The 72,089-nt window shown below is 42.5% G+C and overlaps 2 protein-coding genes and 3 long non-coding RNA genes across 7 annotated transcripts; 2 read left to right on the top strand and 3 right to left on the bottom strand.

Moving 5' to 3' along the window:
• The first annotated feature begins 7,015 nt into the window (after positions 1–7,015).
• On the top strand, positions 7,016–9,975 carry LOC117594223. The gene is made up of 2 exons (XM_034291309.1): positions 7,016–8,555; positions 8,641–9,975. The coding sequence occupies exons 1-2, from the start codon at positions 8,121–8,123 to the stop codon at positions 9,166–9,168; spliced, it is 963 nt and encodes a 320-aa protein (XP_034147200.1). The 5' UTR covers positions 7,016–8,120; the 3' UTR covers positions 9,169–9,975.
• Positions 9,976–31,546: 21,571 nt separating this feature from the next.
• LOC114839319 lies at positions 31,547–33,411 on the bottom strand. The gene is made up of 3 exons (XR_004575586.1): positions 32,851–33,411; positions 32,386–32,744; positions 31,547–31,702 (listed from the first exon to the last, which is right to left on the bottom strand). It is a non-coding gene; the product is annotated as an uncharacterized LOC114839319 (long non-coding RNA).
• A 15,535-nt stretch (positions 33,412–48,946) lies between these two features.
• LOC117594222 lies at positions 48,947–51,857 on the bottom strand. The gene is made up of 8 exons (XM_034291308.1): positions 51,807–51,857; positions 50,856–51,002; positions 50,568–50,648; positions 50,269–50,349; positions 50,049–50,161; positions 49,537–49,914; positions 49,114–49,247; positions 48,947–49,028 (listed from the first exon to the last, which is right to left on the bottom strand). Exons 2-8 carry the CDS (start codon positions 50,995–50,997, stop codon positions 48,965–48,967), a joined length of 993 nt encoding a protein of 330 aa, XP_034147199.1. The 5' UTR covers positions 50,998–51,002; positions 51,807–51,857; the 3' UTR covers positions 48,947–48,964.
• Positions 51,858–57,976: 6,119 nt separating this feature from the next.
• On the top strand, positions 57,977–62,296 carry LOC117594224. 3 transcript variants are annotated; one of them, XR_004575589.1, is made up of 8 exons: positions 57,978–58,487; positions 58,712–59,650; positions 59,763–60,680; positions 60,894–60,986; positions 61,086–61,119; positions 61,238–61,329; positions 61,416–61,483; positions 61,591–62,296. It is a non-coding gene; the product is annotated as an uncharacterized LOC117594224 (long non-coding RNA). The 3 variants fall into 3 exon arrangements; XR_004575588.1 differs by having other exon boundaries at positions 57,977–58,346; positions 61,086–61,329; XR_004575587.1 differs by having other exon boundaries at positions 57,977–58,487; positions 61,086–61,329.
• A 106-nt stretch (positions 62,297–62,402) lies between these two features.
• LOC117594225 lies at positions 62,403–65,031 on the bottom strand. Its single transcript, XR_004575590.1, has 4 exons — positions 64,746–65,031; positions 64,447–64,517; positions 63,740–63,890; positions 62,403–63,466 (listed from the first exon to the last, which is right to left on the bottom strand). It is a non-coding gene; the product is annotated as an uncharacterized LOC117594225 (long non-coding RNA).
• Positions 65,032–72,089: the final 7,058 nt, after the last annotated feature.

Here is a 72,089-nt window from a genome sequence, read left to right as displayed (position 1 = left end):
CTCTGTGCTCGATTCGACACTAGCAGCGATATCCTTCCCTTGTGTGTCATCGTGGATTAAGCTGCCCACTCCAGATTCGACACTTGCAGCGATATCGTTCCCTTGTGCGTCATCTCCGATTAGGCTGCCCACTCCGGATGCTAGCTGCGTATGGCTGGTGTGTTGAACCATATTCAAAATATCGCTTAACGAACACATGTCTGAACCATGACCCTCGATTATCCCTCTACGTATATCGCTGCATGTCAACGCAGGGAGCGGGTTTTCGTCCAAAGCCAACTCATGCGCATCGTACAGGCACGCATCTATAGTCTCAGAAATGTGGCTGAACGTACTTTCCATGCCATCAGGTTCGTTGAGTATAAGGGACGGAAGCTCCTCTTCCCGTTCGATTCTCTGTGTCACATCATAGACCACGGCTCCAGGAGTAACCATACATTGTTGACCTCGGACCACGATAGTCTCATTGTCGTCCGGATTTTCTACTTGTAACCCCGGGGCCTTTTTTGCGTGTATCACCTCAGCCGGGTTGTGTAGGTCACTAGCCTTGCGTTTGTTACACATGCTTGTATACTCGCTCTCATATACACCTGTGAGCATTGCAACCTTTTGCGCGTACCACTCGTAAGGCTGGATGAAATCAGGTGCCAATCTCAGGGTGTCTATGCCATAGTGAACTTTTGGTTCGGAACGGAACACTGTAACCGGTAATCCTTTCTGGTCTCTTTCATTCACTAGTTTAATGAGTTCCACTGGGTCACAATCGTGCCCCACTATTATATCGGTCGGTCTATACTCCCCGAGATGAATGGATGAGGGAATCCGTTCCGAGGGTGACCGTGCCTCGCTTATATCCTTACTCAATAACTGGTACCGAGTGAGGCTCAGCAGTTTGGAAGGAGACCACCTCTCTTGAGGGAACAGTGTAATGCACAGCGCTCCCAATGAGATAAACTGCTTGTCCGCAATGTTTGCACCCATTCTATCAAGATTCGCCTGTATCCTATGGACAGTAGGCCTGCTGTCTTTGTATTTTGCGTGAAGGACTCGGGCGTTGATAGCTTTCATGTATTCGAGCTCGAACGAGTCCGTGTTCTCCGGGCTGTAAACACCAAGCAGATTGGATAGACTCTCAGCATATGTTTTCCTACAGTAACCTAGCTTGCCCTTCTTGAACGGGAACAACAGGAAGCCGCTGTGTAACTCCCACATCACGCAGAACCAGCTGAATATGTCACTCCCGGTAGATGAGGTCCAACACCATAGTACCTCAGGGGCCATGTTAGTATGGTTACCCCGCGGTTGGTCTGGCGTAGTGAAGTTGCAAGCGGTACCGAAATCGCTGATCTTGAAAGTGAAAGGTACAGGCTTTCTATTAGGCTGGTGGCAGACCAACACGTTCCTGAAGGTGAAGTCCCTGTGCTGGATGGCCTTGGATCTCAGGTATTCCAACCCTCGCAAGGTGTCTAGTTCAACCATGGGTACGATCCTTCTTTCGTCTATACGCCACATGAACTCCTGCAGCGAGACAAGGGCTCGTTCCATTACGTGTACGGCTCTACCTCCTAACTGGTAGTTGGGGATCTCGCACCAGAAGCCTCCGAATGTGCGCAGGATGTTTGGGTGTTTTATTGAAAACCCGATCAGCACCTCTTCTACCTGGGATGCGATGTGCGCATAGCGATTGAACTCCCTGTCTATGAAAGGAAGGCTCCAGTTCACCATTTCTGGAAACAGGTTGGTTTTTACTACTTGGTGCTTGTTGATCGGAACAGCGACCCCAAATCCTCCTCGACCCAGGACTTTCCCGGGGGTGGTTACAAGCTTTTCTATATCAATGTCACATGTAGGATCGGTAGGTATGGATATCCCCGCGTAGAGGCTCCACGGATTTGTGTCCGAGGATACGGTACACTCTAGGGGCTCGTATCGTCGACCAAAGCTGTCTACGGTCACGAGGGGCATCCTGGGTTCAGTTGTACTGTAGCTCGAGGGTAGAAACCCGTCTATCACCGGATACGCTTGCTGAGATGTGGCGACCTCGAGTTGCTGAACTGGGCACGTTTCGAACTTCGGGAATAGGGAAGTGTGGGTGTTCTTGACTATGTTATGCGCGTCCCTTATCAACGTGTACAGCTCCTGAGTGCACGGGGCTATCGCATTACATTTCACCACCAGGAACAGTATGATCGAGTCAGATGTACAGTTCCTGATTGTCGGTACGCTCTTTCGTTTTGTGTGTACCACTATATGATCTTTCCCCTCGACCACAGGGTCCTGGTCGATACCCATCACTACTACTTTATTTAGGTTATGCAGTCCGATAAACCTATTAAGTACCTGTACGGTATCTTCGGTGTGTGTGAAGGTGAAATTGCCACCGGGTCCCCCGAGCCACTCGAGCACACCTTGCACATCGTTGTAACACAAGGTCTTAACGTGATAGAGACTGTAACGCTCTACCATCGCTAACAACCTTTCTACATTGCATCTGTTTAGATCCCTGACCGGAGCCATTATCACCCGAATCCTACGGACCACGCGCCTATCTGTAGCACCTGTAGGGTAGTAGTAAATAGGAGATGAACGGCTCGATACGTAGACGGATCGTGTTCTCCGACCACGCTTCCGTATCGCTGTTCGAATGCCTGATAGTGGCAGGTGCCCCTGCTACGGGATTGTTGCAAGAGACTGGGTTCAAAGAAGCGGGCACGCTTCAGATGACCCTGCAGCTATTGCGGGATATGTGGCAGAGGGCGGACACGTTGTACATACCAAGAGCGGATCTAGAGTCTCTCCACAACATGGAATACAGTACTACTCTGTCTCAGGACAGGCCTATTCCCGATCAGATAGCATTGGAGACCCGTAAACTCTCAAGATACTACATATATCTGTTGTTTCGTTACTGCATGAGTTCAGCGGCACCTATGACCTACAATCAGCAGGGTTTCACGGGTAAACGCGATGGCCACATGTCTCCATGGGAACCCAAGAAAACCGTGGCTCCCTTAGTGGATGTACCCGGGAGCTGGCTCGATAGTAAAGTGTGTACGAACTACCCTTCGGCCCCACCTATCCCAGAGGGCAACTTCATGAGTGTTTTCCCCAATTACCATCATCATCAGCAGCAGCCGCAGCAACAGCCACCTCAATCTCTAGAGAGTCATCGGTATCCACCTACGCAACAGCAGTATCAACAGTCTCCTAAATCTTTAGAGAATCATCGGTATCCAGCACAGCGGCCACCTCATCAAATCGGCGAGTATCAACGAGAGATGAACTACACCAAGCTCCATGATCAGCCGCTCCCGTTGCACCGAAACAACAAGCAGTTATACACAGACCCAAATGAGCAACAATTAAATGAACCGTCACGCAACAAACCTTTCAAGGGTCCGGACCATAAAGCAAAGAAAAAAAGTGTGTTCAGCACAGGATGTTAAGATTCAAACGTTGACAGTGAGGATGAGTATTAGGTGTGTATTGGAAAAACATGTAAACACAGTATCAGTGTATATCAATCGCATATGGAACGTTACATATCTTTTGGCACACGATGCCCCTGTAGACTTTACACTGTGTAACAGCATACCATGTACGCAGAGCTGGGTTAACGACGGTCGGATAATAGTGACCTGGGCAGGATCGCTGCTTTATGATCACTAATAGTCGGCCTCAGCAGGGCAATCAGGCTAAGCACTGCAGAGAGCAATGGTAACAATGACAGCAGCAGCAGCAGCAACATCCGGAGGTCCAGGGATGGTGTACAGTGTGAACCACCTTGCTTCTGTACCAGGGCAGCCGCACCATGGTCCGGGTGAGAGCATTAAGGTAGCGGGACTGCGCTCTGGGTACCCCACGGAACGCATAGAGGCACACAAAGAGATCTCGCTTGCAATCCAGCGCAGTAGAGAGAAGGAGTGTAATGTGTGCTTGGAGGTGGTATTCGACAAAGACATTCCAAAGGAGCGTAGATTCGGAATTCTGCCCAAATGCAGCCACTGTTATTGTCTCGGGTGCATCCGCATGTGGAGAGCGTCCCGCTATAACAAAACCGCTAAATTGTGCCCTGTGTGTCGAACCAGATCACCCTTTTTCATACCGAGTGATTACTGGGTCGAAGATATACATGAAAAGCGGAAACTTATCAAGAAATACATGGGTGGTATGGCGCGTATACCATGTCGACACTTTGCTGAAGGTCAGGGAACATGCTACTTTGGAGTTAGGTGCTTCTACAAACACGAACCTAGGCACGCGTATCCACCTGAATATAGGCCTACATGGGAAAGTGCCCACCCTGGAATACACGAACCGTGGCAGGGAAGTCTACTCGGAGCTACACATACGTGGGGAAGTGAGCACCCCGGAATGTACGAACCTTGGCAGAGATATCAACCCGGAGCTACGCATACGTGGGGAAGTGAGCACCCCAGAATGTACGAACCTCGGCATGTGTCTCCCTACGGATCTAGCACTACGTGGGCAAGTGTGTACTCGGGAATGCTGCTTGAGTTACTCAGTGATGAACGTTGACATATTCACAGGGACACAGGACCAGGTCTAATGCTAAGTCATGGAATGTTATTCTATGATATGTTGTATATGCAATAGGTTATGTGTTAAAAACATTTGATGATTTGTATGCGATTTGGTGTACCTGCAATTCTGTATTATCATGTGGAAACAGATTTGTCAAAAAATAAAAGACAACTGACCATTCACATATCGATGTACAAAAGCGTTTTTATTTCTTACATCACAAGGCACCATTCACAGGTACGTAGGCGCGGTACTCGGTTACTGTAGTTCTTTTCCTGAAGTAGTAGCTCCGGAGCGCGGGTGGAAGCCTCAGCGTAACTCTTTCCACTCTGGTTGTGAGCATCCTGGTACCAGGACACCCACGTTCCCCATTATACCTCATTAGGTGAATTAATCTGTTAAAAGATCCCGGCTTCCCGCTCAGATTGTGCGATCTCATGGGGCTGCCCAGCCTTTACGGATACACTGTCCTCTGTATCCTCGTCCTCTGTATCCTGGTCCTCTGTATCCTCGTACTCGGTGAGAATCGGGTCTGTGTCACCAGCTGAATGGGGGAAGAGTATTTTCTTTGAGCTCACGTGATCACACACCGAGAGTCTCTTGATGGTCCGCGTTAAACGGTCGAGGTTTGAGGTTCTTTTTTTCTGTGGAGTAGGTGGTATCCACTCTCGCTTATCTAACCAACGTTTCTTCACCAACACCTTATGTAGAGTATCACACAGGTCCTGATGTTGCCCAGCGAAAGGTCCTCCGAACTCAGCCCTCATCTGTTTGTGTGGTATGGCTAGAAACTTTTCGAAGCTGAAATACTTGAATCTGTCACTCAAGTGAGACTTGCCCCATTTCTTCAGATAAGAGTGTACAGCCATGACCTGCTGAGTTAGGTGATGTTCATGAACCTAGGTCGATGTATATATAAAATGGTAAATACAAATAGCTCTGGGATCGCTACACGTATCCACTTTTGGCTCTTACCCTGGTTTGCTACACAAGTGATGATCAAGTTTACCAGGCAACACTTTCCGTTATAAGGGCACATTTATGGGAGCTGTGTGTCCAACCACGGGCGAGTCGGCCGGCCGGCTATATGTCTATGGGTCCTTACAACTGACTCTAGTGCTGTGGGAGAGCCCAGCCTCGGTCGGACAAGCAGATCCTATGCCATGGTATGTAGCAGACTGTGTGTATAAACACACTCACATACGGAATGTAAGCACATCTCTACCAAGCTCAGAGAGCAGGGTGCACAAGCAACATGGAACTCACTCGGAGATTCAAAATGGTCATCTACCTAATGAGAAACAATACGATCTTTGTTAAGCTGGTGGCCGCTATAAAAGATCATACGAATCTGCCACTCGATGGCCGAGTAATAGAGACAATTACCCGGATGCTTAAGAAGCGAGGATCGGACACGTGTCTGGAACACCCTGAGACTTTGATCGGTGAAATGTGCCGCTATCTGTCCGAGTATGTCGTGTGGTCTATCTTGATGGTTATACTCGAAAAGCACCACCCTGAATTTAAAGTGACCGATCTCGAAACGCACTGTCTCGAGGAGCTTGCGAGTCGTGATATGCGCTGGAATCACCAGATGACACTGGGCTTTGACCAGGCAATGTGGAACCTGAGTAGAGCTGAGTTGAAACGTGTGAAACTGTTGCTGTCATGGGAGATCGTGAGGGGTTATGGTTATATTCCCTACGGACAGATTGAGGAGGTAAACGCATGGGACCTATCCCGTAACATTGTGTCTAAGTACCTTCATCACACAGTGTTTGTTACGAGTCTGATCTTCACGCAAATCGAAAGAATGGACCTTGTGGAGGAACTGATTTTGTTGACATTAAGAGTTGGTAACCCTACAGCGGTTCTGGGTGTCTACTGATCCGGGATTGAACTACGACAGCGAAGGGCAATGGCATTGAGCTGCATTTGCTTTTACTGTAATTATAATAAATGTGAACCGTGTGTGATCTGAACAATAAAAAAAACGGATGAAATCCCTGTGTACTAACAGTGTGTGGCGAGTGTTCATTCTCATAGTGGATGTAAAGAGGAAACAGAGTCAGTCTCTGTGATACAAAACCCCATTCCCTAAGAAAATAACCTTTCTCTAGGACATGATTTCTGGTTTCAAGTAGACTAGACAGTCAGTACATTTCACGAACGGAGCAGACTCTAAACTCTTAGCAATGGTGCACTATAGTAATTATTGGTGGATTGCCAACGAGAATGATTGGTTCACGGTCACCTTGATAGCGGTTCCAGTGATGGCTGTTTTTGGGCTGGGCCTGATCACCCACAGGATTTATAGCACATGGTCAAGGCCCCCTATTCACAAACCATGCTCACGTGTCTATTCTCCTCTGTACGAACCTGTGTACGCTCCCACAACATGTGCCTTGGACGAAACGCTGTATCACGTGAATGACCATTTCATCCAGGCTACAGACTCTTCCGTGACCGGCGGTGTGGACACGGGTAACCGTAGTTGATGTTTGTATGTATAAAAAGCAATGGATGTCACAGTTTTGTTTGGGTACTCACACTCAGTCTCTCAACAGAACCCATCAGTTCGGTGGACAGAAGTTGTGTGCCCCTCCTGTAATCCGGAACCTGGAAAGGTTCGTTCGCTCAAACACCAGAGAAGCGGGTGCGAGCTTCGTCATTGCACTTCCTGAGTATGGCCAATAAAGAAAACTATGAGTCACGCAAACCGTGTGGATGTTAAATAGCAAATTCAATCATACCATTATCAGAGGCAGTGTGGTGTAGCCTCTCGTTATCACACTTAGCACATAGATGTAGTACAAGCTGGAAATAAATGCGAGACCGGCTAATATTATAATCAGTGCCATGTCCCATAGGAACAGCCCATCATCAGCGATTTGTGTGATCGGGTCCCAGGTTGTGGCGGTATTAGGCACCGTGGAAATGATTCCAGTCATGACCGGTCCTCTGCTTCTCAATCCACCTCAGTCTTTCGTGTCTTGTAGGCTTCAAAACCTGACATGTCAGAGAGCACAAGTTATGTAAAGCTTGTTTAGGTCCATGTGACCGAGATTAACATCATGTACGCTGTAAGAGCCACTACAATGGTATACGTACTTACTTCTCAGCGTACAAAGGCAGAGGTAATTTATTTTGCTTGTGGGATAGTTCCTAAGAGACAAAAGTGTATTGTAGTTCACTGATGAAAACCCTTCTAGATTACCCACAGCTGAACCGTAGCAAAAGTTTCACACAGAGATAGAATTATTCAGAGAAGTGGACCTGCTCTTGGTCCAGCCACATTGCAAAAGTCCAACCTGTGACAAAGTAATATTTAGCAGAGATATCCGCGGTCGGCCGTTCCAACAGTTCAGAGGAGTGGACCTGCTCTTGCCCCAGCAGCACTGGGAACGGCCGACCGGGAACAAACTGAGAAGTCAGCAGAGATATCCGCGGTCGGGCGTTTGGAGTCTCCACTGCGTGTATAGAAGCCTCGCTGATCCGGGCTAAATGGCATCCTCTGGGTTTCTACTCTGAGCAACAAGGGCTGAAACTCCTTCTCTGTGCGGAGCCTTAGCCTAATGGATACCATAACAATAGCTGTGAGATGGTGCTGTGTCCCACAGGCACACATCAACTTTGTGACCGATGGAATCACAAAGTGGTATATGAGCAGATGGATATACAAACATTCTAAAACCAAAAATCTGACAATCATTTGTGTCCAAGTAGAATTTAAAAGAGTCTCTGCGTATATTCAACAGCTCCTAAGTGTGATGAAAGCTCTATGGGTGGAACCGGGACGTGGCTCAATGGACTGGGAAGCATTGGATACACTGCTGGATGACACACCTCTAGTGCCTGTCAGCACCAACAAATACAGTGTCACGCACACCACCATGAGACCAGGGGACAGCTTTTATTACCATGTGTGTAACACGGTGGAATTAGTAAAAGGGCGCGCGTGGATACTCAGGAGGGAACTGATGACCATACTTAAGCTGCACAGCAAACATGTAAGTTTGTATGAGATGTAAGTTTGTAAGACATGCTGTATATACCAAGCGTGTTTATATTACTTCTGTATTTTCTACCCTGCAGGAACCTCACAGTGTTACGCTGTTAGTGCCCGGGACCGCAACAAGGATGATACATGTGCGATGCACCGAGCCCCAGCGAATATACGAGCTGTTCAAGAAGTATGGCCTGACATGCTCCAATGTCTGGGATTCCAGAACCTCCCTGTCTGCCACGGCTCCTTGTACAGCACTGTGTGACCTCAACATGACCACAGTTAATGTGAACAGGATCGCGGAGAATGATGCCTTGGGCCAGGAACCTGAGGTGTCCAATTTCTACCACAACATGAAATGCATCCGAATACAAGCAAAGCGAGACGCGCTGAAACACAGACCCTACAACTGCCATCAGCCAGTGTTGACGGAACCTGCTCGAATGAGACTCAGCCCGACTGCATATCAGTTGCCCTGTACTACTACGATCGAATGGCCAAACTGGGAGATGTCATCAAGTCCGAAGGTCGGTTCGTACCGTCTGTCCAGTATTCAAATCCAGAGGAGTGGTCTGGGGATAGATATGTGTTGGAACTGGAACCAGACAACAACGTGATCATTACGGGTAAGAACACAACAATCTATATCCATTTGGTGTAACAGTAACTCTTATTGCCAGAGATGTACACTAAAAGTCCACAAATGAATTCTCATGTTTCTTATCCTAAAGGCGCGGTGCTCCCGGACGGCTCGAATGCTGAGACAACGCATGTGGAACCTTACACATGCCCCTACTGTCTCGAAGACGCAAATGCGTACCTTGAATGCGGACACCTGTGTTGTGTGTCCTGTACAAGAAGAGCTAAGAAGAAGAATTCTCTGGCCTGTGGTGTTTGCAAGAAAGAAACCACCTCTTACAGACCCCTTGAAATACCACAGAACTTCGAGTCTACGTGCTTCGCATGCTGCAAAGGGAAAGAGTGGGTCACAGAATGTGGCCATTTAAACTTATTTTTCCGGCCAAACATGTTATAGTCCAATGCCAGCTCGTTTGACAGAATGTATTTCATTATTCGCCTAGTTGCATCATCTACATTTGTGCCCCCTATATCTGCCACCATGGCAACCTAGGGATGAGAGTAAAAAGGAGGGAAAAAAAGGCTTACATGAACTGCCAAGACAATAAGCTTCAAAGATTTAAAAATTCAGCCATAAAGTAAACTAAACATTTGAAGTTGTAGCCTTTGTGTAATTTACTGTAATGTAATACATATTTTTATTTTGTAGGCTAATGCAAATCAATTTGGAAAACCAAAAAAATAACCAGCAGAGATTAGACTGCGGTCCCCCAGTTGCTCCTCAAGCGCCTCAACATCTGCTTGAGTTTGCAGCGGGAAGACCACACCATCAGGAACCTCCATCACTGATGTATCTTTCTTCTTAAGTATCTGTCAGGGAAATTTATTTTATTGATGTATTTCCAAAGATAATGAAAGTAGAAAGACAACCAATCACAAGCCAGATATTTAAATGAGTGTCAAAGAAATGAGGGTTAAAAAGCGTCGTTTTAAAAATAATTGTACTGGGCAATTGCAATTGTCCCGGTCCTCTGGTCCCTATCTGATAAAATGTAACCCTAACCCTAATAAGTATGTGAGAGGGATGGAGTGGAGGAAAAACCCTAACGAAAAGTAATAATAGAAATTGTGTCTCCGAAGTTGTGGTGGAGGGGGTGGGAGTGGGGGGCTGAAAAATTAGGGTTAGGGTTAGGGTTAGGGTTAGGGTTAGGGTTAGGGTTAGGGTTAGGGTTAGGGTTAGGGTTAGGGTTAGGGTTAGGGTTAGGGTTAGGGTTAGGTATAAGGATAAAAACGACTTTGACCCTCAAGAGTTTGACTCTCATTTGCATATCTGGCTTGTGATTGGCTGTGCTTCAACTTGGACTATCTTAGGAACTACAGGTGCGATTAGCACGGGCCTGGTGTTGGATTCACAATTTTCACAGCAAACACACACACACACACACACACACACACACACACACACACACACACACACACACACACACACACACACACACACACACACACACACACAACAGGAGGGAGGATCATGCCCTGGTTCTCTATACAGGCTACACAGTATATTTATGTAGCACAATTCTCACCTGGGTACTGGATGATAGGGTTAGCCCTGGCTCTAGTTTCTCTATGCAGGCAGGCTGGCAGGCTGGCAGGCAGGCAGGCAGGGAGGAGGCCCAGGCAGGGAGGAGGCCCAGGCAGGGAGGAGGCCCAGGCAGGGAGGAGGCCCAGGCAGGGAGGAGGCCCAGGCAGGGAGGAGGCCCAGGCAGGGAGGAGGCCCAGGCAGGGAGGAGGCCCAGGCAGGGAGGCAGGCCAGATCAATGGTTCAGTGGTCTTGTAATTTTTTCCCCCCCGGAGCTGTACCCGCAGCGTTACCTAAGAAAATAAAACAAGTAGCACACGTCTTTAGTAGCCAGCTGGCTAGCGCGGCCTACTTGCTAACGGGTTAGCGAAAGCCATAGGTAACCTATAGGAGCTGGCTAAATAGCAAGCTACTTACTAACGGGATTTATTCTACCATCTATTATTACCACCATCAGAGATGTTGTCCCATTTTGATGGAATTAATGTATACATACTTGAGAAAATAAAACAAGTAGCACTCACGTCTTTAGTAGCCAGCTGGCTAGCGCGGCCTACTTGCTAACGGGTTAGCTACAGCCATAGGTAACCTATAGTATCTGGCTAAATAGCAAGCTACTCGCGCTAGCTTGTTAGCGGCGCAAACGATAGGTAAACGAATGAAATAATGAATCAACTACATACCACAAGTCTCCCTCTTTCGCTGGGTTATAATAGGATACACTAAACAGGTGTTTTAAGCAGGTGTATTGAACGAAAGCTTACCTGAACGACGGAGAAAAACATCCTGTTTTACAGTTAACCGTGTCCCATTGTCAACATGATATCCGGAATCAAAGGTTCCTAACGCAATGTAAATCGTATTCACCCGATTGCTATAGAAAAGCCAAGAAGAGATTGGTTTAAAAAATCAATAGCATTTTGCCCATAGGGAATAGGCGATCAAATGAATTTATCCAAGGAGATTTCCAATGATTTGTATAGTTATCCTCTTCACCCGTGCTCACTTTGAATGCTCGCCCTCCGGTGGCTGTGAGAGGGATTTATTGTGAATTCTCCTCTTCTCCTCTTCTCTAAATGAATAGGCTACAAACACGTCGTCTTTCCCGGTCTGATATGATCAAGGTTTGGTAATGCACAGACGAGTTTTGCCTAGCAAACAAGAGCATTTGGCCACCACGGTGAATAGGCTACTATTGTACTACACTCGTTTCTGGGAGGCTAATGTCAACAGCAACGGGCGTTTCGTTGCAGTGTAATGTTGTTCCGTTCCGGTGTAATGGTACGGGCATGTACTTGGATGAAACAATTGATTCCATGAAGAAAATAAAAGAAATATTACGCCTACAATGTGTTGGAAGATTTATTGCAACTCACCAAATACGACGCGATGCTATAGCACATGTTGTTCTTAATTCCAACCAGGAGAGGTCGACAAAAACACGCCCCCCCTGTGGAGATATGCTAAAATTCACCAACTACGGAGAATATAGCATAGTACCAACTCCAGCCAGGAGAGGGAGACACTTGTCATGAAGTTGATTGTGAGACACACTGTGAATGCGAGTGCAAAGAAATGATTTGCTGAAATAAGATGTATTTGGATGTTCCCAGGCCATCAGTCACGGGGCAAATATGGCACATAACCCAGGGGTATTTTTTACAATGATTTGGATCATTTAATAAAGTAAAAGAGGTGCTGCCTACCTCAGAAATGGTGTACTTACAGGCTGGTGCTAGTGTACAGTGTTGTGTTTTTGAGTAGTGTCCCCTGTGAAATATGAAGCAAGCATCAGAGCATCTTGTGGACAGTGTATGACCGGGCTGTGTGATTTGGATCAGGTCCTATCAGTCTATCTCTCCCAGGCAGTGCATTCCCTGGTAGCGGCCCTCTGCTGGCTGTTTGGTAGACTGCTGTTTTAATGCATTCTGGTTACCAGGTGTCCGACCCTTTTGAGAGCGCCACTAAGCATCTTTCGGGGTCCGGGGGGGTCGGGGGGGTGCTTAAGAGTGGGTACCCGGGGACTCATGGAGGTTGAGGTTCTGGGCCTTGACCAGGGCTATTTAATGAGCCCTGGCAGGGTCATGCTTGAGACGGGCATTTTATTTTTCGGGGGCCTTAGGTGGAATTCCCCCCCAGTTTGAGGACCAGGAGGCTGGGTATGGGCTGGGTGTAGGCTGGGTATAGGCTGGGTGTAGGCTGGGGGGAAGGAGAGCACAAGCCTGTGCCTGGTCACAAGGGAGCCTATGAGTCCCACCTTGCTACTGCAGGAGGCTACTGGGAGTAGGCAGGCAGGGAGGAGGCCCAGGCAGGCAGGGAGGCAGGCAGGCAGCCCAGGGAGGAGGCCCAGGCAGACAGGGAGGCAGGCAGCCCAGGGAGGAGGCCCAGGGAGGTAGGCCAGGGAGGGAGGTAGGCAGGCCTGTGTAGGCCATACTCTGCTCACTGGGAGTCAGCTCCAGCTGACCTCCATAGACAGGCAACAGGATGGATTCATAGGCAGGCATCAAAGTGCATTCTACCCACAGTAGAGAGCACTATTTAGGCTACATTGGTCATGATTTAAGGCCTTTACCTGTGGTCCCCAATTCAGGCTACACTTGTGTATGCTTCTCCCTACTCATGGGGAACTTGAACTCAGGGGTCAGCTCCTGCTGACCTCCATAGACAGGCAACATTTATAGGCAGGCATCAAAGTGCATTCTACCCACAGGAGAGAACCTGATCTAAGCTACACTGGTCATGATTTTAGGCCTTACCTGTGGTCCTATATTCAGGCTACACTTGTGTGTATGCTTCTCCCTACTCATGGGGAACTTAAACTCAGGGGTCAGCTCCAGCTGACCTCCATAGACAGGGAACAGGCCTCATTCTACCCACATGAGAGAGCACTATTTAGGCCACATTGGTCATGATTTAAGGCCTTTACCTCTGGTCCCCAATTCAGGCTACACTTGTGTATGCTTCTCCCTACTCATGGGGAACTTAAACTCAGGGGTCAGCTCCAGCTGACCTCCATAGACAGGGAACAGGCCTCATTCTACCCACATGAGAGAGCACTATTTAGGCCACATTGGTCATGATTTAAGGCCTTTACCTCTGGTCCCCAATTCAGGCTACACTTGTGTATGCTTCTCCCTATTCATGGGGAACATAAACTCAGGGGTCAGCTCCTGCTGACCTCCATAGACAGGCAACATTCATAGGCAGGCAGGCATCAAAGTGCATTCTACCCACAGGAGAGAACCTGATCTAGGCTAGTTTGGTCATGATTTGAGGCCTTTACCTCTGGTCCTCAATTCAGGCTACACTTGTGTATGCTTCTCCCTACTCATGGGGAACTTGAACTCAGCCATACTCTGCTCTGCTCACTGGGAATCAAGTCTAGGCCTGTTCACCTCCATGCAAACTGTGGCAGACAGCACTTAGAGTATGTTCCAAATTGAGCCAGTAGAGGGAGACACAGACCACGACATCCCCTTCACATAGGCTACACTGAGCTGGTCCTAGTCTGCTCATTGGGAATATCTGTTGGCACAAGTCTCTGGGCCTTTTCACCTCCATAGGCAGGCTACAGGATGGATTCATAGGCAGGCATCAAAGTGCATTCTACCCACAGTAGAGAGCACTATTTAGGCAACATGGATCATGATTTTAGGCCTTTACCTCTGGTCCCCAATTCAGGCTACACTTCTGTATGCTTCTCCCTATTCATGGGGAACATGAACTCAGGTGTCAGCTCCTGCTGACCTCCATAGACAGGCAACATTTATAGGCAGGCATCAAACTGTATTCTACCCACAGTAGAGAGCACTATTTAGGCTAACATGGATCATGATTGTATGCCTTACCTCTGGTCCCTATATTCAGGCTACACTTGTGTATGCTTCTCCCTACTCATGGGGAACATTAAACTCAGGGGTCAGCTCCAGCTGACCTCCATAGACAGGCAACAGGCCTCATTCTACCCACAGGAGAGGGCTCAATCTAGGCTACATTGACCATGATTGTATGCCTACCTCTGGTCCTATATTCAGGCTACACTTGTGTATGCTTCTCCCTACTCATGGGGAACTTAAACTCAGGGGTCAGCTCCAGCTGACCTCCATAGACAGGCAACAGGCCTCATTCTACCCACAGGAGAGGGCTCAATCTAGGCTACATTGACCATGATTTTATGCCTACCTCTGGTCCTATATTCAGGCTACACTTCTGTATGCTTCTCCCTACTCATGGGGAACTTAAACTCAGGGGTCAGCTCCAGCTGACCTCCATAGACAGGCAACAGGCCTCATTCTACCCACAGGAGAGGGCTCAATCTAGGCTACATTGACCATGATTGTATGCCTACCTCTGGTCCTATATTCAGGCTACACTTGTGTATGCTTCTCCCTACTCATGGGGAACTTAAACTCAGGGGTCAGCTCCAGCTGACCTCCATAGACAGGCAACAGGCCTCATTCTACCCACAGGAGAGGGCTCAATCTAGGCTACATTGACCATGATTGTATGCCTACCTCTGGTCCTATATTCAGGCTACACTTGTGTATGCTTCTCCCTACTCATGGGGAACTTAAACTCAGGGGTCAGCTCCAGCTGACCTCCATAGACAGGCAACAGGCCTCATTCTACCCACAGGAGAGGGCTCAATCTAGGCTACATTGACCATGATTGTATGCCTACCTCTGGTCCTATATTCAGGCTACACTTGTGTATGCTTCTCCCTACTCATGGGGGACATGAACTCAGGGGTCAGCTCCAGCTGACCTCCATAGACAGGCAACAGGCCTCATTCTACCCACAGGAGAGGGCTCAATCTAGGCTACATTGACCATGATTTTATGCCTACCTCTGGTCCTATATTCAGGCTACACTTGTGTATGCTTCTCCCTACTCATGGGGGGACATGAACTCAGGGGTCAGCTCCAGCTGACCTCCATAGACAGGCAACAGGCCTCATTCTACCCACAGGAGAGAAACTGATCTAGGCTACATGGATCATGATTTTATGCCTCCCTCTGGTCCTATATTCAGGCTACACTTGTGTATGCTTCTCCCTACTCATGGGGGACATGAACTCAGGGGTCAGCTCCAGCTGACCTCCATAGACAGGCAACAGGCCTCATTCTACCCACATGAGAGAGCACTATTTAGGCAACATGGATCATGATTTTAGGCCTTTACCTCTGGTCCCCAATTCAGGCTACACTTGTGTATGCTTCTCCCTATTCATGGGGAACATAAACTCAGGGGTCAGCTCCTGCTGACCTCCATAGACAGGCAACATTAATAGGCAGGCATCAAACTGCATTCTACCCACAGGAGAGAACCTGATCTAGGCTACATTGGTCATGATTTAAGGCCTTTACCTGTGGTCCCCAATTCAGGCTACACTTGTGTATGCTTCTCCCTACTCATGGGGAACTGGAACTCAGGGGTCAGCTCCTGCTGACCTCCATAGACAGGCAACATTTATAGGCAGGCATCAAACTGTATTCTACCCACAGGAGAGAACCTGATCTAGGCTACATGGATCATGATTTTATGCCTACCTCTGGTCCTATATTCAGGCTACACTTGTGTATGCTTCTCCCTACTCATGGGGGACATGAACTCAGGGGTCAGCTCCAGCTGACCTCCATAGACAGGCAACAGGCCTCATTCTACCCACAGGAGAGAAACTGATCTAGGCTACATTGACCATGATTGTATGCCTACCTCTGGTCCCCAATTCAGGCTACACTTCTGTATGCTTCTCCCTACTCATGGGGAACATGAACTCAGGGGTCAGCTCCAGCTGACCTCCATAGACAGGCAACATTCATAGGCAGGCAGGCATCAAAGTGCATTCTACCCACAGTAGAGAGCACTTTCTAGGGTACATGGATCATGATTTGATGCCTTACCTGTGGTCCCCAATTCAGGCTACACTTGTGTATGCTTCTCCCTACTCATGGGGGACATGAACTCAGGGGTCAGCTCCAGCTGACCTCCATAGACAGGCAACAGGCCTCATTCTACCCACAGGAGAGAAACTGATCTAGGCTACATGGATCATGATTTTATGCCTACCTCTGGTCCTATATTCAGGCTACACTTGTGTATGCTTCTCCCTACTCATGGGGAACTGGAACTCAGGGCTCAGCTCCTGCTGACCTCTATGCACTGTGGCAGCCAGCACTTAGAGTATGTTCCAAATAGAGCCAGGAGAACCATACACAAGCACCCTGTCTTTACACCATCTAGGAGACATCTCTCCTGGCTAAACATAGACTGTAGGTTCATAGATTCAAAACAGACAGATCATTTTCATGACATTTATTTCAATAATCATAATAGGTGCATAGAGCAGGGTGAAGAGGGGGTGTAGTCTCAGGCTCAGTTCCTTCCAGGGAAGGTGTTGTGGGGCCAGGTTGAAGGCTGATTCCCCTGCCTGGGTGTTGTGGGGCCAGGTAGAAGGCTGATTCCCCTGCCTGGGCCCAGGGCATTCTGTAGCATCCTGCAATCAAGACAAAAACACATGTGTCACACACACACACACACACACACACACACACACACACACACACACACACACACACACACACACACACACACACACACACACACACACACACACACACACACACACACACACACACACACACACACACACACACACACACACACCTATATATTCCAAAAGCTTCACCTGTGAAATGGGTTATGGTTAAGGGTTTAGCTATTACTTAGGGTTAGGGAATAGGGCTTGGTTAGGGAATAGGGCTAACTTAGGCTTAGGGAAAGGAAGCAAGGACTTAGGGTTAGGGAAAGGAAGCAAGGACTTAGGCTTAGGGAAAGGAAGCCAGGACTTAGGCTTAGGGAAAGGAAGCAAGGACTTAGGGTTAGGGAAAGGAAGCAAGGACTTAGGCTTAGGGAAAGGAAGCCAGGACTTAGGCTTAGGGAAAGGAAGCCAGGACTTAGGCTTAGGGAAAGGAAGCAAGGACTTAGGCTTAGGGAAAGGGAAAGGAAGCAAGGACTTAGGGTTAGGGAAAGGAAGCAAGGACTTAGGGTTAGGCTTTAGGGTTAAGGGTTTGGGGAAAGGGTTTGGTTAGGTATAAGCATGAAAACGACAGGAGGGAGGATCATGCCTTGGTTCTCTATACAGGCTACACAATATATTTATGTATGCTGTTCTCTGCTCATGGGACAAACATTTAGCACATTTGTCCTATTAGAGCCAGAAGAGATGGACATCACACTATCAAGGTGGCTGCATCCAGGACCAGTACATAAAACAACTGTTGAGAAACCACACACACACACAAACACACACACACACACAACAGGAGGGAGGATCATGCCCTTGTTCTATTGTGATGGCAATTTCTAAAGTCTAAACTATTTACGAAAATGGTAGGTAAGACAGAGGAAAACTCAATTTGCACAATAATCAGTTTATTCTTGCAAGGAGAGAATACACAGGTTACAAAGTAACAATGAATAATATCTAAAGTAAAACAGGACAAGCATCATCATTTAAAGAAGGGAAAAAGGGGTGTGGTAATATGTATGTCAATAAAACACATTCACATGGTAATCCTTTTCAACCTTTTAGGAGTCACAATGTCTGGACACCCAAGGAAAGACCCTAAAAGTGTTATACAGATTAACTCATTTACGAGTAACTAATCCACTAGTGCCGGTCAAGGATGATGTTCAAGGATGTCTCCCTGAGACAAACACCAGACCCCACTCTACCTACATTCCTTTACTTATCCAAACATGGGGACTCAGTCCTTTAATCAGTAAGAACACATCAGTGTAAGAAATTTCCCTGACAATCCGCCCTATATCATAAAATGTCATGTAATACAAACATGCAACGTTTAACCAATCAGACCATTTACATCTATTCATTAAGCTTCAGACTACTACAAACAATGCTCTTGAACAACATGATCTTTTATGATATCATCATCCCAGTAATTTGGGAACTGGAACATCTCTGAAACATCAGAATCCTCATTTACATGCTGCTGGACCATTACCTGTGTTGCAAATTTAGAAACACACACTTTTATTAAACAAGACAAAAATATACCACAAACAAACAAAAAGGCAATGGCGGCTAAAGCAGTAGTCAATAACTTGTATATTGTCATCCCCCAGGGACCAACCATAGAGGAAAGTCCTGAGAATGGGTCCCACCCATGAACTGTATGAAGCTCTTCTATTCCTTTATTAGTTTCTTGGACTAAATTAATTACCTTTTGTGATGCATCTGAAATGTATGTACAACATTCAGATCCCACCACCTTACAGACACCGCCCTGAGAAGCCAAAATCATATCTAGGGCCATTCTGTTCTGCAGAGCAACTGTGCGGGTTTCACTCAGCTCCGTGCCTATTGCCGCAATTGTGTCAGTTGTCAAATTCATGTTTCTCTCCAACACTTTGGACAGAGCCATTATCTCTTCCTGTGAGGTATATGTGCCATATCCTGGGATCAGAACACTAAATATACGTTGAGTTCTAGTAAGTGTTCGCTTATGGCGAAATTGGGACTGATATAAGGCTGCCATTTCCCTGTGATCTGCTCGCCTAATCAAAGGGACCAAGTACGCCATATAGCATACTCCACTTGCGTCTCTAGGAATGCAACTGTATGCTTTCCCTCCACAGACTATATAGACCTGCTCCGGCAAAGCCCCTAAAGTCGTGAAGTTGGTTTGAGTTGTGGTGGAGCAATCACTTTGTCCTAAACTCTGTGCGGCTCCTGAAGCACCTGTAATACAGAGTGAGACATTATGCAATTCATAAACAGGTATTGGTGACCAAATCTGGGCACAATCACGCAACCTGAGTTTCTCAGGTATAGCTGGAGCAGAACAATTATGTAAATTGATGGTCATTGAATCTAAATTCATGTATCTCTCCCATAGGATATAGTTAACCACCGCATCAATACGAATAGAGAAACCCGAGGGTAAGGGATTACAGGTCATACCTGATCTGACTTCATCCTCCTCTGTGCGACAGTCTGTCTGCACCAGGATCATTTGCATCCTTACAATGAAGCCACGTGCTCCTACTCGCTCGGTGTAGGTTAGCCTAAATAATTTGGTTATATTCACTCCCACAGGACGACGGTGATTGTTAAATTCTACTATCACCATATAGACCAAATCTAAGTTAGCCCCACCCGGGTGGTCAGGAACGGCAGACGGGGTATAACAGTCCTTATCTGGTGGTGTCCTTTGTGCTGCCACCTCGGTTCAACCGTGTGCCTGCCAGTCTGCTACTGAAAATGGGATAGGAGTTAACATAGGTGAACGTGAAGATGTAGGTATGTGTTGACAGATCCAACAATCAGTCATGTTCTTGTGTTTTGCATAGTCAACCATTATCCTAAGGGCTATGTTGTCTGGCTCTAACAGTGCTCTCCTTACTCTACTTGGTTCAGGACGTCGTGGTGCAGGAGTAGGAGCTACAGTAGTACGTGCAACTGTTAAGGGACATATCATAGCGGGTCTACCTTTAGGGAATTCAGGTGATCTGCAAGGGGTGTCATCCTCATCGGTACTGAAACACCACTAATCCTGGATTACTCCTAGAGGTTTGGAAATGTTAACAGTACAATAATCATCATCATAACATCTCCACCTATTCACATGGTTGGGCAAATAGTATGAGGGGAACATAGTGTTCCCTCCTGTATATAGGTGAGTCCAATACCACTTATTATCCTTCAACACTGGGCTTGTCAGTACATAACAATCCCCATCCATGGGGCAGTTCATCATGTCACAAGAGATTAACAAAGTCTGTTTAATATCAAACCCTGTCTGTTTCTGTGGTTCGGGCATCTTCTCATGGTGTACAAATGTCTCTTTCCTTGCTTCATTAGGTGACATATTCACAATCTGTCCATGGTCATCACAGTGCGGTTTGGAAATCCACACTATCGGTATGATGATGATAATACTCAAAATCAGCAGGCACCCGATGGTGCACCTCATTCCTCCAGACCTCCTGAAGGGGTTCCATGGTCCTTGTCTCTCTGGCTCCATGGTCGCAGGCTGTGTTGGAGTTGTTGGTTACTAGCACCACAACCCACTTCAATTTACCTATTCTTTCGCCGTATCTTCTAACGCTGGAGCCTTCTTACAGTGCGTGGCGTGGACCCAGGTTCCTCGTTCAGCAACCTTGACAGCAGACTGAGTGACCAGTTGAACTTGGTATGGACCCAACCAGCGTGGCTTGCTCCAGTGCTTTCTCTTGCAGTCCTTGATGACTACCCAATCCCCAGGCTCGATGTCGTGCAGCGGGCCGTCAATGGGAGTTGATAGAGCAGCTTTTACACTCCTGTGGATGTTGTTCAGAACCTTTGACAGATTAGTGCAGTAAGTTAACATTGTATCATTCACATGTTCTGTGGTGAGGTCTGTGTGAGTAGGGGCACCTAAGCCTGTGTTCATTGGTCTTCCAGTGATGACCTCATGAGGGGAGAGGCCTGTTTTCACCCTGGGCCTTCCTCTCATGTATGTAAGCACAAGGGGGAGTGCTTTAACCCAGGTCAACCCTGACTCCTCACCCAACTTTGAGAGTTTCATTTTAATTGTCCCATTTTCTCTTTCCACTGCCCCTCCACTCTGCGGGTGGTAGGCACAGTGAGTCTTTAGATCAACTCCTAGGTACTCAGACATCTTCTGAATAGCTCCGTTCACAAAATGTGATCCATTGTCACTTGACAGTTTCTTAGGAATACCCCATCTGGGTATGATTTCAGTCAATAATGCCTTAGCAACCGCCGTTGCATCAGCCTTCCCAGCCGGGAAAGCCTCAACCCATTTGGAAAACATGTCAACAAACACAACACAGTATTTCTTTCCCTCACAGGGGTTCAACTCAATAAAATCCATCATTACATGGTCAAAAGGACCATCAGGAGTAGGATGGCTGGACTGGGGGACTGCTTGTCCCCGCCCTATATTAAACCTCAAACACACTAGGCATTTTGAACAAAAATGTTGAGCATAATTCGTAAAGCCCTGTGTGTACCGATACTTATTTACAATATTCACCATCCCCCCTTTTGAAGCGTGATCTTTACCATGAGAGAGCACCGCATAGAAATGAAACAGACATTTTGGTAAGCAGGGGTTGCCATTAGGACCTATCCAAACAGTATCCACATAGGATGCCCCTGCTTTCTTCCAAGCGGTTCTCTCTTTAGGCGAAGCCTGAGATTGCGCTTCAACAAGATCAGAGAGGGAAACTGTGGGGGTCAGATGGGTCATCTGCAAAGCAGAATGAGGGGGGGTCTGAGCAGCGGCTTTAGCAGCTGCATCTGCCCTACGATTCCCAAGAGAAACAACATCTCTGCCTGTAGTATGGGCCTCACATTTACAAATGGCTACTCCCTTAGGTAACAAAACAGCTTCCAAAAGGTAACGAATAAGGTGGCCATGTTGAATCCGTGTACCAGAAGAAGTAATAAACCCCCTCATTTTCCACAATGTACTAAAGTCATGTACAACACCAAAAGCATATCTACTGTCAGTGTAAATGGTAACACTTTGACCCTCAGCAAGGATGCAAGCTCGAGTGAGAGCAAACAGCTCTGCAGCTTGAGCGGAAAGGTGGTGTGGCAGTCTGTGACCCTCAATCACATCATGATCAGTGACAATGGCATAACCCACATTATTGACAGCAGAAATAGGAGATTTACCAGCAGAACCATCAACATAAAAAACAAGATCACAATTCGGTAGAGGTTCATCAGACAAATCATCACGAGGAGTACACTGTTGGTTAATAACAGAGAGGCAGTCATGCGGCTCACCATCCACCTCTGTGGGGAGGAAAGTGGCCGGATTCAAAACAGGACTCCTTACAACAGTGACATGGGGTAAAGACAGTAGAACGTTATGATAATGCAGAAACCTAGCACCTGACAAATGACTAGTCTTGTGTTCCAACAAAATAGAGGCAACAGAGTGAGGAACTTGTAGCTCAAGTGGGTGATAACACACCAGAGGCCGAGACCGCAAAACAGCATCTGCTGCCGCTGCCACAGCCTTCAGACAGTAGGGAAGGCCTTGTGCTACAGCATCCAGTCTAGAAGAAAAGTATGCAATTGGCCTCAACTTATCACCATGTTTCTGCATTAAGACTGAGGACATATAACCATTCTTTTCACACACTGCTTGAACAAACTTCTTCTTAGGATCAGGGAGCCCTAAAGTGGGAGAGGTAGCCAAGGCCTGTTTTAAGGACCTAAAAGAAGCATCTCCCTCAGGGGTCCACACTACCCTATCATGAGACGCGAGCTTCTGGCCATGGGCCATGTCCTGTAAGGGCCGTACCAAACGAGCATATTCAGGAACCCATTGTCTACAGAAACCTGTCATGCCCAGAAAAGACAGAAGTTGAGTTTTAGTGAGAGGTTTTGGGATGCCAACAATGGCTTCTATTCTGTCTGCACTGAGACTTTTACCCTCTGGTGTTAGTTTATGGCCCAGAAAAATAACGTCTTTCTGGACTAGCTGTAGCTTATGTAAACTGGCTTTATGACCTTGCGAGGCCAAGTACTGTAGCAACAGTACAGTGTCCTTTTCACATGCATCTTTATCTGGAGAACAGACAAGAAGATCATCCACGTACTGAATAAGGGTGCTGCCATGTTTAAATTGGAACCCTTCCAAGTTATCTTTTAGCGCGGACGCAAACACACCAGGAGATTCACAATAACCTTGAGGCAATCTGGTCCATGTGTACAATTGGCCAGAGAATTCAAATGCGAACCAAAATTGTGAATCCTTGTGTACAGGGATGCTAAAGAACGCGTTGGCTAAGTCGATCACTGAGAAAAATTGACTATTACTCGGAATTTGAGTCATGATTGTATATGGATCAGGTACAATCGGTGCGCGCGCATATACAGCCTCGTTAACTTTTTTAAGATCTTGTGCAAATTGCCAAGCCACAGGTTGTCCAATCACTTTGGCTATCTTTACTGGGAAAATAGGAGTGCGACAGGGGCTGTTTGGACATGGAACAATTATACCTTTTTCTAACAATGCTTTAAACACAGGAGCTATCCCTTCAATAGCCTCCGCTTTCAATGGGTATTGAGCCTGGCATGTGTGATGGCAATGACTAAAATCCAAATAGTTCTATGAAAATGGTAGGTAAGACAGGAGAAATCAATTGCGCAATAAACGGTTTTAATCTTGCTTGCAAGGAGAAAGTATGCAGGTTACAAGGTAACGGTGAATAGTTTCTAAATAAAAACATCATTTCGACAGTATTTATTACATAGGAAAAAGGGATGTGGTAAGATGCTGCCATCTGTTTCATGTCAATCAAACACCTTTCCCTTTGTTCTATCACACACGTCAAATGCTATCTTCCCCCACCTTATCCTTCCTGCCATAATGTTTACTGTAGTGTTTACCCAAAGGGGCCAACTGGCCTTACTGCCCCCTGTTGTATCTTCTCCTATCCTGTCCTAAAACCCATTGATCTCCATCTGGACAGACAATAGATGCCCCCTATGCAAATACCAGATCCCACACATTCCTATACCTATCTAAACCATGGGACTCAGTCCTTTACTCAGTCAGAATACATTGTATATAGAAATGTCCACAACACATGGTCTATGGGGTCCTCTAGGTGTAACTACAAGAGGCTGTGCATTGTTAATCAACCCAACATCATATTTATGCTGTGACCACAAGGAGGGTGGAACTTCCGCTAACCTAGGATCTGTAGCAGCCACCTGGACTGCACAGACCTGACGGACCCAGTCGTCATGCGGCACAAGATGTACTTCCCGTTTACCCAAAACGGTGCACCCAAACCTCTCTCTATAGGCCTGGGCTGTCACGGAAAATTCCACTCCCACCATGTGACAAGGGACCCAGTCCAACACTTCCTTGCACCCCTTCACCCAAGGACCCAAGCTTGCCCACGTGCCAAACACAGGTTTAGCAAGCGGGACATGGGGGTCTGAACCCTCCACATCAAAAAAGCGAGACACCTCTCTCACATTCCGCACAGACCATGCACAAAACCCTTCCGAAGACCAGTATACATATTCACCCGTCAAAAAATCACATTTACCATCACCAAACCACACATTCTCAAAACCAACATCCTGACTTTCTGAAACTTTCGCTGAGCAATGCAAGTCGCCCATTTCCATAAACTGGGCCGTACCTGTGTCTACTCTCTTCATCGCTTTATTTACCAACTCATGTGAAACAGCTCTAGGACCGGTACTTTCTAAATCCCACGAATAACAATAATCAACAGACTGCGCACCATTTTGAACTGCTTGCAAAACAGTACGTTTAATTCGCATGCCTTTGTCTGAACATTCTAATGTGATCCCTAACTGTGTCATCAAGTCCCTAGCTAACAAATTAACTGGACAACAATTGGAAAACAAAAATGAATGCCTCGGATAACGCTGGCCCTCGTCGTCTACAACCGACAGAGGGGTTGTAAATCGCTCCGTAGTCTGTCCTCCACTAGCCCCTACCGTAATTATAGTTCTACCACTCAATTTCGGAAGCGGATCCCATTCCTGGGCTCTAAGGACAGAATATCCAGCTACAGAATCAACCAAAAATTCTCTGTTTACCATTAATTGTAAGAAACATTGTGGGTTTAACTTGGTACTCTACATGTTCTCTAAATGCTTGTACATTAAGTGTCTGCATAACATCAATATATGCGGGGTCATGTAATAGATTGATCTCACCGGTAGGATAGACCCTAAAAGTGTTATACAGATTAACTCATTTACGAGTAACTAATCCACTAGTGCCGGTCAAGGATGATGTTCAAGGATGTCTCCCTGAGACAAACACCAGACCCCACTCTACCTACATTCCTTTACTTATCCAAACATGGGGACTCAGTCCTTTAATCAGTAAGAACACATCAGTGTAAGAAATTTCCCTGACACTATATACAGGCTACACAGTATATTTATGTATGCTGTTCTCTGCTCATGGGACAAACATTTAGCACATAGGTTCAGGGGGTCTGTTTAGTGTAGTGTTTAGCCACCTAAACTCTACACTAAAGGTCAAAAATGACTTTCTTACCAAAGGTTTTCTGTACACCTGCCAGGGTTCAATCTCACAGGAGTCTGCAGATTTGTCCTATTAGAGCCAGAAGAGATGGACATCACACTATCAAGGTGGCAGCATCCAGGACCAGGACATTAAACACCTGTTGAGAAACCACACACACACACACACACACACAATAATCATAGCAGAAAGAAAGATGGAGAGAAACTGTACAATAACTGTGTACTACACAAATAGAAACATTTACAGAATGGGGTTAGTCCCGGCTCTGGTTTCTCTATGCAGACAGGCATCCCTGGCTCGGCCCTACTCTGCTCACGGGGAAAGAACAGATCAAGGGTTCAGCGGTCTCTTAATATTTTCCCCCGGAGCTGCACTCGCAGCGTTACCTAAGAAAATAAAATAAGTAGCACTCACGTCTTTAATCGCCAGCTGGCTAGCGCGGCCTACTTGCTAACGGGTTAGCGAAAGCCATAGGTAACCTATAGGAGCTGGCTAACTAGCAAGCTACTTACTAACGGGTTATTCTAAAATCTATTCTCACCACCATCAGAGATGGTGTTATTATTATTATGTATTATACGGAAGCTTACCGGAACGACAGAGAAAGGCAACGGACCGGCATTGTTGTACAGTTAAATGGGTCCCCTGGTGAACATTATAACCGGAATCAAAGGTTCCTAAACAATGTATATCTTATTCACCCGAATGCTATAGAAAAGCCAAGAAGAGATTGGTTTAAAAAATCAATAGCATTGTGCCCATAGGGAATAGGCGATCAAATGAATATATCAAAGGAGATTTCCAATGATTTGTATAGTTATCCTCTCATCCGTTAGGCTTCCGTGCTCACCTTGAATGCTCGCCCTCCGGTGGCTGTGAGAGGGATTTATTGTGAATTCTCCTCTTCTCTAAATGCATAGGCTACAAACACGTCGTCTTTCCCGGTCTGATATGATGAAGGTTTCGAAATGCACAGACGAGTTTTGGCACCAAGCAACCATCACAGCATCTTGTGGACAGAGATGCTGTCAACCAAATGGACAGCATCTCTGTCCCCCCGATCACATATGGCTTATTACCCTATACCGTGTTTTACAATTATTTGGAACATTTAATGAAGTAACAGAGGTGCTACCTCAGACATGGTATACTTACATCCTAGAGCTAGTGTACAGTGTTATGTATCTGGATCCTTAGTACTCCAGTAGAGGGCGACAAAGACCATATGACCGAGTCCAATAGTACAAGTCAAGCAAAAATGTATGAAAAAAAAGAACAATTTAAACAATTTATGGATTGTTGAAAGCCCCAAAACACACGTTGTCATTTACATGCTCTTTGCTGGGCCAAGAGAGAGACAATTGTGCTCCAGCCCTTCATGTCCGGACTTGTTAATAGGATTTCAAGCAGTCTCTCAAACCATCTATAAGATAAGAGTATGGCGCCAGTGTAAGACATAACGGCACTATCCAATATGTAACGAGTCTGACCGATGTCCTGGGGTTCAATGGCAAATTCAATGCAATTGACTGCTGGTTGACGGTGAGGTGGAGGCTAGTGGGCGTTATAACTCCTCCCCAGATGGCTTTAGTTTCAGACATGGAAAAACACTGTCCGAATAAGTGAAGAGGCGGAGTCATATACCAACTGTATATTATTCAAAGGCAAATTCAATGCAATTGACTGCTGGTTGACGGTGAGGTGGAGGCTAGTGGGCGTTATAACTCCTCCCCAGATGGCTTTAGTTTCAGACATGGAAAAACACTGTCCGAATAAGTGAAGAGGCGGAGTCATATACCAACTGCATATTATTCAAAGGCAAAATCAATGCAATTGACTGCTGGTTGACGGTGAGGTGGGAGCTAGTGGGAGTAATTATTCCTCCCCATAGCTGCAATTTCACCAATCAGAGCCATCCTTCTTATGCTTATAAATAAGGATTTTGAACCAACATCCACACCATTTCACTGCTGTTCTAAAAGAGATTATCTATTAGCCAAAGACTTATTATCCCAGTCAAGGTGAGAGAATTGCTATTGTTGATTTAAAAGTCATATTTGCTGTTTAGAAATATGACCAGTTCCGAAGAAGAATGTACCGAGTTGTCGTCTGAGGAGGTGTTAAACACAAAACTGGACGCTCTTCAAATGTTTACCTTGGGCCATTTACAGAGTTTGAAGAAAAGCCACCAGGCTCTTGGCACCACATTGGAGAAACATCTTGAAATAACTGAACATCTTAAAAAAGAGCTTGCCGCCCAAGAGAGCCGGTTGGCTGCAGTGGAGGAGGGAATAAGAAATTTAAAGGAAGAGGTGGGAGCTTTAAAGACCCCATCTGCTCCTGAGACCCCTCTACCCCAGCCATCTGCTCCTGGCACCCCTGTACCCCAGCCATCCACTCCAGAGACCCCTGGACCCCAAATGACTGTTCATGGGTCTCAGAATTTCAGGAAATCCTCCTCCAAGCGACGAGTCTCACCAGGGCCTGGATACCCATTCAAGAAACAGCAGGACAAAACTGACTTACTGAAGAAGCTGGAGCCCTATTTACCCAAAGGATTGCACTCCAGGGAGAAGATGAATGAAAATCAAATTGCATTCTTCTATTATATGATGGATAAGATGCAGATTAAAGGTAACACCGGACCTTCTGTCTTTGCTGTGTGTAATTCTTGACAACATAGTTCTAACATTCTAACTGGTTTGTGGGACAATGTGTAGAGGTTTAGCTTCTGTATAATAATAATGTATTAATAATAGTTGTAATAAAAATAGTTTTGAATGTGATGTCCATGTCAAAAATCATGACACATACTGAGGGCATCTGTAATCTATAACTTCCTTTCATTTTTCAGATCAGACATGCCTGGAGGAAAAAGCCCTAAGAGTCTACACTAAAGGAGTAGATTTTGACATTTGGCCCGAGGGTTGGGTACCCGATGGCATTAAGGTGTCTTTTAAAACGTACCTAATGGAAAAAATAAAGACCCATGTAAGGAAGATTCAAAAGGAAATGTTTAGCCAGGATGAACAGGCAAGGCTAGAGAGGATGCTGGAAGAAAAGCAGGACTAGCCTGACATTTCACCAAACTGTGACCATTAAAATATTTATTTACATTTATTTTTTCCATCTAATAAAAGTTTTCTTTTTATTTAACCTGACCCCATTTTACTGTTTAATTGGATGTATACACTGTATATATTTGTCTTTGAAAAATACTAGAGATATATGTATGTATGTATGTATGTATGTATGTATGTATGTATGTATGTATAATAAAAACTAATTACCTGTCCTCGCCTCAGGTCATCATCATTCCAAATATGCATATTCATATGAATCTAGTTACACTTATTGAATGGTCTAAAATACCAAGTATTTAATGAAAGATTTGTTTCAACAGTGAAAACAGTCTGAGACCAAAGTCTATTTTACAGTTGTGCCCAGCGTTTGCATATTAATAACACATACACTGTAGGTTGAACGATTAAAAACAGACAATATTCATGGTATTTATTATAATAATAATAAAAGGTCCATATAAGCAGAGCCTTACTGATTCCACACAAAAGGGTAGGTAGAGAAAGGAACTTTTATTCATGCCAGAACGAAACATAGACGATAACGAAACATGTTATAAACAAGGGTATTAAACGGAGCTTACTGGAACGACAGATAAAGCTGTCCTACACAATGTATATCTTATTCACCCGAATGCTATAGAAAAGCCAAAAAGAGATTGGTTTAAAAAATCAATAGCATTGTGCCCATAGGGAATAGGCGATCAAATGAATATATCAAAGGAGATTTCCAATGATTTGTATAGTTATCCTCTCATCCGTTAGGCTTCCGTGCTCACCTTGAATGCTCGCCCTCCGGTGGCTGTGAGAGGGATTTATTGTGAATTCTCCTCTTCTCTAAATGAATAGGCTACAAACACGTCGTCTTTCCCGGTCTGATATGATCAAGGTTTGGTAATGCACAGACGAGTTTTGCCTAGCAAACAAGAGCATTTGGCCACCACGGTGAATAGGCTACTATTGTACTACACTCGTTTCTGGGAGGCTAATGTCAACAGCAACGGGCGTTTCGTTGCAGTGTAATGTTGTTCAGTTCCGGTGTAATGGTACGGGCATGTACTTGGATGAAACAATTGATTCCATAAAGAAAATAAAAGAAATATTACGCCTACAATGTGTTGGAAGATTTATTGCAACTCACCAAATACGACGCGATGCTATAGCACATGTTGTTCTTAATTCCAACCAGGAGAGGTCGACAAAAACACGCCCCCCCTGTGGAGATATGCTAAAATTCACCAACTACGGAGAATATAGCATAGTACCAACTCCAGCCAGGAGAGGGAGACACTTGTCATGAAGTTGATTGTGAGACACACTGTGAATGCGAGTGCAAAGAAACGATTTGCTGAAATAAGATGTATTTGGATGTTCCCAGGCCATCAGTCACGGGGCAAATATGGCACATAACCCAGGGGTATTTTTTACAATGATTTGGATCATTTAATAAAGTAAAAGAGGTGCTGCCTACCTCAGAAATGGTGTACTTATAGGCTGGTGCTAGTGTACAGTGTTGTGTTTTTGAGTAGTGTCCCCTGTGAAATATGAAGCAAGCATCAGAGCATCTTGTGGACAGTGTATGACCGGGCTGTGTGATTTGGATCAGGTCCTATCAGTCTATCTCTCCCAGGCAGTGCATTCCCTGGTAGCGGCCCTCTGCTGGCTGTTTGGTAGACTGCTGTTTTATTGCATTCAGGTTACCAGGTGTTACCAGGTGTCGCTTTTGAGGGCGCCACTAAGCATCTTTCGGGGTCCGGGGGGGTCGGGGGGGTGCTTAAGAGTGGGTACCCGGGGACTCATGGAGGTTGAGGTTCTGGGCCTTGACCCGGGCTATTTAATGAGCCCTGGCAGGGTCATGCTTGAGACGGGCATTTTATTTTTTGGGGGCCTCAGGTGGAATTCCCCCCCCCAGTTTGAGGACCAGGAGGCTGGGTATAGGCTGGGTGTAGGCTGGCTTGTGCTCTTCCCCCATGTAGGCAAGCCTCACTGGGGGGAAGGAGAGCACAAGCCTGTGCCTGGTCACAAGGGAGCCTATGAGTCCCACCTTGCTACTGCATGAGGCTACTGGAAGTAGGCAGGCAGGGAGGAGGCCCAGGCAGGGAGGGAGGCAGCCCAGGGAGGAGGCCCAGGGAGGGAGGGAGGCAGGCAGGCAGGTAGGCAGCCCTGTGTAGGCCAAACTGCATTCTACCCACAGGAGAGAACCTGATATAGGCTACTTTGGTCCTGATTTTATACCTTTCCTCTGATCCCCAATTCAGGCTACACTTGTGTATGCTTCTCCCTATTCATGGGGAACATGAACTCAGGGGTCAGCTCCTGCTGACCTCCATAGACAGGCAACAGGATGGATTCATAGGCAGGCATCAAACTGCATTCTACCCACAGGAGAGAACCTGATATAGGCTACTTTGGTCCTGATTTTATACCTTTCCTCTGATCCTCAATTCAGGCTACACTTGTGTATGCTTCTCCCTATTCATGGGGGACATGAACTCAGGGGTCAGCTCCTGCTGACCTCTATGTACTGTGGCAGCCAGCACTTAGAGTATGTTCCAAATAGAGCCAGGAGAACCATACACAAGCACCCTGTCTTTACACCATCTAGGAGACATCTCTCCTGGCTAAACATAGACTGTAGGTTAATAGATTCAAAACAGACAGATCATTTTCATGACATTTATTTCAATAATCATAATAGGTGCATAGAGCAGGGTGAAGAGGGGGTGTAGTTTCAGGCTCAGTTCCTTCCAGGGAAGGTGTTGTGGGGCCAGGTTGAAGGCTGATTCCCCTGCCTGGGCCCAGGGCATTCTGTAGCATCCTGCAATCAAGACAAAAACACATGTCACACACACACACACACACACACACACACACACACACACACGCACACACGCACACACACACACACACGCACACACACACACACGCACACACAGATCTACATATTCCAAAAGCTTCACCTGTGAAATGGGTTATGGTTAAGGGTTTAGCTATTACTTAGGGTTAGGGAATAGGGCTGGGTTAGGGAATAGGGCTAACTTAGGCTTAGGGAAAGGAATCAAGGACTTAGGCTTAGGGAAAGGAAGCAAGGACTTAGGCTTAGGGAAAGGAAGCAAGGACTTAGGCTTAGGGAAAGGAAGCAAGGACTTAGGCTTAGGGAAAGGAAGCAAGGACTTAGGCTTAGGGAAAGGGAAAGGAAGCAAGGACTTAGGGTTAGGGAAAGGGAAAGGAAGCAAGGACTTAGGTTTAGGGAAAGGAAGCAAGGACTTAGGGTTAGGCTATAGGGTTAAGGGTTTGGGGAAAGGGTTTGGTTAGGTATAAGCATGAAAACGACAGGAGGGAGGATCATGCCCTTGTTCTCTATACAGGCTACACAGTATATTTATGTATGCTGTTCTCTGCTCATGGGACAAACATTTAGCACATAGGTTCAGGGGGTCTGTTTAGTGTAGTGTTTAGCCACCTAAACTCTACACTAAAGGTCAAAAATGACTTTCTTACCAAAGGTTTTCTGTACACCTGCCAGGGTTCAATCTTACAGGAGTCTGCAGATTTGTCCTATTAGAGCCAGAAGAGATGGACATCACACTATCAAGGTAGCTGCATCCAGGACCAGGACATTAAACACCTGTTGAGAAACCACACACACACACACACACACACACACACACACACACACACACACACACACACACACACACACACACACACACACACACACACAATAATCATAGCAGAAAGAAAGATGGAGAGAAACTGTACAATAACTGTGTACTACACAAATAGAAACATTTACAGAATGGGGTTAGTCCCGGCTCTGGTTTCTCTATGCAGACAGGCATCCCTGGCTCGGCCCTACTCTGCTCACGGGGAAAGAACAGATCAAGGGTTCAGCGGTCTCTTAATTTTTTCCCCCGGAGCTGTACTCGCAGCGTTACCTAAGAAAATAAAATAAGTAGCACTCACGTCTTTAATCGCCAGCTGGCTAGCGCGGCCTACTTGCTAACGGGTTAGCGAAAGCCATAGGTAACCTATAGGAGCTGGCTAAATAGCAAGCTACTTACTAACGGGTTATTCTAAAATCTATTCTCACCACCATCAGAGATGGTGTTATTATTATTATGTATTATACGGAAGCTTACCGGAACGACAGAGAAAGGCAACGGACCGGCATTGTTGTACAGTTAAATGGGTCCCCTGGTGAACATTATAACCGGAATCAAAGGTTCCTAAACAATGTATATCTTATTCACCCGAACGCTATAGAAAAGCCAAGAAGAGATTGGTTTAAAAAATCAATAGCATTGTGCCCATAGGGAATAGGCGATCAAATGAATATATCAAAGGAGATTTCCAATGATTTGTATAGTTATCCTCTCATCCGTTAGGCTTCCGTGCTCACCTTGAATGCTCGCCCTCCGGTGGCTGTGAGAGGGATTTATTGTGAATTCTCCTCTTCTCTAAATGCATAGGCTACAAACACGTCGTCTTTCCCGGTCTGATATGATGAAGGTTTCGAAATGCACAGACGAGTTTTGCCTTGCAAACAATAGCATTTGGCCACCACGGTGAATAGGCTACTATTGTACTACACTCGTTTCTGGGAGGCTAATGTCAACAGCAACGGGCGTTTCGTTGCAGTGTAATGTTGTTCAGTTCCGGTGTAATGGTACGGGGACGTACTTGGATGAAACAATTGATTCCATAAAAAATAAAAGAAATGTTACGCCTACAATGTGTTGGAACATTTATTGCAACTCACCAAATACGACGCGATGCCATAGCACGTGTTGTTCCTAATGCCAACCAGGAGAGGTCGACAAAAACACGCTCCCCTGTGGAGATACGCTAAAATTCATCAACTACGGAGAATTTAGCAGTAGTACCAACTCCAGCCAGGAGAGGGAGACACGTGTCATGAAGTTGATTGTCAGACACACTGTGAATGCGAGTGCAAATAAATGATTTGCTGAAATAAGATGTATTTGGATGTTCCCAGGCCATCAGTCAGTGGGCAAATATGGCATATAACCCAGGAGCGTTTTTTACAATGATTTGGATCATTTAATAAAGTAACAGAGGTGCTACCTACCTCAGAAATTGTGTACTTACAAGCTGGTGCTAGTGTACAGTGTTATGTTATTGAGGATCCTCTTGTGGACTTTCTCTCTTTGATGGCCTGTGCTTCCCATCATAACAGTAGGTCGCTCTAACACTTTATCTTGAAAAGATAGGGGTCTGATAGGTGTTAAGTGGTCACTTAACCCACATGGGTCCTATAGCACTGAAAAGGATACTTAGCACTGATTACTGCATATGGTTTTATGTCATAAATGTTTTACTCTCAAGCTTGAACTTGCTTAACTTGCTGCATAAACATAAATGAAATACTTATTGTACATTTGGAATACAACCTTACCTTGTCATGGCATTTAATGTGTATTTTAACAATGCTCTCTTGATAGTTTAAATATGTTTTTTTGTTTGCATTGCATTTTTTGAATTTATTCACACATTCTATTAATAAAGTACAGCTACGCTTTTAGATTTCCAGGTTCAATTAATATTTTCTTATATTTCCTCTTGTAGACAAATAACATACACATTTTTGAATAATTCCAAATAGTATATTTTGTTAACAATATTATACATGTGTCTTTTGTGAAAATCTTTTAACAGTACTACTACTTCCAATATTGTAAAATGCTGGTATGTTCAAATAGATCAAAAAACATCTGTTTGACTACTGGAGAGAGAGTGGAGCTTTGTCAAAGTGAGTGAATGCTGTACACTGATTGGCTGGTTCCAAGCTCAACTCTGGAAGAATCACTTAAAATGCTGAGGATCTTTGAGGTTGTTAATTATCCTACTAGGAGCAGAGGCATAAGCGGGAGAGAACATTTAAGAATAAAAGAAAAGCTTGTCATTGAAAGATGTAAGTTTTTTTTTTAATTTATTTACAGCCTCATCTTTCTCGCTGTCTATTTGTCTGTATATTTTATGAGTGTTCAACATTCTGTTCTGTGTATTTATTTGTTTAGATAGTGTAGCTCATTTTGAGCTGTTTGCATTGACTCACATGTCATGTGAATTTTAACCATAATGCTATTGGAATCCAATTTAATTTTGACAGCAAAATAACATTTCTAGTTCATTGGATTAATTATTTCAGTAGTTGGTGCAAAAAAGTACTAAGTGTTTAGATTTCATTCACTTTCATAAAAATCTATGTATGTACAATATTTCACTACCGACTTAACCTTATTAAAAATTCCTTGTGTTTGTGTGCATTTTTGTATGTGTGTATATTTGGGCATACAGGAACTGTCCCGACATGGATGTTGTATTCTGTCTCTTATGCCACAAGCCACAGGACGACATTTTTGCACATCTTAAAAATACCTGCATGAAAAATAATGACTCTTGGACAGTCCAACAAGAAATCTTCAGGGCCAAACAATCTCACAGGATTTGGCCAAGTGAAGGGAGGATTTTGAACTTTAAGGAGCTGAGGGATAGTGTGACTACGGAGCCATTGTGCAATACTTTTGCTGAATATTTTAAGGAAAAGCAGTTTTTTCCCTCACCAGCGCAATCTGAAAGGTAAATCTATAATATAAGTAGTGATTTTTTGGTTATATAATTGAAATCTACTTTTAAAAGGCATCCATAATTAGTTAAAAATAATTCTCAAATTATGCTGGTTATTGTTACTTTCTCTCTTTATTCAACACAGTGCCAAGGACACCATTGTTCTTAGTCTGGCAAAGGGGGACATGGTGGACATTTTCACAAGACTCTGTCACAAACAAGATGCTTCACAAAAACGGAAAACGGCCTTTCGTCATTACTGCGTTGCAATCATGATGTGGGCCCACCATCAAACTCCAAAAACTGTTACTGAATTCAAGGAAAGTATTTTTTTGGTGGTTCATTAAATCCAATGCTAATTTGATTACATTTAAACTGATGTGATGTGACCTCTGATATAATTTTTGAAATCAGTTGACTCACATTTCATCATCAGGGTACACTATTTCAAAGTAACAACTGTTATTCCATTTTGGCCAGGATAACATTGTAACACGTCTTTTTTTGTTTCATTTCCGTTTGTTTGCTTTCACAGGTGCAGGAATGGAATGACAGGAAAACAGTAACTGATGGTGTCCTCATTCAAATAACATCAAAAACTGCTGGAGAATTAAAATGTTTCACTCTCAGTAAGGAAGAGGAGGAAGTAAGTTTTACAGTTATGCATAAAATGAGTATATAATTCCCTATCAGTACAGAGATGATGATGATGATGAATACTGATTTACTCTTTCCACAGTGGTTTAATTGCTACTTCACCAACATTAGGCCAGGCTATTTAATAAACCAATCTCCAGAAACCGATGATAAGGACAAGTTTTTCTTGGGACCATCTGGAGGACCGCTAACAAATCCTGTCGCTGATGTTGAATATCTACATAACATGTGAGTATTCACTTCACACCACTTAATAAGTATGAAGGCACGTCTTCAAAGTCTATTGTGTAAGGAGTGCTGTGTTAGAATAGAATAGTCCTTTTCCAGGTTTGATTTAATCTCCACCTTGTCTCTATGCAAACAGGTATCAACACCTGGTGAACAAAGGGAGCAGACTTGACACTGTGGCTCACACCAGAAATGTGGCGATGGGGCCCCCCCCTGAAAACCAATCTTCTGATGAGGCACCAGAGGGGCAGGAGGGGTATCACAAATCTATTTATCCTGTTCTAAAGCTTGCCATGGAAGGCAGTATAAAAAACATGACATATTTCCTGTCAGACATCATGAATGATGGACAATTTGAAGGAAATACTATGTTTCGTTATCACAAAGACTGGAACAAGAAAACGGTTCATGAACTGTTAGACATTCAAAAACAGTTCATAGACAACCATGTTCCCCTTGTGAGACTGACAACATCTGAGAAGGTAAGCCTTCTGGCTGAACTGACACTTTCCCACTTACATGTGTGGAACAAATACTCTGAAGAAAAGAATGTTAAAGATGAGGAAAAAGAACTGCAAGTAAACAGACTGAAGGAGAATTTGTCTTACTGGTTTTCAGAGCTGAACAAAAAACAAGAAATGCACAGTGAAAGGGAAAAAAATCTTATGGATGAAATTGAAATGGCTTTCGAACACATTACATTTCTGAATGAATGCAACGAACGCATAGTTAAAAAAGAGCAAGAACTTAGGCAAAAATTAATAGATCAAGAATTACAAATAGAAGACTACCAGATGACAATTAAATTAATGCAAGCCAGCATCAACATTGTGCATGATAGCTCAATAGAATCAGTTTCCTTAGGATATGGAATTTCTGATGAGGAAAGAACTAACTTTGCAGAGTCCTTAAACCATGAGTCTCCAGTCAAAGAAAGCTTGATGGCTTCGATGCCAGAGTTGAATGCCTACTACAAGGCAGCTGAAATAATTTCTCCACTTGATATCTTTGACAAAAACATGGATGCGTCTTTACACATTAGACAGTTAACGGACAGAATTGCAGAGTTGAAACTGACCTCAGACAGAGAGAAAATACAGTTCTCAACTATGACTCTGACCACAAGTTCTAAGAAATGGGCATACCATTACATAGACTCAAGAAAACCTCTCTTTGAAGATTTTTGTCATGCAGTGTTAAAGGCACACAGTAGTGAAATAGGCCAGCTAGATATGAAATCCCTAAAGAAAATGAAAAGAGAAAGGAACAATAAAATAGGTAAAATGAGTGCACTGAAAACAATGAAAGAGGCATTTAAACCGAAAACAATGCAAAACATTGTTGCTGATGCTGAACGTGAATTCTCATGTGTTGATCAAGGCAGTATGAGTAACATTTCAATGAGTTTGCCTATCTAGTTGTTTAGTAAAACTAAACATATAATTCAAAAAACTTTTTTCTGCATTACCCTTTCCTCAAATGTTCTGTTGTTGTGGAGTTCTTTGTTATATGTTCTGTTTCAACATATTTTTAGCAACATTGTATGGCATTTTGAAATTGAGGATTTATTGTAATTTTAGGATGCTTTTTGTTTTTACCTGTACCTTTTCATGACATTTATAATAGTTAGGTCAAAACCATGTGAGGTAGTGAACGTAGGGATTGTTTTTACTGTTTTACTAAGATTAAATAAATATATCTTTGTTACAGGATGTCTATTAACATGTTTATGGGTTAGTTGAATGCCAGTTTAGGGCTCTGTCATGTTTAAATATGCCAAAAATGCAATCTATGTCTCAAATAAAGTGATCATCTTTGCAATCTCTGTGATAAAATATAAAAATACATAAATACTTAAGTGTTTCCCTAGATGAAATAAATGCATGCCTACAGGCTGGTAGTGTAAGCATTAGGCCAATGTGCCGTGTTGACATTTTTGTATCGTGTGTCTTTTGATAGGGTGCCCTGAATTTTACAGTGTGTAGCTTTTCATAATCAAACACATTCAATCATTAAATACCTATAATAGCTGGCGTAGGCCTAAGATAGTGCACCAATAACATAAGTCTATTTTCAATACTGTTTAAGACATTATATAGTACAGTGGTATGGCACACATTGAAGAGTCCAAGAATAGACTGAACATTGTCTAAGAACAACATCTTTTCATTGCAACAAAGTTTGTGGTCAGAAACTGTCTATTGAAATTCCAATGTAGCAGTTTTATGAATTAAGCTACCAAACAACAGTAATAATTTAGCTTTGCAGACAAAAATAAAAAACACATTGACATTCTGGCTCAAAAATTGACACTGCAGAAAGTTAGTAGGCCTATATAGTGCATTTGTTCACATTTTATAGAAAAATCTAAAGCTACACTTTAGCTAAAATTTAAATGTTTAAGTGTAGTCAGTCAGAGGAATCTGAATTATTTATATATAGGCTTTGTTATATTGTCAATCATTAATATTAATTTCAGCATGTTTGTCAACCATTTTTTTGAGAATTCCATATATTTATTTTTTAAGTCTAAAACGTGTTTGAAAAAGAAATGTTGGAGCCTGATAAGCTAATCTAGTAGATGTTATATATTATCTTCTTAAAATATTTTTCTAATTTCAACTTATTTCTTTAAGATAGGTGAAGACTTTTTTGACCACAATTTCCGGACCGATTACGAAATTTATTGATTTACTACAATAATAGGACAAATTAATTTCCCACTTAGAAACAACGCGTCCATAACCTTGTATTTTCATTCAGGCCTAACGTAGTTTATCAACTATTACATTTACTGAAATAACAAAATGTCATGTTGATGCTGCTAGTCAACATAGCCCTCTAAATCTTCCATTTTATCAGCTGCCTAATTACAATAACGAATGATTATTAAAGTGATCATTGTTTATCTGGTTATACACGCCAAAAATGACATGAGCTGGTGGACCCCCCAAAAAGGGATTATCAAGGACCAACCCCAGGAGTGAATTTCTTTTTTTCAAGGGGTGACGTCACTGATGTTTTCAGCGTCTCTGCTAAACAACCTTGTTCTGTAAATTTGCAACAGAAGGGTGAGGGTTAGGACAACAGCCTATAGTGTATGGGCCATCAACTTCCTATGAATAATCAGTTCGTATTTCCATTAGTGAAGAAGATGATGGCATTTCTCAGTATACAATGCAGTAACACAAAGAGTCGTGAAATCATCAGAAATCATTGCCGGGGACAATTCTGTCCCCCGTGATTATAATTAATTGGCCATTCTAAATGGTGCAGTTTCACCATCACCTCCCAATTACTCACCATCCGATAAAGAACTGGTCATTGTTGTTTGCGTGCTAATGAAATCGAATTGTGTTTTATGTACAGATCCGGTTGCAGTGGTATTCGAAAAATGTAAGCTTGTAAGCAAAATGTGTATAGGCCTATGCATTTTAGGCAAATTGCTTATACTGTTGAGGCCTCAAATGTTCACATAACTGGTGGTTAATGTAAAATTAATTACATTCTACATTTTAAAAGGCCATATTAGATAACCAAATTGGACAGTGCCCTATAGTCTACCTTCGATTCATTGCAGGAGCAAGAAGTGAATATCTAATGCGTTATACATTACATGCATTATGTGTGATAAGAAAGTTATTTCAATCATAGCTGACACAATCCCATTCCTTCTGTTTATAACTGTTGATTCTAATAAATTAAAGGGCAAAATTAGACCGCTACAACCATAAATCTTGACTCGGTTTATGTATTTTTTGTAAAGCCAATTAGAATTTGTAATAATAATAATAATCATAATAATAATGAATTGCATTGGTAAAGCGCTTTTCCTTATAGGGGAATAATCTCAAAGTGCACAAAAAAGAAAAAGGAAGTATGAAAAAAGAAAATAATCCTATTGAATAAATACAACTGATTCTGAATGTATCCAAAAGAAAAGAAAATACATTTGCAAATTATATACATTAAACTATAATGATAATACAGTAGAATGTAGATAATGTATTTACTTTCACAGGATTCTATAAATGTATGGAATTGGAAAGCCGGATTGTGGGTGGAGGTGTTTGTCAGGGGGCGTGGAATTACTCCCATAGCTTTTTATTTTGTAAAATGTTTCATTTAAAAAGCCTGGGTCCATGTAGACTATTTGACCTGTGTACTCCTACATTATCACGTCAATAATTGGTGCTTCGGTCAAAAATTTGTCAATATATATATATTTAATTGTTTGTTAAAATTGCCTATATTCGATAGTTTGGAATATTGACATAAAGATAAAATGAAACGTCTTAAAACCGCTACAGGGACACGAATCAGCCGCACAAATCAATGGTAGGCTACATATATTTTCGACTTTCAAACTGAATGTTTACACATGTCAGAGAATGTGCTATAATGACATGTACATATTAATTAATTCATACTTTTGTCTTTCTTCCTTCAAGGTCAACGCTTATGTTTGTGATAATGCTGTCTTTATTTGGAGAAATCGAAATGGAAGTCGTCGAAAAGGGACCGGCGTCGGGGATTGTGTTATTGGACACTAATGGAGTAATGATTACAGAATGTAGAGTAAACACTCAGAGACTTTATGTAAAGTTGGATCCGAAAGATGTCTATCGAAAACACATGCAGTCTGACAGGAAGATTGGTGAAGAAGCCAAACGATGGACGGCGAATGCTGTTAGAGAAGCTCAACTGGATACCATTGAAATGCTGAGACAAGTAGCAAAATCAACAATCACACATGAGGACTTGATGACCAACCGCAGACCTAAACGTTTTTTGGGGGCATTGATGAGTGCTGTGACAGTCATCGGTTCCTTGCTGTCTATCGGGACAAGTGCTGCGAACACAATAAGCATATCTGCATTGAGAAGCCACGTAAAGTCGTTTGAGGAGGAAATGCCAATCATACGACAACAACTGAAACTGCAACAATACCATCTTGAACAGATGGGCACCACGCAAAGTGGTACGGTAACTATGCTCAATTTACATTCAACATTATTGAATCGTACTTTGCATGAAATAGAAGATATGAACGATTTTTTGAGAAATGGCGTTGCTCATGTCAATATGGTCCGTTCACTACTGCAAAGCTTTGGCAGAGAAGTAAACTCTGCGCTTGATCTCCTGAGTATTGGCCGAATTCCGAGTTATCTTGTGTCATTACAGATGGTATCTGATATTCTACGTCTAGGAAGCTATGGAGACATAGAGCATCACTTGAATTTGGCATTTTCTCTTGGCAGTGCAATTCCAATTTATGTGAATCCAGAAAGATTTGAACTGGGCTTTATAATAAACGTTCCTGCTATAAGCCCGCGAAACATTTACAGACTCAAATCCTTGTTAAATGTAGGGTATTGGCAAAATGATACATATATTAAAATTGAAGCCCCGTCTTTGGTTGCATACCAAGAGCACAACCCCAATCTGCTTTTAAGCCCTGATTTGAAAATGTGCACTCTCGCAAAAAGCATTCACTGGCTCTGTCCAAGCAAACCGTTTCTTAAAGAAACCAACGACCACCTATGTGGTATCAGGAACGTAACGGAAAAAAATAAATGCCAGGCTGAAATGACACCAAAGCATAAATTCAAAGACACGTTAGTTGAGAGGGTTGGGAATCGTTGGCTGGTAAGTACAGCATTTCCAGATATGACCATTACATATCCGCAACACATTACGCATACCACTCTGCCATTACCAAACTACACCGTTTTTATCACAGTTCCGGATGACGCGGTTGTTCGTATAGGTGATTTGACATTGCACCACCTCAATGACGAATTAACAGTAGACATTGAACTGCCTCCCTTCTCACCAGAAAGTATACAGTTAAATGACAAGCTCAAGGATATGCTTAGAGTGGAAGGGACCAAACTAGTGAAACTGCAGCAGACTGCATTTGGCGTTTTAGAGCCTCAGTTATTGGAAAGTCGACCTTCGTCTTTACAAGACGTGTTGGAGTTTACTTTATCAGATCTCATTGGTTTTGTATACACCACTATTATTACCATTTTTTTTTTGGGGGTGTGCTGGCGACAGCATCAGCGGGTAAGAGTAGTGGAAGGAAGAATGATTGCCCTGCGCAATGTAATGGCGCAGAAATAAGTTGAATCAATACGATTGCATTGTTAGTAGCATTAATGTCAGGTGTTTTTTTATAAAGATCCATTGCTACTTAAGGAAAGAAACATTCAATGAGATATTGTAGTTACATGTGTTAACACATTGTATTTTAGCAGTCAGGCAAATATGATGGAAGTATGTGAGCACTGGATGTTTTCGATTCACCATACACCTATGTATGTAGCTGAATAATAAGTACGTGTTTTAGATATTTGCATTTTATTTTCTAATGCCATAACGCCTTTTTTTGTTAGCCTTGCCAACTTGTTTGTGACGTTTTTACCTTGACAATCATTCTGAATACATGAGAAAAGTTATTAGAAACACAGTGCTGTGTTTTATATCAAACATTTACATGTGTACCTTATGTGCTCCATCGATAGACAATTTAAATTTTTGTTGCTATTAAAAGGTAGTTGTTTGAATTATAGCATAGGTAGGCTATTCAATCCGCTATTCCATTGTTTTAAGCTCAATATTTGAAATGAAATGCAGTCTGAATAATTTTCTGTTTTATTGTTATTGTTTCAGTATTTCCTTTATATTGCATTTTTCAAAAAAGTATTTGTGTTTTCTGTATTTCTTTATGATTAATTAAATGCTTTCTGTGTAGTTTTGCACGCTGAAGAACACTGAAATATATTTTCGAACATTATCTGTAAGTAATGAATGCTTACCTCATGATACAATGTTCATTTTATGTTCTGTTGAAGTGTCAATAAATACATTTTGAAATGTCACTTACGGCCATCTTTGAGTGAATGTTTATATTAAAAAAGTTATTAATGCAATTGTACTTTCTCTTTCAGTGTTTTTTTAAAAAAAAGGAAATTGTCTATTGGTTTGTTGTTTATAAAACTTGTTGAAATCTCTATATCGAATACTAGCTGCAAAAACAGTGCAGAAATTACATTCCTTTGAGTAGTATAAGCACAAATATAATAGCTGTAAACTTTGAACTATTTAACATTGAACCAACAAGTAAAATAAGTAATAATTGAGGTAGTGTAGGCTTAAGGCATTCTCTATTTTATTTGTGTGTATGTAAGTTGTGCCTTATTCAGGTTGATGTGCATGGTTCTCTTTTTGTGAATTGTGTGTTTTCTAGTATTGTAGTGAGTGCATTTTACCTTGAGAAGCTTATAAAATATTGTAAATTTAGATGGGGTAAAACATTAAAATGTGTCATTAGGTTCTCCATTTCCCTTCTCTGTTCCAACTCAACATTTTCACTAGCCACCATTTCGCTGTTCTGGACTTACGTTTTATTTGATAAAACTTGACTATGTTTCGCTACATCTTAGCCTGTCTTGTTCCCTGGTTTAGTCACTACTACACTTCTGCTTTATAAATAATCGCAGTCAATATTATTTCTGTCTGTTTAGTTATGCTATGTTCAAGTTAATATAGACTTGCATAAAAAACGAAATGGAGCTGTATTTTTTACAGCCATATCAAGTAATTTTTTCCCCATCCTTGCCTTGCCACGTCCTCCTCCAATTCCTTTCAGCTAGGCTCTCCTGCTGTCGCTTATCCAGGGTCTTCACGCTCAAATGTTTATAGTGATAGTAACATAAATGTGTTAATTATATATGCTTTACTCTATATATTGCATATATTGCCTAATGATTTTGTGATAGTACATACCCTATTCTGATGGTCTTTTCACACCTTCGTTTGTCTGGCGATCTCTCTTTAAAAACTTTAGAAACAAATCTGTAATTTTAGGCACCTTAAAAGTCACCTGAAAAGATTTTTAAAAATGTTATGCGGATTAGATGCAGTTTGAGGTTATTATGTTTTAATGGAATATTTTGACATGCTTGGGTGTAAAAGAAAACTGCGATCCTATTGTTTTTTCCGAATATTGCTTATCTCCGCGATGTCTGGATCCCTGTGGTCCTGTATGCAAGGTTGCCAAATTACACTGACCGTAATCTGCCAAGGGTCCAGAAGAATTACATTAACATTTGTAATCAACTATTATTATTTCAGTATTAATATAGCCTATTATTCCATGAGCATTCAAATACTTTAGAATTACATAGGCTATTTGAAGAAGAATAAAATTTATATCGCTCTATTTCTAGAAATTCATACAATATCTAGAGCTTCACACTAGAATAACTTCCAGAATATGGTATGTTTGTGCTGTGTGGATTTTTCTTTTCTTTCAAAAATTTTTAAATTTATTTTGTTATTCATTTAAAATACCACTAAAATGGTATAGTCACTTAGTCACATGCATTTATCCTTTCATATCTCAATATTTAATCTATTAATGGAAACATGTGTATAACCTGCAAAGTGAGTAATTTTCCACTGCTGTCTTCAGATTGTGTATGTGAGGAGAGAGGGAGATTGCTTCCTGGACTGTCCGTAGCCCTTTCTTGTGTTAATTAGTCTTGGCTCCGGAATCTGAATCCTCACTGAATCTCACACTAATTCTCCTTCATTCGGGTAAGCTTGCGTATTGAAAAAAAAATGATTGTCTGCCCATTTTGCACCAAAAAATATGCGGTCCTCCGGTCACACCTGAAGATTATACATAACGTCCAGAACAAGGAGGAAAGGGCCGTCATCCTGGCTTACGCAAACAGGAGGATAAGCCTCAAGGACACACCGTGCCCAATATGCCACAAGAAAGTGGTTAGAGGTTTGCGGCATCTGAAAGATGTGCACAAGTTAAGTGTAAGTAGCTATACTTGGATGTATTTCTCTTTCATTTGAAGTTATTAATGATATTGTTTTGTTAGGTACATTTGTTTATAAGGTTAATTTGAATGACATATCCATACGTCTATGTTCCCTGTTGGGTTTCAGCCATCGGAACTAGAGGAACAGCTCGATGGAATGAGAAAAGAAGCGGTTCAAAATAAATTAAGGGACCTCAGGAACGACAACCCAGCCATTGCAATTGTTTCAAACTGGGACATTGAGGGATTCCCACAACCAACCAGCCAACCTTCATATTCAGTGGCAGGATTTGAACAGGAAAATGATGGGCATATGGTCGTCCCCGGCCAAGCACTTTCTGAAGAAGAACTCGTGTTCATGAACCATTTATGTGAGTTTCCACCTATTTAAACATTCATTTACACTTACACTCATTACCTGCCTACAGTTTTGACTCCACTAAGTATTTTTTTGTCTCTTTGCAGTCTACATTGTGGAGCAAGAACCACAAGATTTTGAATGGCAATGAAAGGCGTTAGAGTGTAAATATTTGTGAGAATGTATGATAGTGGTATAGTATAATAGTGTTATAATAGTGTTATAATGTATAATGTTCAGTACTTAATATTTTTTTTGAAGTTATCGGGATTGTAGTTGTTTTAACACAAATATTTTCTTTGTAATAGTTATTCTTATTTATTGCTAAAATAGTTGCACTATATATATATATATATATATATATACCTATTTATGTTTGTATGTAAATTATTGTTAAATACCTCAGTATTATATTATTTATATATTTATATTTAAGCATTTTTTATAATTTTGTTGCATTAATCTGTATAAAAATAAACATAGCTGAAATAGCACTACAATGTATCGCTGTGTGTAAATATGTGAATAACCTTCTATACACCACAAATTTTCTTTATTTTGACTTTATTTACACAAAGACATCCCATGGAATAGAATTGTCACTCTCAGTCCAAATGTGACACGGCTGACCGTCCTACAGGTTTAGAAAATTGATTCAGGCTAGGCGGGGCCATGTTAGGTTAAACAATATGCAATAATATATACAGCCGCTCTCTCGATTTGCAACAGGCAACGCTATCTTGGTGAACAGGTCTGAAAGGAACAGTTGTTCTGTAACATTGTGTTAGCGTTTGTTGACGTATAATGTAAGATATATTAGAGTAATACAGGGCCTTATGTTTCATTATATGAGTGGGACATTGCATTTTGACCGCCTCCCCCATTTTTATCAGTGTAACTCTTTTATAACAAAAGCTGAAACATTTTAGAACGGTGCCATTGCAGTACATTAAGCAATTGGCAGTTGACAATGTGGCACTGTAAGGCTTTTTCAGGTATACTGGGTGTTTAATAATAATACAAAGGTGATATAGTAATGTCAAATCTCTAACTGCTGTAAGTGAGTAAGATCTACACACAAGTTCTCTGTAGGTGACAAAATATAAAATAAATCAAGATGTTGAAAAAAAATATGTCCTCAACATGAAACACAAAATTGTTAGTATATCTATTCAAATAACCACACATTAATTTTTCATAATAAAGTCATGTCAATGTTGCCTGTGTTTTTCCAACTGGTCTAACAAATTTCTGGTGTATTTAGTTCCTTCAAACAATAACTTTGAACTAGACACTTTGATCAGGTTTAAGTGCATAAAGATTCACCGAAAGGCCTGTAGTCTAATTTTTCTCTTAAATGCACACAGGGTACGAGTTGGTATGTTACTCTGGAAGCACAGGTCTACATAAACTCTGTATGCTGAATTTATGGACTTGCTTTCTCTCCTTTTTGCTTCACATGCCAAGTCGAGCTCTTTTGATGACCACAGTCTCGTTAATCCAGCAGGCAAAACCATCGAAGGAGTTTTTGAAATAATTCCTTGCTCTTCGTCATATTCATCTACATCTTCTTCAGGTTGTAATTCTTCGTCGTTGTGATGCAAAGCACTTGGTTTAACTTTTGTTCTGTGTGTCTCAATTGGTATTATCTTGTAAGGGATGGAGTGGTGCAGTCTCCAAATCTGTGGATTTCTCAGTCCATCAAAAAGAATAGGACTCTGTATCTGCAACAGTTTCAGTTTGGCCTGAGGGATGGGCAGCTGCAATGCAAGCCTTCCCAGTGCATTGTAGTCAACATAGACACTTTGTTTCAACAACGCTAGGCAACTGACAAAGATGCAGACTTGCAACAACTGTTCCCTGCTTAGTTGCTTTTCCCCTTTCAGCCGAATTAGAACACCTTCTATCCAGGGCATTCCATTGGCTTTTGCTGCAGCGAGGTTCCTCTCATATGTGAGTCCAAGGCTCACCAGTTTTACAGCCACATCTCCCTCCATAACCGCAGCCATTGCTTCAAGACAAGGGGTCTGTTGTGGTGCCAGAACGTTCAAGTAGTCTTTCTTGTTCCATGTGACCTTTGGATTGCGGGAGGAATCAATTACCTTTATAGCTGGAAAATATCGAATTCCTGTGAATTCCAAAGCAGATTCCAAAACATCTTTCAGTGGCTTTCCATGGTCAACTAAGATTGCTGCTGCCCTACTGAATGTTGATGGGTAGGTAAATCTTTTCATTTTTTCCACCAACTCTTCCAGCAGCTGCTCTCTGCTGATAACGCCAGTGCACTTTCCATTAGTTGGTGGTTGGTCCTTTGCTAAAGCAGCTAGGAGGAAAACTGTGGATTCACCTAGGTCACAAAGTATTATTCTTAACAGTTCAGTGCCTATGACAGGGTATGCCCCCTCAAGGCTATCTGCAAAACCAAATAACCTGATTATTCTTGACTTTTGCAAATTGTTCTTTGACCAATAAAAAAGAGGAGGTGGGTCCTCATCAACTGTAGCAGAGTTTATGGGAGCTAAGCCCAAGATGCCCCTCTGCCATGATAAGCTACGTTCGTTGTTTAACCCAGGACCAAGATTAACAGCAAGCATAGAGTCATGAATGCTAACCGGTCGGCCCCAGAAGAAAATTTCCAAAGCCATCTCAGCCTGAAATGCTGTCCACGACTCAATAAATTTGCCCTGACACTTCCCACTGGTGTATGCAGATCTAAGGGTGATGCACAGATGTTTTGGCACTTCCTTAATCACATTCATAAATCCTTTTCCACACTGGTCCTCTGCAAAAGGTAGCAACATGGGCTTATCTTCAAGCAGCTTTTTTAGCTTGCCAACATTAAAGAAGTCTTCTCCGATCACAGTATCTGCAATCTGTTCAGGTTTGACACAAGTTACTATTTCAAATCTGGCTTTTACAATACCTTGAAGCTTCACAATGAGATCTTCAATATGACTGAGATATGCCTCGCTTCGTCTTGACATAGCTTTAGCTGTCAGTGGGTGCATGAGGCCACAACAGACAATTTCCCCTGAAACTGGATGTGAAAACCAGTTTTGCATCCTATTATGCGGTGTGTCTGAATAGAGTTGGAGAAATGTTATGTCTTGGTCAAACCTTGTTGTTTCTAGCAGATCTTTACTGACATCCAAAAATGTTCCATCAGTATTAGTTCGAAAGTTCAGAGCTTCACGTAGAGAGAATACACAAAAGATTGACCCCTTTAATCCAACAAGTTGTTGGAGTGCATATTTGGACCACAGGTGGTGTGTATTTTCATGTATTGAGCCTATTTCACAGGCAGCATGGATGCTTATCCATCTGACCCTTTCCTTTTTGTACAGCTCAGACAAATTCAGGGGCAACCTATCTTTTTGCCCAAATTGACTCATAATGAATATTGGTTTCAGGCAGGTGATGGGTTGGGTTTGAATTGCATGGTCGAGAAGTTGAAAAATGAAGTCTTGATCCTGTTTCAGGACATTGACACGTGATAGGTCATATAGTTTGTTTTTTTGCATTGTGGGCCGCTTCATATCCTTTGCTGAAACACACCTTAACAAACTGCAGAAGGTTTCCAGAACAGCGTTGAAATATTCAACAGCTTTTTCCACCATCCCGATGGTTGAGTCAATTGATACATCCCCGTTGTGGTTGTTTGGAATGAGACAGAGTGTTATTTCCCATCCCTACAGTGAATATAAAAAAAAAGTGATTATACAGACCTATTTTGAATTTCATTAACAGCCGCTCCTTACATTAATTCCAACAATCATTTAGAATAGTTTTTTAGTTGTACATTTTATAAGTGACATAATGTATTTTCAAATACCTACATTATACTGATTGACATTTTATTATTTTTTTACTGATTTTTAAAAATCACTGCATAATTGTAAAAAACAATAACACACCATGTTTTTTGATCTTTCTTGAATGTACAACCTTCACCTTTGATTGTTATCACTCCAAATTTACCTGTGATTGTGCAAGGGTCATCCCTTGTGAATGTTGGAAGCATTTAAAGCCCCTGGTGGAGTAATGTTTTGGTTTGACATGCTTTTTGAGCAGATGAAACACTGGTCGAATTGTTGTCTTGATGGCTTTTGGAAATTTCAGATATTGGATATGTATTTTAACAGCTGACATTCCTTCAAGTTCTATCACGACACCGTCAATGTCAAAGGAAAAGTCCAGATTAGAGGTCTGCTCCAAAATTGTCACTGTTGTTGGGTTTACTGATACATGCATGTTGTCATCTTTGAGGAAATCTTCCACTGTTTTGAACTGCTCAAAAAGATGAAAAATGCTTTGTGTGTTGTCTGCAGCTGTTGTTCTGTACATTGAATCATCCATCTAGAGAGGGAAGGAAATGAAAGGAGATAAGAGGGAAAGACCGAAGAGGAAACAGGGATGAACTTTTGTAAATTGTATAATTTGATACATTTTAATTAACAGGTTAAATAATATTTTAACAAAACTGCAATTACTGTATCATCGGTCCCTCTGTCTGGGTCAAGGATCTCCAGAATCTGCTCATCTGTAATTTCATCAGTATTGCTTTGCGAGAAGCAACCCAATGTGTTTGTTGACAACATGTCTCCTGATCAGGAATTAAAGAAATGTGTCAATAACGTATCAAGTGAATTTTTAAATACTGTAGAAAGTGTATATATATATATATATTAAAAAAAAGAAATCGATCCCTACCTCTGGCTTCTATTTCTATATTTAATGGCATTGTGGTCATTTGATTTTGGTCTGTGTCTTGTTCCCGCAACGAAACAGCTTCTGCAAAAATCGCCATATATTACAATTGGAATTCCTTATTGAAAGAGAGTAAAATCACATCCACCTAAACATATGTCAACATATGCCCCAATGTGTTTGTGGACAAATATGTCTCGTGATCGAAATTACCTAAAAGGAATGTGCCATTGCTCTATCAAGTAATTTTTAAATACTGTAGAAAGTGTATATATATATATATAAACGAAATCGATCCCAACCTCTGGCTTCTGTTTCTGTATTTATTGTCCTTGTGGTAATTTGATTTGGGTCTGTGTCTCGTTCCCGCAACGAAACAGCTTCTGCAAAAATCCCGAAATATTACAATTGGAATTCCTTATTGAAAAACATTAAAATCACACATTCAAACACCTAAAGATATGTCAACTCCATCTACTAAACAACTACAATACTTCACTACATAGATAAAATCGACTAGTGATAGCAGTCACTATAATAACATTAGAAAAATATTGACGTATTACTTGAATGATTTCTGTTCAACTTACGGGGCTCAGATTGATTTGAATGCCGAGCCAAGACATCATTGACAATATTGTGAAGTCTTTGCTCAACAGCACAATGTTCTGCAATCATTGCAACAATCTCCCTGCTAACGTCAGCATATCTGTCTCTCATCCGTCTTCTCATGTTGCCTAAAACATATATGATTTTACATGATGGATATGGGAAAGATGTGGTTACTGTGGTAGAAGTAATTTTCGGTATTAGGGTTAGGGTTGTCTTTCCAGTGACAACCAAGGAAGACGTGAGTGTAACCAGTGGTCCTATGTGGTTCTTAAAAACAAACAACAAAAATATAAACATTATATTAAATGCAGTATATGAGAGTAAATGAAAATACATTTATACATATATGTTAAATGCCATAATGCAATTTTAACAACCATAGGACAAGTTAATATGGAAATTATTCTCATTATTAATTTGTAGTAATAATCAATCGGACATATGGTCCAATTAATCCAATAGGATAATTAGACTGAAAAAAGTTGCTTAATAGACTATTTAGATAAAGAGGTATATCGCATAACAGTAATAAAAAAATGCCAGAATTTAGAAGGTTATTCATTGTTTTGAACTGTTAAAACAGGTTTGTACACATGCAAAACATACCGGACCGATAACTCAGGTATTATTATTAACATAAAACACTTATTATATTATTAACCAAAATTGGAACGTGTCCTGTAATAATGAAAGGCGGTGACAGAAATAACTTAAGGACCAAATGATCAAAGTGGTCAATATCAAAGAAGTGTACAAAAAATATATATTCAATTTAGGCTGGTGAATGAATCGGGTCCTCTGTCAGGTATAGCCAGGTCCACATTTCAGCCAGGGAGCATCGAGAGGATAGCATGGAATTCTAAATTAATTCAAGGGTCCGTTATTGAAACTGAAATTGAAACTTCTTTGTAAAATACCTAAATACTCACATGAGTCATGCAGGTGATGGATGTTCGTAATGAGTTGCAAGGCAATTTCACACAATGTATCTTGTCTCTGAATATCTGTGTTTTAGATATTCCTAACCTGAAGACAGGGCTGTTTCAACCAGGAAGGGGCAAGCCAACTACCAGAATGGCTCACAGGATGTCCCCAAACGAAGGCCAGTGTTGTTTGTTTCATGGAGTGCTAATATACAATTATGTAATGTACCAGATAGGAAACAGATTTGGACACTGTAACAATTTTTATGGATTGTTTGTATTGCACACTCCGTTAGAGCAATCGAAAATCAAGTATGTACATGTCCATGCAACATTTTCATTAAAGTTCGATGGGATGTACACTTTATTTATTTGATCTCTTTGTCAATAATCTTTCGAAGCATAATTGAAGCGCGTATGAAGGTCATAACTGGTGATGGCCATTGGAGGCCTCATTAGCGTTATTTTCTTTATCACAATAATAGGCAATATAGTTAACAATGTAGTCTGTGAAAAAGAATAGAAAAAAATAACATTGGAACGGACATTAAACATAAAATGTACAGTCTAGATAGTTAACTATTTTGCCTTATATATTTCAATCATGGCTTTTATTTTGAGACAAAAAAAATCAGAGTTGGCACTACTAGCATAATATCCTGCTCCTATAAGAACGGCAATGCAGCCTCGAATGGCCATCCCTGGTCATAACGCAATCCTTCTAAAATGTTCGATCATTTTGTACTGCTACCAAATTTATACAAAATTTACAAACAAAAGAGGCCCTTTAAAATTGCTTTTAAAAATGAATCTGTTATGTAGCTTTGAATGTCAACCTGCATGTTGGCCCTGTATCTGAGATCCTATTAATAAAGTTAATTTTGAGACAAATCAACATGGCATGTATGAAGGGAGTGTCATACTGTATCTCTGATGAGTACATTTCAATGTTTTGCAATTTGCTCTCTCCCCCTACACTTCTCAGACTCATTAAAAAAAAACTTTCTGAAAAAGAACTACATTTGGACAAAATATTTGACTGGTAGAGTAAAAAAGAACCTATGGCCGACTCAAATTCGCCATTCCCCACTGCATGGTATCCTACGCATGGAAACGCGATTACTTTTAATCATACAAGGATCAATGTGTCTGATTGCAGTAGGTGAGTTTGCATTGTTTTTCCCCAAGTTTGTGGCCCTCATTGATCTCAGTATCCTACCAGAAAAATGTACTCACAAACACGTATTGACCGTATCCAAGATTTACATGACTGAGTATCCCAAATAGATGAATGGATCTTAGGCGTCAGTACGCTGGAGGAGGGTTATATTTTAAGTACCAAGGGGTGTAAGGGGAACTGTAACAATTGAAGGTGTGATGACCTTGTGAGTCTGTCTCTTGCCACAGTTACAGACTGTCTATCTTTGAATCCTTTTGATTCCCCTTATCACAACAGGTCACTCTAACACTTTATTTTGGAAAGAGACGGAAAGTGGGCACTTAATCAAAATGGGCCATATAGCACTGAAAAGGAAACTTTGCATTGATTACTGGTCTTTTGTCCGTTTACCGTCCACCCTAAACTTGCTTAACTTGCTGATTTTAATTTGTTTAAAGTCGTCTTTTTTGTCAGTAACATACATCCAAAAGAATAATTCCACAAAATACAGGATATAGCATTTTTATTAGTTATTAAGCTTGACATAACTTTAAAATGAGAATATAACACATTTGAATTTTTCACATCTTAATCCATTCATAGTTCGTTTTAGTTTTGACATTATTTTCATGTAGTAGAAAGTAAAACCAACCAATGTTCACAGATTAAAGTGTAGATATTATTTGTGTAGATATGATATATATTTTTGCGAAGATGTAGGCATTAACACTAAAGCCGCCACTACTTTTTTTTTTCAATGTCAATGCATAGCTGCAGTGTCATAGATTACTGGCATAGAATATTTTTCGATAAAGGACATCAATATGTAATCGAAAAACCAATAGGACCTATTAGAAAAAGACAAGGGCAAAAATGAATAGGCTGTGAACTGCGCGTCTTTGCAACTCTCTCCGGTGGGTTATGGGGCTATCGATCTGGGAATCTTCTGTAAAATTAGCAGAGAAAATTCAAAGATAGACGATATGATTTGTGTGCGATTTAATTTCTCTTTCCCTCCCTAAAATAATGTAGATTCAACTGAAGATCAATTAGCCTTGGGGGTATGGCATATTTATGAATTTACGTGATTCACTCAGGTAGGGGTGAATATCGCCGGTGGATCCAATGCTGACTGGTGCACGTAACAGTGCCACTGGAGTGATAGTAGGCAGAGCATGCAAATTAATTGAATAAAAGAGGCACTCCGACTGTTGACCGATTGAAGGCTGGCAGAATCACTTAAAGGCGATGAGATGGTTGATGAAATCTCGTCAGAGCAGAAAGAAGCAGAAAGAAGTGGAGCAGACACAAGAGGTTTTAAGAAGTAAAGACGATAACCTTGGTGAATGATGTAAGTGCTAATAAATTAGTGTGTGTGACTGTTTAGCATTAATTAGACTTTTCTACTTAAATAAATGTTTGTGACGACGATAGCTATAAAGAAACACATAACCATCAACGTTATCAAGTCAAAAATATTGTGTGTGTGTTTTCTGAATATAGGAACCCTACAGACAGAAATGTGGTGTTCTGTCTCATATGCCGCAAGCCACAGGAAAGCATTTCTTCCCATCTCAAAAAGACCTGCATGAAACATGATAACGCTGAGACTATTCAAAGAGAAATCATGAGGGCAAAGCAATCACAGAGGAAGTGGGCTAACCAAGGGAGAACTTTAAACATGTTCGAGGTCAAGGAAATTGTGAAGAAGGACCCGTCTTGCAATTCATTGGCTGAATATTTTCTGGAAAAGGGTTTTTTTCTTACCCATTTTACCACGAGGCAAACTAAAAGGTACATATGTATTGTATGTTGATGGTATGTGATCAATTTGTTTTGGAATGACAACTATGTGTTTGGTTAGAAATGTAAGTCAGAAAGTGCTAACTGGCAGTTAATTCAACTTCTTAATATGGGTAGCAGCCCTTTATATCTAATTTTCAACTGCAACATCCCTTGATCAGATTCAGTGTTATTGTGCCATCTAGTGGACGTTCATTTCACCGATTATGTTGGTTATTGTAAAATGTTCTCTTTATTTACAGCATTGTTCTTAGTCTGGCAAAGGGGGACATGGTGGACATTTTCACAAGACTCTCTCACAAACAAGAAGTCACACCGAAACGGAAAACGGCCTTTCGGCATTACTGTGTTGCAATCATGATTTGGGCCCACCATCAAAGTCCAAGAACTGTTATTGAATTCAAGGAAAGTATTTTTTGGTGTTTCATTAAATCCAATGCTAATTTGATTAAATTTAAACTGATGTAATGTGACCTCTGATATAATTTTTTAATTCAGCTGACTCACATTTTATCATTTATTAACCAGTCTTTATTTTGTTTCTTTTCCATTTGTTTGCATTCACAGGCACAGGAATGGAACGACAGGAAAGCAGTAACTGATGGGTCCCTCATTCAAATAACATTCGAAACTGCTGGAGAACTAAATTGTTTCACTCTCAGTAAGGAAGAGGAGAAAGTAAGTTCTAAAATTCATCATCATCATCTTCCGCTTATCCGGGGCCGGGTCGCGGGGGCAGCAGTCTAAGCAGAGATGCCATAGTCCCTCCAGCGTGTCCTAGGTCTTCCCCGGGGTCTCCTCCCGGTGGGACGGGACCGGAACACCTTCCCAGGAAGGCGTTCCGGAGGCATCCGCAACAGTTAGGCAGAAAATGAGAATATAATTCCCTTTCAGTACTGCGAGGCAATGATGATGATGAATACTGATCTACTCTTTCCACAGTGGTTTAATTGCTACTTCACCAACATTAGGCCAGGCTATTTAATAAACCAATCTCCAGAAACCGATGATAAGGACAAGTTTTTCTTGGGATCATCTGGAGGACCGCTAACAAATCCAGTCACTGATGTTGAACGTCTATGTAACATGTGAGTGTACACTTCACACCACCCATTAAGTATAAGTCTTCAAAGTATATTGTGTAAGGAGTCCTGCGTTAGAATACATTGGTCCTCTTTGATGTTTGATTTAATCCACACCTTGTTTCTATGGAAACAGGTATCAACACCTGGTGAAACAAGACAGTAGACAGGACACTGCAGCTTTCACCACTCACATGGAGAGGGAAACCGCAAGTGCTGCGATGGGGAAGCCCCCCCCCTGAAAACCAATCATCTCATGAGGCACAGGAGGGGCAGGAGAGGTACCCAAAAAAATATGATCAAATGGAGTGTGTGGTAAAAAGGAGTAGGGTTAAACCTAACCCAGATTTTGATTTAATCTTACAGTACATCTCAGTCATCGATTGTACCAAGAGATTGGGATGCATTTAAGGACATTTTCCCTGTAACCCTGGACGGAAGTCCACCTACTGAACAACAGGTTACAAGAACAGGAATTGAACCTTATCGCAGCTATTACTTCTACTGGAGGTGGATTCAGTATAAGCAGCGTATACAGTATATAATTGGTAAGTGCTTTTCAGCTTATTTTATATGCATGACAGGTTCATGTGATTTTGTGTCATGTTCATGCTATGGAATTAACTTTTCCCTAATAGACCACTCCATGGAAAGGTCAGGTGCCAAACCACCAGGAAACTAGAGTACAACGTGTCATAAAAGGCCAAACCTCATGGACAACTAACATACCGTCTGTGGCTCATGTTCTGGAGGCTTGGGTTACCCCAGTCCAATTGGACCATTCACGAAAACATATAGAAAATGATGTTTCCATTATCCGTTCCATCACTGAGCAAAAATGGAAAGGACTGGCTCTCAAACACTTTGAGGGAAAAGGCAAAGGTAAGTAAACATTTTCATGACTGTTCTTTGAACAATTGTAGTGTGACTGGAGACGGTGTATCTCCTCCTCTACAGGGCAATATATGTTTTCTCCCATGTCTTGATGAAAGTGCACATTTTTACCTTTTGTTGAGATAAATAAATATGAAAATACTTTGCTCTGTACACAGGTGTCATTGCTACCATGCCCTTCTCCCGGAACCAAATTGTTTGCGACTACCATGGTGAAGTAATCTCCAGGCTTGAAGGGGAGAAGAGGATGGAGAGCCTCACAGATATGTCCTACATGTTCTTCTTCAAAGGCAAGGGAAGTGAGCCCCTGTGCATTGATGCACAGAAATTCCCATGTGACTGTCACCCAGATAAAGACACATTTGGAAGGAGATTGAACCATTCTCGTAAAAAATGCAACTTGCAGCCACATAGATTCACCATGAACCTTCCCGGTGGACCCAGGGAATCCTTACTCTTCCTAGCCCTACGAGATATTCAGGTGAATGAAGAGCTCTTATGGGATTATGGTGTTACAAGGAAATCATTTGGTGGGGAAGGAAGAGATCTTTTATGGCTGAATGAGTGACATTGTCATCTCAGCGGTGTGAAGATAGAGCTTTGGGCATATTAATGCAATATATATCAAAAACATGATGTTTAATTTGTACAAGTTTACATTTTGTTCTTTGTCACTCTGTACAAATCTGTATGTACAATGTTGTTTGAAACTGCCTACTACATAGAGATGTATACAATTCCTTTGTGTGGTTATATGCCCCCCCCTTGTACTAATACACCATTTGTAGATATCCGTCATTTGGAAACATTAGAAGATTTGGTTTGTTGATATAAGTTAAATAAAGATGGTGTTTATAAGACCAGGCCATTCCCTGCTCCATACACAGGCAGCCTGCATTGAAATGTCCCTGGGCTCAGGTACCCTTTAAAGGCAACACTGTGTTTTTTTGAACAAGGAACAACACAGTCTGAGAGCAAGCAAAGTCTCTTTTACAGTTGGGACCTGCCTATGCCTGTTAATAACAACAACTACTACACAGACTGTAGGTTCAATGATTAAAAACAGAAAATATTCATGGTATTTATAAAAAATAATAATAGGTGCATATAGACAGAGTGTTATTGATCCCACACAAAATTATAATTAGAGAAAGTAACATTTATTCATGCCAGTAATTGATTAAAAAAACGTCAACTTTGACAGTGTGTGTGGAATATCCTAAAATAAAAAAAGGGGAGGGGGGGAAGGAAAAGGGAAAAGGAGGGGGGTAACAAGAGAAAAAAGAGACCCTACCAATAGTAGTGGTTTATTATTCGGAATAAATTGATAGATAAATTTAAAAGAGGATCAAAGTTCAAACAGCCATACGATCCCAATAAAATAATTCCGTCACCAGTTAGACCAAAGCAGACACCTTTTTTTTATCCTATGGGAGACCTCATAAAACTAAGTGGCGGGATTAACTGAGTTTTTGTGACCAGTCGGCATGATCGTTTCAATTAGCTACCCCCACGGATCAATTTTAATCTCAATTTGAGGGAGAACCCACACAGTGCGCTGGAACATTCAAAAAAATTCCTTTAAAGGAGTGTCCCAACAATTCACAAGTAAGTTCTATATGTTCATTACAAATTTTAAGTGCCGCGTTAGCTAGCTAACTGAGTATAGCCAGAATATACCCAATTAGAAGCTCCACACGTAAGTAAAAAACATATCAACAAGCCAAAGGGAAAATCCAATGTTAAAAGGTAAGTTCTCTATCTAGCCATGAAACAATTGCATGTACAAGTGCTCAGTTTGTTAGCTTCCTCAGAATCCTTGAGGTGGGCTAATTCAAGTGCAAACCATGCATATATAAACGATTTTTCTTAAAATTGAAAATGACAACACACGTCAAATTTACACACATTTATTAGGAACATTCTTATAGTTCTAGGCAAGTGACAGATTTTTTTATTATCTCAACCCTAAGGGTGGATTCCCTTCATTCCCCGGACCCTCCTCTCCCTGTAAGGTAAGTGTCTGTTTTGTAATTAATATTTTTCATTTAGTCCCATAGGATCAATAGTATTTAAAATTATAATCCAGTGTCTTTCTGTCTTATGTTTCTGTGTTTTAGGCCATCTCTGGTTGTTTTCTAGGCCACAGATTGTCATGTTATCTATGGTGTGGGTTTGGAAATGGGTGTATAGTACCGTAGCTCCATCATTCTTTCCTATGTGGTATAAATTATGTTTAAGTCTAACACCCAAGGCATTCTTCATTTCCCCAATGTATAATTGAAGGCATTGTTTACACCTAATACCATAGACAACATTGGTTGCTGTGAGGTCCATTCTTTGCCATATGGGTGCTCTCAGGCCTGAGAAGGTGTTCACAAGGCAAATCATATTTAAAATATATTTTGCATTATCCTCCCGTTTTGTTTATTAATTGGATTGAGGGTGGAATGGACCCCTATTTCCTGCTGGGTCTGTTGGAAATGAGATTTGAGGCTGGGGATAAGCCCCACTCCCAAGGAAGAGAAAGTTGACACAAAAGCTATAATTACTCAGTCAGTTTGGAAGACCTCTTCAATTTCTGTTATAATGTCCCTAAAGAAGCGTCTGGAATAACCCCTAGGTCTCAGAGCTTGTGTATCTATGAATTCTATCTTGTTGTACATTGTGTAATAAGCAGGGGCAAAGTTTTTGCCCATGGCTCTACCCTGGATCCGAAGGTAATATTTTTTTATTTAATTCAAAATCATTTATGGTCAAACTAACCACTAGTAAACCCAGGATAGCCCTGTCTGGTTGTTTAGGGTCTGGTGAATTATGGAAGGCCCTGGAGACTGCCTTTAGGCCCAACGCTGTCTCAATATTGGTGTACAAGGAATTAATATCTACTGAGAACAAGAAGGCATTTATTGGTAAGGTCAATCCCTTTCATTTATTTACAAAGTCATATGTATCTTTTATATAGCTAGCATGTTTTTGAGATAGAGGGTTAAGTCAGAAATCTATATACTCGCCACTCTATAGGATTCAGAACAACAACCGCTGACAATAGTGGAACCTGAAAGGGGACCGACCATTTCTCCGGGTCCTTAAGGATCTTGGGGAGCAAATAGAAATATTTCCTCAGGGCCCAAAAGGTAAGTCATTTGTTTATCTGAGATGAGTGTCATGTAGCTGTACAATTAGTTCTTGAATAATTTCCTGTCTCTAATTGAATAGAATGAGATAATGGAGTACAATGCTCAGTATTGAAATTCAACACTACTGTTGTTTGCTCCTTGGGGTTTAAGGCCGGGTGTCTCTGTAAAGCACATTGTGACAACTGCTGTTGTAAAAAGGGCTTTATAAATACATTTGATTGGTTGGTAGGTTTGTTGGTTGATTGATTGTTCCATTTTTTATTAGCTTCCATGATGTATTGCACTCGATCCATAATAACAATCTGAGAGCCCTTAACTGCTAGTTTGATGACGATGTTAGGGTTGTTACCCAGGCTACCGATTGCCCTAAATTGCTCCTTGGAGAGGTTGTTTTGTTGGTGGTCATGGCCTAAGGTTATTTAAGGCTTCTAGGTCCCTCTGTATCAGAACCTGTATGGGGCCTGATACAGAGTCTAGGCTCCCACCTCGAGGGGTCTGTGAAAGGTACGTGAGGGAAATCTGTGACATATTTAAAGCGGTCTTACAGGATAACCATCCAATTATAAACCTTTACATCCCCATAGAGCTCACTACGGCCTAGTAAGGCCCCTCTCCATTTCAGAGAGAATGGTGGATTGGTAATGTTGACTGATTTTCTTACAAACTCTGACATTGTACTCTGACATTGTTCTCCCCTAACATGTGTAATTGGTCGAGCCATCATTTTGGGATCTGAGAGGCAGTTCCAACCGACGAATGAACTGGATCCCACTTAAAAGCGAAGTTTGCTCAGTTCATCAAGGTAATTGTATTAATTGAGCCCCCGTAGACAAGTCTGTTGAGGTTCTGCCACTCTATCCGAAAAATGTATCATTCGAACATACAACACAGCGTTGGAGAATTTACTATTACATGTTTTTAGTAAACATTGTAATTTTTTGCATGGCGGGGAGTAATGTTTGAAGATTGAGCCTGTTTTTCAAGCCTGCAACTAACACCACTTTTTCTATGAAAGGGTTAGGTTGGAGTTTTTTGACCACTTCATCCAGATGGCGGAGAGAGGCCCCTGGGAAGCTGTCCACCTGTACCTGGGCATCCATAAAGGCAGGTATACGAGCCAACTTGGAATCGCCTATCACCACCAGAGGTTTAACTAAATCAATGGGCCAATCACGATTATTTTGGCTTGTATTTGGGTGTGTCTTAGGTTCCCGGCGTGTGGCAATCGACCCAGTGGGCAGGTTTGTAAAATTGTTTAAAGGGGACTATGATTGGGATGCACTTATGTGATAACTTTTATTTAATATGTAACCCATCATCACCTCACGTCCACCCGTTTTAACCATTGTCCCTTCTGAGGGTTGGTTTGACACTGCCCGAGAACTCCTGGTCTCTGGTCCTGGAGGGGACATCCAAGAAATTGCGTTTCTACAGGGGAGTGCAACATTCGAGTAAGTAGGAAGTTGTTTTTTAGTATTCACCTCCTCTGTTCCCTTAGGACCACTAACTTGCACTGTTGCCTGACCTTCCTTTACAGAAGAAGGCAGTACAGTTCTCCCCTAATAATGGAGCCTCAGTTAATGTGAAAGGGACGTTTCGATGCGGGTAAGGTTCTACCACTACACTGACCTCCACTGTACGGGGGATCGGGGACCTATGTAGGTTAGGGACCATTGATATTGATGCTCATTTCTTATTTATTGTTTTCACAGGAGTCAACGGAACCTAGAGGATGGAAGACTGTCTAGGAGTGCATGGAGGCAATCCCATCCGGGAAGAAAATAAAAGCTCAACATGAACAAGGGGAGGAACAGAAACATTCCTTTAGAGGGAACCAGATTTAAAACAAGGGCTAAGGCCAGGGACTAAGAGGGTCTAAGGAACCCTCACACCCCTCTCCTGGAGTGAGGGATGAGTTCAAGTTAAATGACTGGTTAGGTAGAAATTGGGGTTGATTTAGGTACCTAGGGAAGTGACCGGTTAGGGTTACGGGAGAGGGGGTTAGGCACAGGGAGAAGGTTAAGTTTAGGTTTAGGGGAAAGGTTAAGGTTAGGATTTAAACTGGGGTAATGGTTAGACGGCAGACTCCAGGGTAAATTGGGATTAACAGTGTATGAGGAATTGTGGTTTGTGGGCCCACTGGATGTGAGACAGCGTTGGGTCTAGATCTAGGCTTTGTTACTGCCTGAGCATATGAAAAGGGCCTAGGGGTCTTAGGCAGTGGTGGAAATTCCATTGGGTCCAAGGTCAGAGATGTCTGCGTTGACGGCCTTTTAGAGGTTTGTAGCATAGATCTCAAAGTGTCAGCTGAGGTGTCAGTAAAATAGACACTGGATTCAGCCAAGAAATGTATTAATTATTTTAATTGGACTCTTATCTCACCCGGCACAGCCACAAGAGGTCTGGTCACCCCTCTGAGCCTGGGTCCTCTCTAGGTTTCTTCCTAAAACTCAGCCTTCTTAGGGAGTTTTTCCTAGCCACTGAAATTCAACACTACTGTTGTTTGCTCCTTGGGGTTTAAGGCCGGGTGTCTCTGTAAAAGCACTTTGTGACCACTTCTTTTGTAAAAAAGGGCTTTATAAATAAATTTGATTTATATTGCTTTATTAAAGTCCTCTAACTTCTCTAAACCCTCTGCTAGCACTGTATCATAGTGTTCCCTCAAAATAAACATGTTAACCTCCATCCATTGTGTAGTATTCTGTTTAACTTTCTCAGAGGTCTGCACAGAGGGCAGGGAAGGTGTAATAAAGGCTGCCAACTTTGCTATCTGTCTATCTGTCATACCAGGAGGGCCTAAATCAGGATTGAGAGTGGGCTAAAATCTCAGAATGGTGTATGACCTGAAGTAACTTACAGTAACTCTTGATAAGTTGTGGGTTCAGAGGAGCTTAGGGCCTAAGAAGAGTCTGTCTCTCTTCCCTTTTTAAAGTAGAAGTCACTGAAAACTCACCCAGATTAGAACCCTGCCCTTAGCTTTCAAATCGGTTGTAGAGGGGGAGAGAAATAGCCATATTGGCTTTTTCATCTTGTAGGTCTGGTGGCTAAAAGTAACACACAAATATACAGGCAATAGCAGTTATAAAAAGGGTCAGATTCTTAAATAATTTCAAGAGGACCCTCTAAACATCGGATGAGGGAGGGGGAATTCCACACACACATCTATAAGAAAGACAATGAATTATATAAAAACCCTAACCCAGGGGAGTTACAGGAGGCTGGATATTGCCTGGGTTCTGGTCCCCCATATAGGCAACCCTCACTGGGAACATGAGCACATGCCTTGGCCTGGTCACGTACTACTATCTCCATGCACTGGCAGCCAGCACGTAGGACAAGTCCCACCTAGCTACTGGAGGCTACTGGAAATAGGTGCCCTATATAGGCAGATAAGCAGCCAGCCAGCCCTATGTAGGCCATACTCTGCTCACTGGGAATCTATGAGCAGAGCAAGTCTGGGCCTGATCACCCTCCGTGCACTGTGGCATTATGTTCCAAATCCAGCCAGGAGAGGGCTACACAGACTGCGTCATGAAGTGGATTGTCAGAATGCAAGTGCCATAAATGTCCACAGATCAACGTAGTATCCTGTGTGTAAAAAATAAAGTGGATTTACTCCATGTTAATGAAAGTTAATACTTAGTGACTTACATTTTTAACCAAAAGCATAGTTGTGATCCCATAAGAGGAGTGAGCCATGCTCTGGAAATGTCAAGTGGACATTAGCATTTGAACTAAATGTGTATATCAATATATGGGTGTCCCCTGGACTAAATGTTGGGATCCTAGCCAAAGTACCCATTCAGACATGTAGTTGTCTGAAAGAGATTTTGAATGTATGATCTGAATGTCAATACACACCTGCCAGAGTGTTACAGGATGTGTGGAAATCCATGTAAGGGAAGAAGCAGCCAGAAGGGTGAGGAGGGAGTAGGTTCAGTTCCTCCCATGGAAGGTGTTGTGTGGTTAAAGGTTGAGTCCACTGACCGGGCCCAGGGTATTCTGTACCATTCTGCAAACAAGACAAACACATGTCACACACACACACACAGATCTATATATTCCAAAAGCTTCACCTGTGAAATGGGTTAGGGGTTAAGAATTTAGGGGGTAAGGGTTTGACTAGGACTAGGTTTAGGGATAAAAACAACTTGGACCCCCAAGAGTTTGACTCTCATTTGAAAATCTGGCTTGTGATTGCGTCAGCTTGGACTATCTTAGGAACTACAGGTGCGATTAGCACCGGCCTGGTGTCGTTGGATTCACAATATTAATAGCAAAGACACACACACACATTCTGTAATCATAGCAGAAAGAAAGATGGAGAGAAACTGTACAACTCTGTACTACACAAATAGAAGCATTTACAGAATGCCACATGCACCCTACACTTTTGCTAGGCTACTGCCCTGGCTCTCTTCCCTTATATAGGCCACTCTCTACTCATGGGGAAAGAGAAGATAAAAGGTCTCTGAATTTTTTCGGAGCTGTACTCGCAGCGTTACATTACAAAAACAAGGACCACTCTGGTAGTCACAACAGGAACCAGCACGTAGGACAATTCTCACCTGGGTACTGGAGGTTATAGATAGCACCGGCTCTGGTTCCCGCGGACAGGCATCCCTGGCTCGGCCCTACTCTGCTCACGGGAAAAGAACAGATCAATGGTTCAGTGGTCTCTCTAATTTTTATTTTACCGGAGCTGTACTCGCAGCGTTACATAACAAATACGACCACTCACATCTTAAGTAGCCAGCTGGCTAGCGCGGCCTACTTGCTAACGGGTTAGCGAAAGCCATAGGTAACCTATAGGAGCTGGCTAACTAGCAAGCTACTTACTAACGGGTTATTCTAACATCATTCTTACCATCATCAGAGATGTTGTCCCATTTTGATGGAATTAATTTATTAATTCCTTGGATCATCTGATCCCTGACTGATAAACCTGTTAGTGGAATGGGGGATAGCCAGAGGAGCTGAGGGGGAGAGGGTAAGTAAGTTTAATTTATATAAGCAGAAACACAATAAATATATGAATCGAAAACAGAAACAAAGAATAGCGCGCAACATGCTAACGGGTTAGCGAAAGCCATAGGTAACCTATAGTAGCTGGCTAACTAGCAAGCTACTGGCGCTAGCTGGTTAGCGGCAAAAACGATAGGTAACTTAGCGAACTAATGACTCAGCTAAACGCAAAAAATAAATAATTAATCAACGACACACCACAACTCTCCCTCTTCCGCTGGGTTATAAAAGGATAGACCATAAATGAAACGTGTTTTAAACAAGTGTATTATACGGAAGCTCATTGGAACGACAGATAGCCAACGGATTCTGTACATAAACCGGGTCCCCGACAACATAATAAACGAAATCATAGCTTCCTACCGATTGTATATCTTATTCACATGAATGCTATAGAAAGGCTTTGGGTGAAAAAAAACAATAGCATTGTGCCCATAGGGAATAGGCGATAAAATGAATATATCAAAGTTGATTTTGAATGAATTGTAAAATTATCCTCTCATCCGTTAGGCTTCCGCGCTCACCTTGAATCCTCGCCCTGGTTTAGGGATTTATTGTGAATTCTCCTCTTTTCTAAACGAATAGGCTACAAACACGTCGTCTTTCCCGGTCTGATATGATGAAGGTTTGGTAATGCACAGACGAGTTTTGCCTAGCAAACAATAGCATTTGCCCACGGTGAATAGGCTACTATTGCACACTCGTTTTTGGGCTAATCGGGTTGAGGTCAACACCAGCGTTTCGTTGCGGTGTATTGGTGTTTAGTTCTGGTGTAATAGTACGGGCACATACTTGGATGAAATAATTAATTCCACAAGGTGTTGGAACATTTATTGCTACTCACAAAATACGACGCGATGCCATAGCACGTGTTGTTCCTAATGCCAACCAAGTGAGGTCGACAAAAACACTCTTCCCTGTGGAGATACGCTAAAATTCATCAACTACGGAGAATTTAGCAGTTGTACCAACTCCAGCCAGGAGAGGGAGACACGTGTCATGAAGTTGATTGTCAGACAAACTGTGAATGCAAGTGCCATAAATGATTTTCAGAAATAAAATTGATTTGGATGTTCCCATATCCAAATCCATATGGCATATTACCCTACACCGTGTTTACAATTTACAATTATTTGGATCATTTAATAAAGTAACAGAGGTGCTACCTACCTCAGAAATGGTGTACTTACAGGCTGGTGCTAGTGTACAGTGTTATGAATATGAGGATCCTAAGTAGTGTCCTCTCTCAAATATGAACCAACCATCAGAGCATCTTGTGGACAGTCTCTTTTTAGTGGGGTGAGCACCTGAAAGATTTTTCCATGGTTTGACTGGTGTGTGATTTGGACTGGGTTGCGCAAATCTACGTTTTACTGCCCACTGTACGACTTAAGAGACCACCCATACGCTTTATGTCTTAATGTCCAGTGTTTTAACAATATTGAAAATAGTGCCTTTTGTTGTTGTTTTTTTATTTATTCAATTTTTTTATGTAGATTTCCAGAAACTCCAGAATGAAAACCAAGCTCTTGAGGGAGGAGAACCAAGCCCTGAGGGAAGGCAATGCACGAGCAGGTGGGAACCTGTACCTTCACACCTGTACAAAAAATATCACCTTCTCCCCTGTAACAATGCATGCATATGACTTGCTCTGTCTACTCCACAGTAAAAGCATAGAAGGCAAGTCCGTGCTTGGGTGTCTAAGAAACCCCTTCGATTAGACCGAAACTCGCAGCGTGAACTTGGCAGCCATTTTACATACTCAAGAGTGAATGAGTGGAGCCGGACCTTTGTGGCGGCACGTTGTCCAGCCACGAAGCTAACTAGCGTACTACAAAACCTCCTTCTTTCACCTCCACAACATTGCCAAAATCAGACCCTCTCTCACACCCCCCGCTGCTGAAAGACTCATTCACGCCTTCATCTCCTCCCGACTGGACTACTGCAACTCACTTCTCCTTGGCATCAGCTCTACCAACATCAACTAACTCAAATTGGTCCAAAACGCAGCCACCTGACTCATCACCCCCTCCAAATCCTGGCACCACATCACTCCAGTACTAAAACAACTCCACTGGCTTCCTATCTCCCACCAGATCACCTACAAAATCCTGGTCCTCTTCTACAAAGCCCTCCACCATCTGGCCCCCTCATACCTCACTGACGACCTCTCCTCGTACCAACCCTCACGGTCCCTCAGATCCACCTCAGCTGGTCTCCTCTCCATCCATAAATCCAACCTCCGTAGTTTTGGGGAAAGAGCCTTCTCCAGGGCAGCTCCCAGGGTCTGGAACTCCCTCACCTAAGAGATCCGCACCTCTGAGTCCCTCACCATCTTCCAGCCCCACCTCAAGACCCATCTCTTCACCTCTGCCTATCCGTAGCCCCATGCCCCCCTCCCTTCTCATCTGTGTCTGAATCTTGTCTTGTTCTGTTTTTAGATTCTACCTGCATTGTAAAGTGACTTTGAGTCTAAGAAAAGCGCTACATAAATAAAATGTATTATTATTATTATTATAACAAGAACTCGGTTTACCCCATAGAAATTTGGAGCCAAATTTTATCAACCAGAAAACTATATATGAACTGTGATGGTTGCATACGACTTGCTGTGTCCACTCCACTGTTTGTTTGTGGGTGTGTGATTTGAGCATGTGCATGAGTGTTTGTCGTGATGTACTTGTCCGTGGCACTTTACTTCATAACCAGTCAACTGATCTGAATTGTTATTTCTGTTGTGGGACAAATAGGGTTGCGTTCCAAATGTACCTATGGGCCCTGATCAAAACGAGTGCACACAGTAGTGAATGGGGTGCGCCATTGGAAATACATTGCCTACAGCTCTAAGTCCGTCTGGTAGGTGGAGAGCATGAAGACGGACAGCTGCTGCTGGGCCCATGGGGCGATGACGGACTTGGCGATCTTGGTCACGACCACTGCCTGCGATCTGCTGGAAGCATTGCCATTGGAGACAATGCAGTGTTGACAACTTAACGATTTTGTTGCTAGATTTAGCGACTTTTCAGACCCCCTTAGCGACTTCTTTTCAGAAAAGCGACTAGAAGACAAATCTAGCGACTTTCTGTGGTGTTATTGGAGACTTGTTTTTACTACTCTCAATGAACAGCAGATGCCACCGTGGGACCCTCCCCCATCTGAAAGCACTCACATACGGCCCAGTCCTCGTACAGCGGTTGCTCCTAGCTACTGTCAGAGCAGGAGATGTTAACTCCTCCGCGTCCAGACTGAAAATGAATCGCGCATGCGCATCCGGGAAGCCCGGATAAAGGAGGAGGTTGATTAAAAAAATAAAGAATCGACTGAAGAAAGTTCATTTGTAGTTTTAAACATATTTAGGGTGTTTTTACTTGTGTGTTGCTCTAAATGTTTATTTTTTTTCTAGCCTTTTGATTTTGACTTAAATGGCACCCCCTTTTTTGACTTGTCTTTGTTTGTTCGCTCAGGTGATTATTTATTGTACATGGACAACATTTGTAAATGAGTAAGGCTGAAGAACTAGCATCTTGTTCTGTTCCGCAGAATTTTTTTTTTATCAGTGGATGAGTGAAATTCATCAGCCCATTTTTGCAAATACTAGTAACTCGCAGTCTGTGATCCAGAATGTTCAAGTCCATGGTTCGGAGTAGTTGGAAGATGACTACATTCTTTTATTTTTTTACTGTTCAAATATATTTATTATATCACAAACTATTACTAGAAAAATATTTTTCATAATCAAAAACATTGTCTACTACTATACATTTCAGACAGACAACTGCCACATCAAGGTTCCCCCATTTTTGGCCGGGTCCTGTGCCACTGTCCTGCACCCCTCTCTGTTCTGGAGCCAGGCCTGTGCCAGTGTGGCAGCAGCTACATTTGGCCCGCCTTCCTCCTCCTCAGTGGACTGGCCATCCTCTCCTTCCAGATTCTGTCTCATTGTACAAATATCCTCTCATCCGCTCAACTGAATCCGCGCCCTCCTGTGGCTGTGAGAGAGTATTCTTGTGAATTATTTTCTCTAAATTAATAGGCTACAACACGTTGTCTTTTTTTATGGTTCAGTTGTATTTATTATATCAGAAACTATTCCTAGAAAAAAATTACTTATCAAAAACATTGTCTACTAATATATATTTCAGACAGACAACTGCCACATCAAGGTTCCCCCAAACACAACCTTCTCTCTAGTGACAGGTGTGTGTGAAACCCCCCCAAAAATGACACATAAGCGTTCTTACCACCTGCAGCAAAGTTTCAATGCACCAGCAAGTTTTGTATGTCTTGCTCCCTGGGGATCACAAAGCCCTGCATTTACCACACCACAACCAAAACCTACTTCTTATTTTTTCTGGCAACATGAGGAACACAACCTTACAAAAGTTAGAAAACCATAAAAAACTAATCTCATACTTTCTCAAAGGGGAGAAGGCTAGCCTCTTTTCTCCTGTTTGGATTTTTTTGTACAGGAAACCGGGTCCCATGGTCAACATGATATCCGGAATCAAAGGTTCCTACACAATGTAAATCTTATTCACCCGAACGCTATAGAAAAGCCAAGAAGAGATTGGTTTAAAAAATCAATAGCATTGTGCCCATAGGGAATAGGCGATGAAATGAATTTATCAAAGGAGATTTCCAATGATTTGTATAGTTATCCTCTTCACCCGTGCTCACCTTGAATGCTCGCCCTCCGGTGGCTGTGAGAGGGATTTATTGTGAATTCTCCTCTTCTCCTCTTCTCTAAATGAATAGGCTACAAACACGTCGTCTTTCCCGGTCTGATATGATCAAGGTTTGGTAATGCACAGACGAGTTTTGCCTAGCAAACCATAGCATTTGGCCACCACGGTGAATAGGCTACTATTGTACTACACTCGTTTCTGGGAGGCTAATGTCAACAGCAACGGGCGTTTCGTTGCAGTGTAATGTTGTTCAGTTCCGGTGTAATGGTACGGGCACGTACTTGGATGAAACAATTGATTCCATAAAAAAATAAAAGAAATATTACGCCTACAATGTGTTGGAAGATTTATTGCAACTCACCAAATACGACGCGATGCCATAGCACGTGTAGTTCCTAATGCCAACCAGGAGAGGTCGACAAAAACACGCCCCCCTGTGGAGATATGCTAAAATTCACCAACTACGGAGAATATAGCATAGTACCAACTCCAGCCAGGAGAGGGAGACACGTGTCATGAAGTTGATTGTCAGACACACTGTGAATGCGAGTGCAAATAAATGATTTGCTGAAATAAGATGTATTTGGATGTTCCCAGGCCATCAGTCACGGGGCAAATATGGCATATAACCCTGGAGCGTTTTTTACAATGATTTGGATCATTTAATAAAGTAAAAGAGGTGCTGCCTACCTCAGAAATGGTGTACTTACAGGCTGGTGCTAGTGTACAGTGTTATGTTTTTGAGTAGTGTCCCCTGTGAAATATGAACCAAGCATCAGAGCATCTTGTGGACAGTGAATGACTGGGCTGTGTGATTTGGATCAGGTCCTATCAGTCTATCTCTCCCAGGCAGTGCATTCCCTGGGAGCGGCCCTCTGCTGGTTGTTTGGTAGACTGCTGTTTTATTGCATTCAGGTTACCAGGTGTTACCAGGTGTCGCTTTTGAGGGCGCCACTAAGCATCTTTCGGGGTCCGGGGGGTCGGGGGGGTGCTTAAGAGTGGGTACCCGGGGACTCATGGAGGTTGAGGTTCTGGGCCTTGACCAGGGCTATTTAATGAGCCCTGGCAGGGTCATGCTTGAGACGGGCATTTTATTTTTCGGGGGCCTCAGGTGGAATTCCCCCCCCAGTTTGAGGACCAGGAGGCTGGGTGTAGGCTGGGTGTAGGCTGGCTTGTGCTCTTCCCCCATGTAGGCAAGCCTCACTGGGGGGAAGGAGAGCACAAGCCTGTGCCTGGTCACAAGGGAGCCTATGAGTCCCACCTTGCTACTGCAGGAGGCTACTGGAAGTAGGCAGGCAGGGAGGAGGCCCAGGCAGGGAGGGAGGCAGCCCAGGGAGGAGGCCCAGGGAGGGAGGGAGGCAGGCAGGCAGGTAGGCAGCCCTGTGTAGGCCAAACTGCATTCTACCCACAGGAGAGAACCTGATATAGGCTACTTTGCTCCTGATTTTATACCTTTCCTCTGATCCCCAATTCAGGCTACACTTGTGTATGCTTCTCCCTATTCATGGGGAACATGAACTCAGGGGTCAGCTCCTGCTGACCTCCATAGACAGGCAACAGGATGGATTCATAGGCAGGCATCAAACTGCATTCTACCCACAGGAGAGAACCTGCTATAGGCTACTTTGGTCCTGATTTTATACCTTTCCTCTGATCCTCAATTCAGGCTACACTTGTGTATGCTTCTCCCTATTCATGGGGGACATGAACTCAGGGGTCAGCTCCTGCTGACCTCTATGCACTGTGGCAGCCAGCACATAGAGTATGTTCCAAATAGAGCCAGGAGAACCATACACAAGCACCCTGTCTTTACACCATCTAGGAGACATCTCTCCTGGCTAAACATAGACTGTAGGTTAATAGATTCAAAACAGACAGATCATTTTCATGACTTTTATTTCAATAATCATAATAGGTGCATAGAGCAGGGTGAAGAGGGGGTGTAGTTTCAGGCTCAGTTCCTTCCAGGGAAGGTGTTGTGGGGCCAGGTTGAAGGCTGATTCCCCTGCCTGGGCCCAGGGCATTCTGTAGCATCCTGCAATCAAGACAAAAACACATGTCACACACACACACACACACACACACACACACACACGCACACACAGATCTACATATTCCAAAAGCTTCACCTGTGAAATGGGTTATGGTTAAGGGTTTAGCTATTACTTAGGGTTAGGGAATAGGGCTGGGTTAGGGAATAGGGCTAACTTAGGCTTAGGGAAAGGAAGCAAGGACTTAGGGTTAGGGAAAGGAAGCAAGGATTTAGGCTTAGGGAAAGGAAGCAAGGACTTAGGGTTAGGGAAAGGAAGCAAGGACTTAGGCTTAGGGAAAGGAAGCAAGGACTTAGGCTTAGGGAAAGGAAGCAAGGACTTAGGCTTAGGGAAAGGAAGCAAGGACTTAGGCTTAGGAAAAGGAAGCAAGGACTTAGGCTTAGGGAAAGGAAGCAAGGACTTAGGCTTAGGGAAAGGAAGCAAGGACTTAGGCTTAGGGAAAGGAAGCAA

Source organism: Esox lucius, unplaced genomic scaffold (assembly GCF_011004845.1).
Source record: "Esox lucius isolate fEsoLuc1 unplaced genomic scaffold, fEsoLuc1.pri scaffold_55_arrow_ctg1, whole genome shotgun sequence".
In the NCBI taxonomy this organism is placed as follows: Eukaryota; Metazoa; Chordata; class Actinopteri; order Esociformes; family Esocidae; genus Esox; species Esox lucius.
Note: the sequence above shows the minus strand (reverse complement) of the source record. Positions and strands in the feature narration are given on the sequence as shown.

Bases quoted from the DNA above. Each gene is read 5' to 3' on its own strand.
- LOC117594223 (XM_034291309.1), top strand. From the start codon at position 8,121: ATGGATACCATAACAATAGCTGTGAGATGGTGCTGTGTCCCACAGGCA. The intron at 8,556-8,640 runs GTAAGTTTGTAT...TCTACCCTGCAG, and splicing joins TTAAGCTGCACAGCAAACAT to GAACCTCACAGTGTTACGCT.
- LOC117594222 (XM_034291308.1), bottom strand. From the start codon at position 50,997: ATGAGAAGACGGATGAGAGACAGATATGCTGACGTTAGCAGGGAGATT. The intron at 50,649-50,855 runs GTAAGTTGAACA...GGATTTTTGCAG, and splicing joins TTCAAATCAATCTGAGCCCC to AAGCTGTTTCGTTGCGGGAA. The intron at 50,162-50,268 runs GTAGGGATCGAT...ATTCCTGATCAG, and splicing joins TATAGAAATAGAAGCCAGAG to GAGACATGTTGTCAACAAAC.